Genomic DNA, 66,448 nt, shown 5'->3' with positions numbered 1-66,448 from the left:
TTACAACGGCTGCAGATGAGAGAATAAATAGTCCGCTCAGCTGTGGCTTGTTATGAAACTAATGATTTCAACTAAAAACACATTAAAGCATGAATAACTGATTTAATATTTATGTTTTTTGGTAAGCGACCGTGGTATAAGCGGGATAATGCCCTTCAAGGTTTCCATTATCATAAATATATGGACGACGCAGAGGCAAACCCGTTCACGCCCCCGCGTCGTCCATATATTTATGATAATGGTAACCTCGTCAGCAATTACCCCTTACATATACGACCTGTCACCGTTTTGTTATTTACTGTTTTATTTTGAAACCTGTGTTTTTGTTTCAGTTACGCCTTGTGCATATGTGTCTCCAACCCAGTCTCACATAAAAACGTACCCTGCCTACGTTGGTCCAAAGTGCAAAAACGTTGAAGGGTTACAATAATAGCCCTTGAATTGTTACATTATTACATTTTTTCTTCCTATTTGTTTTGCGTCCAAGTCATGTGACTTTCAAGATTCTGGCCGTGACACCAAAAAAACATGGCGGACATTTCTCATTTTTTAGTGTAAAAAAAATCTATATTTTGAGCTAGTTTCTGCATAAAAATGCGTCTTGATTACTTTTCCAGCAAGAAATATATATTTTACTTTCATAATATTCACTCAGTGAATGTACATAATCACTCGCTTGCTCGTTGTTTTTTCAGATTTTTTCTATGACGTAGAAGGGACGCCCAGGGAATTCCCTATGGTTGACGAAATGGGAGAATGATTAAAACAATGAATGTAAATATCGCCTGTTTCCACTCTCTGGTTCAAAAGCCATTAAAAATTATATTTTGTGGCTGGACGACGCTCTGGTTAAGGTCTGGTTAGGTTAAAGCACCACTTGTGATTGGTTAGAAGTAGGAAACGGTTGACAACGGATCCCAATTGACTTTGCATACAATATCCGTGGTGCTCACATGGAATTTACCACTTTCCGTGCTGGTGCCACGGAAAATAGTGGTGAGAGGTCGTGGGCATTTCATGGATTTTTGTGAAATCAGGTTGAAAACGTTGCAGCTTCACATTGAGCCTGAATTATGGTTCCGCGCTAAATCGACGCAGAGCCTACGCTGTACGGTGCGCATCGCCGCGTTCCCTATGCCGTAGGCTCTGCGTTGGTGTAACGCGGAACCATAAATCAGCCTTTATTCTGGCGAGATATGAAAAAACTTCGCAACAACGAGCAAGCGAGTGATTATGTACATTCACTGAGTGAATATTATGAAAGTAAAATATATATTTCTCGCTAGAAATGTAATCAAAACACATTTTTATGCAGAAACTAACTCAAAATATTGATTTTCTTCACTAAAAAAAAAAGAGAAATGCCATGTTTTTTGGTGTCACGGCCAGAATCTTGAAAGTCACGTGACTTGGATGCAGGGTCCAACTCCACCACACCCCGACACAAACCCATGATGCTTAATGTTTTATTCCCTTGTCATATCTCTTAGTTGACACTCACTCCCACATTTCAATAAAAAGCTTTTACCACTTAGTGACATTGCTGCTCCTTCAAAAGTCAAACAGCATCTTGTGTCATCTGGTGACAAATACGAGCAATAGAGGTGAAGTGAGAAAAAATAAATTTTGTGTCCTGAAGATGCCCTGGGTTCCCAAAACACAGCTTTAGTTTTAGTCAGCCACGCACCTGCTGTTTATCATAGCAAATGCCTGTTTTTCTGTGAGAAAGAGCCTGGTTCGCACGGGATTTTGGTCCCGTGGGAGCCGAAACTTAGTTTGAGAGCTTGCGGACAGGGGGGCGAATAGGCCTTTCCCCGCCCCCTCCGCAAGGTCCTGAAGGAAAAGTATAAAGACCCGGTGGCCGGAAGTAGATTTTAGAGTCTGCCGTGGGTTAGTGGAGAACGCCCGGCGCAGGTTTTTTTCCTTGGCTTACTCAAACCGGACTGCTGGCTCTCCAGTCCCCTTTGTCGAGGTAAGATAGGCCTTAAAAACCTTTGTAGTTGTTTGTGATGATTATTGCTCAGCCACTTGCGGGGGGTAACCTGACACTTTATCCTAGCAAACGAGTAATTTTGTGTGTACTTGCTGTCTGCGGGGGGTAACTCGACAAATTGCCCTAGCAAACTGCTGGTTTTGTGTGTTCTGCTGTCTTGCGGGGGGTAACTTGGCGAATTATTTTAGCAAACTGGCAGTTTTGTGGATGTCTTCTATGTAAATGCTTGCTTTTTGCTAATAAATGTATTCACATCTTATAGCAGAGGCGAGGTGTGTGTGTGATTCATTTTGATACAGCCGACCACTCCTAGAACCTAATTGAGATTTCTCCCAAAACATTTGGCGTTGTCGGCAGGATATGAAGAAAACTGATCAGGATTCGAGGAAACTGGTTTATGTTTTCATTGAGTGGCTGCGGTATCCAAAATGTTCCTGTAAACATAAGACTATTGAAGAAAACTGATCGGGATTAGAAGACTGATTGATGTTTTATTGAGAGTTTGCGGAGCAAAGATGTTTAAGCATAAAGATAAGTGTGAATTTGTTTTCCTGCGGGCTGGAGGGGGACGCCCTGAGTTCTGCAAGGCGAAGATTGTTGATGAAACTGAGACTGTGGTTTGTGTGGCGGTGCTGTGGAGAGACCCGAATGTTTTGAAAATTGAGCAGGCACAGGCAGAGATTAAGCTGTGTGCAGCGCTGTGCAAACATAAACATGCTGATAAGGAGTGTAACACGGAAGTTTGTGTGCATGCGTTTGTAGTCCGTACTTATTTTTGTGATTGTGGCAGGGCGAGTGCCACGGGGGCCCGACCGAAGGACGGAGAGACACAGAGTTTCGTGCAGAACCGTTTATTTAATAATCACCCACACACAGTGCACAAGCACCTCCGCATGACAGCAGCTCCGACCTCTTTTCTGCTGTCCAGCTCCGCCTTATAAGGCAGGCAGGATGGAGAGATCCACTCAGGCGGATGGGACACAGGTGCGCGTGTCCTATCCACCTCTCCACCCTGCCACAGTGATCAGTGCGATCTTGAGAAGTGGGCTGATCGATATCGAGCCCGGATGTTAAAGTTAAATGATGGGTACTGCAGGTAGGCCAGCTTTGGTATTGAATGTTTAGGGTGGTCTGATTAAAGCTGGAGTCCCCTCTGTTGAAATTGATCGCAGAAAAGTCTCCTGTGTGAGCACTGGATTAGGTCCTTTTATTGTTTTTTGTTCTGAGAGGTAAAAGAATCCAAAACGAGAAAGTACGGGCCACATTCCGATTTGCCAGAGGAATGTTACCAGGAATTTGGCGGAGCCCCACTCATTAGAACTAAAAAAAAATGGTCAGCTGATGACATACGACATGTCACCTTGATATTTGTTGGAATGAATCTGTACAAAAAGTGGTGGCTCTGGTAGGCACAGGAACCTTGTTTTTCATTTTATTTTAATGATGGTTATTATATTTGATCAGATTTAATTACTCTGATCATCGTCGAGTATTTTGGACGGTTGTGCCGTAGTTTCGTGGGAGATAATAATTGTTCAGTTTTTGTTGCCAAGAGAAAAAAAAAAAAAACGCCTTTTTTTTTTCTCCACGAAGGAAAAGTTGATCAAGCGGGCACTTCTAAGTACCCTGACTAAGTTAGATTTAACAGGAACATTCAACAGTAGTTTGCAGGTCTGAATTTAATGTAGATTTCTAATAAATGAATGTCCAAAGGGAAGGAAATCTGCACACTTGTCTGTATAAGATTGTGACGTAATCCATTAAGAGAAGTTGGAATTGAGAATTTGTGTCAAGAGTGACCAATGGTATTGTAGCTGTTTGCCCGTTATTAGAATCTTCTCAGACGTGGTTGTTAATGAATAAATGTATTCAAGTTACGTGAACACAATTGAAAAATTAGATAAGTGTCGGTAATTTTGCTCATGCCGAACTGTTAGTGAGTTAAAGTGAGTTATGAGCCTGGTCCTGCTCAAGGTTTCTTCCCTCCTAAAGGGGAGTTTTTACCCGCCATTGTTTGTGTGATAGGTGCTCCGGGGTTTATGTTTGTGTTTGTGTTCGTGTGCTGGATCTCTGGGAAGCATCTAGAGACAACGGTTGTATTAGACGCTATATAAATAAAATTGAATTGAATTGAAAATTTAATTAAAGGCTTGATTATAATACTTTTGGCTGTTAGAACATTGTTGCAGGGGCTGATTTAGACTTTTTGTATTATTCTGCAGCAGGAAAACTCTGGCATCAAATGCCAGACTGGAACGCCTCGTTCATGGTTAATTAAAAAGGAGGCGCAAATAAGATTAAGTGATATGATTGGACTAGAAGTGAAATGGATTCGACCGTTTTCTTTGTTGTTGTTGTTTTTGTTTGTTTTCTCAGTGTTCCAGTGCATCCTGACAGTTAAATTTGGTTTGTTTTTGTCACTGATTGCCCAGGGCGATGATGGAACATGCACTGTGATGTACACTGGAGAGCAGAACTGGGTGACGATCCCAGTTAGCGAATGCTGTTTGTGTGTAAACTAATCTTGTGTGTCTTATGAAGTTTTGTATGATGCAGGAATGACCTGGTGGAGACTACTGATGGGAACCAGACCAACGGGAGATGGCTCTGAACTACGGGTTCCGCCTAAGACATGGTGGTGCCGGATTCGGGGTCCTGTAATCAACACCGGTCGGGGTTCGGCTGAGGCTCGGGCGCGCACGGGTGTGGTGTGGACGGTGAGGATGCCAGTCCTGCCATCATGCCATCACACACGACGGAGACGCGCATGGTGTGGCACCCTCCTTGGAGGAGCTGGAGCTGGTCTGGGCGTGTCCAACGCTGTCGATGGGGGGATGACCGGAACCGTGTTGTCGAGTGCTGGGAGGTCAACCTCAGGCGCCGTCCATTCCCTTGGACAGGGGATGCTGAAGGTGACGAGGAGGAGGAAGACGAGGAGGAGGAAGATGAGGAGGAAGAGGACGAGAAGAGACTGCCTGTATAATAAATGGAATGTTGAATTGTCTGATATGTCTAGTGAAGTGTTTGTAAATGTTTCTAATGTTTACTGTTCAGCATTAGTAATACTCTCTGGATCCGCGTATAAATGGGTCCAGATGAATGTGTGTGTAGGTGCCAATCTGTAAGTTTTATGTTTTGCCAATGATAGCCAATAATGTGTACTGGTTTTTGATGACAGATAAGGAGGTTGCCTGTATGACTAAGACTAGATATCATGATCACTATGTGAAAGGTTGCCGCAGACACCATTCTCCGGATGTTTGAAGGACGTGTACACTTGGCACTGGAACAACCAGACCTTTAGACTTACGAATTTCACGTCAGAATACCATCCGACGGGGGTCCAATGGAAGGCACTGAGTTTGCCTTGGACTATCTCCCTGGACAGGTTCAGAGGCGCACTGAATCAGTCTACGGAGCTAAAACAAATTATTAAGTCCCATGAGTCTAACGTGTCCAGACTCCTCGTGTCGACCCTCATCATCGGTGGAGAGGTGGTACATGTGGTGATAGAGCAGAATAGCGCACATCATTGGTGGGATATCTTTTCAGGAATGTCTGCAACACATGTGGCGCCTCCACTGTTAATATTGGTTGTATTCTGTGTGCTTACCATGTGTAATAAAGTTTGCATGCCACTATATTCAGAATGCATGTAGATGGTACAGGTTTAGTGGACGTAGGGGAGAAGAGAAGGCACCTTTGATGATTACCATGGTAATTGATGTTTGTTTTTGAATTAAGGACGTTTCCAGGCCAAGAAGTGGAATGAGAGACGGAGTATGTTTGATGTCCTGGAATGCCCTTAATTCAACTTTTCATATTAATTATGCTCATGTATTATACTTGTTTGTGAATTGGGACATCTTCAGGCCAGAGGTGGAATGAAGTGAGAAAAAATAAATTTTGTGTCCTGAAGATGCCCTGGGTTCCCAAAACACAGCTTTAGTTTTAGTCAGCCACGCACCTGCTGTCTATCATAGCAAATGCCTGTTTTTCTGTGAGAAAGAGCCTGGTTCGCACAGGATTTTGGTCCCGTGGGAGCCGAAACTTAGTTTGAGAGCTTGCGGACGGGGGGGGCGAATAAGCCTTTCCCCGCCCCCTCCGCAAGGTGCTGAGGGAAAGGTATAAAGACCCGGTGGCCGGAAGTAGATTTTAGAGTCTGCCGTGGGTTAGTGGAGAACGCCCGGCGCAGGTTTTTTTCCTTGGCTTACTCAAACCGGACTGCTGGCTCTCCAGTCCCCTTTGTCGAGGTAAGATAGGCCTTAAAAACCTTTGTAGTTGTTTGTGATGATTATTGCTCAGCCACTTGCGGGGGGTAACCTGACACTTTATCCTAGCAAACGAGTAATTTTGTGTCTACTTGCTGTCTGCGGGGGGTAACTCGACAAATTGCCCGAGCAAACTGCTGGTTTTGTGTGTTCTGCTGTCTTGCGGGGGGGTAACTTGGCGAATTATTCTAGCAAACTGGCAGTTTTGTGGATGTCTTCTATGTAAATGCTTGCTTTTTGCTAATAAATGTATTCACATCTTATAGCAGAGGCGAGGTGTGTGTGTGATTCATTTTGATACAGCCGACCACTCCTAGAACCTAATTGAGATTTCTCCCAAAACAAGAGGGTCTGCATTGATGTCACTTCCCCACTGGACCACGCCCCCTTACTCACACTGAGTGGCAAAAATAGCAACTAGTGGAAAAGATGGGATAACAGCCGATTATGGGCTTAAATTAAAGGCAGTTGGACTTGACGTGACCTGTACAGTTACCCAAAGAACCATTAATATTTAGCCATATGGATTTCCTAATATTTATATGTACTTAATTTCTACACCGGGGAAATACACAAAGCAAAGCTTGAAGGCATACAAAAGTCTTGATGCTTGGTCCGACTTCAAGGCAGGATTTGTTGGCGAAATTAAAGTGATGAGGACACTGAACTGTATGATTTGACCGTTTAACGTTAGCTACCCAAAAATCCAACATTACCTGATACAAAATGGGAACCGCAAATCCACGTTTCGGTGCCTGGAATCCAGTTGTTTCTGTGAATTGCAGCGATTCATTTGTCTCTCTTAAGCTTATTTTCCGGTAGTCTGTAAAACGATAACTCAGATTTCTTGCTAAATCTATGAGTACAGTCGATCCCACAACAGCTCTTTCCCATTTTAGATGTTTTCCAGTGTGAAAGCTGTAAGTTTAAACTGCCACTCAGGCTTTCTGCCACTCAGTGGGCGAAACCCGCTGTGAAGTCGCATCTGTGACGTCATGTGCATTCCCTCTATTAGTGGTACTGTTAGTGTTGTGTAGTGAGGAAGTGGAACAAAGTTTATGTGCAGCATCTGCACTGACATCTGTCTAAATGTGGTGAAGGGAGAGTTAACGGGCTCTCACGGGCTGTTTACTGGATGGATGGATGGATAAAAGGATGGATGGATATGAAAACCAGTTAATTCCAAGAAAAAAATATTTTTAGAGTGTTCTTAGTCATTTCTGGGTGTTTGTACTACACCAGAACTGGACTTGTAATCTGATTACATATCCGGCCTCATCAGGATGATGGTATACGCAACATCTGGAACTCTAAACGCTTCCAGTTGCTCAATAACTCAATAGCTCAAAATGAACAGTGCAAAGATACAGTATTAGTAGTTTTTGTCAAAGCACTGTGACCCATCTTCACCCACAATCAAACGTTATTCTTATTTTGGACTGTGGATGTTGGGGATCAAACCTCCGAATGAATGATTGGTGGAACCCTGGCCCTGATCAGCTATCTTTAAACCTGACCTACCTTCTACAGGACTGCGTTCAACCTTAGACACCCTTTCCCCAGGTGATACATCCACATTTCTTGTCTGGTGCAAACTTTGAAAAAAGGAGAGCATTTAACCTAAAAGTAACTCCTAAATACAAGTTTACAACAGGGATAGTTTTGTCTTCACAAATGTAGCTACAAAACTAGCACTTTACAGCAAAGTTAAACGTATTTATGGTTCTTTTGAAAAATAGGGAACTTTTTATCTTAAAAACACCTTTACAGTAAACTCTTTATTACATTTTATGATTGTTGTGAAACACGTTTTCCATTGCATCACATCTTTTATTGCTTTATTTTAAGTGTGTGAACATGTGCATATGTTAATATGTTCTTTACTCCCTGAGATAAGTGGCCTTGTAAATTAAAAGTTGTTAGTTTAAAAATATTCCAAGTACAGTAAATATTAAACTTCATTTGCAGCTGCAATGCTGATTTTACTGGCAGTGAATCAGTCTCCCTTTTTTTTTATATATCTTTACCTTAAAGTATAGTACAACGGAGTATTAGGGCCAAACTAAGACAAAAAACATTTGGAAATTATGAGCATAAAGTCGTAAAATTACGAGAATGAAGTCATAATGGTGTGAGAATAAAGTCGTAATGTTAAGGAAATAAGGAAATACTTAATCTTTTGGCACATCAGTATCGAATTATTATCAGTATAAGGACTTTAAAACGATTGTGCAAACGACTGCGTCTATTTCAAAGAAGGAACCACACAGACTTGGAAGAAATCGCATCTTTTATGGAAGAGGAAAATCTTTATGATCATCCTCATTGTTTCCTGAAAAACAACAAAACCTCTTTGAATGGCAGCAGATGGAACCACCGCTAGCCTCGCAGTCGACCACTACTATGCTATACTGTACTCAGTACTGGAGTTGAGGGGGGATGAGGGGGATGGCCTCCCTCCTGAGATAAAAACGGTCAAAATCATCCCCCCTGAAAAACTGCCATCCCCCCTTTCCATCCCTTATGTCATTTCATCAATGAATGTGGTTTTACTGCTATTTCAACATTTAGAGTCATCACCAGAAAAATAACATCAGAAAAATAACTTATTTGATAATTTTCACCTGTTTTAAGTAAATTTTCACTTGAAATAAGTAGAAAAATCTGCCAGTGGGACAAGATTTTTCTTCTTATTACAAGCAAAAAAATCTTGTTCCACTGGCAGATTATTAAACTTTTCATGAGCAGGACCTAAAGGTAAAAAGTGTAAGTTTAAGAAACTGTCTCAGCTCAAAAATACAATGTGTTAAAATCAAAGTTACCAAATGTTGACCCAGTCTCATCCCAAATGTCGCACTTTGTAAATCAGTTTTGGAAAATAGTACATTTTTTGTTTCAAATATTTTTATTGAACAAATAATTTTCACTTGTAACATTTTTAGACATATAATCATTTTTTGCAGTTTTTTTTTTACACAAAAAAAAGAATAGATAGCAGTAGATGAAATAAAAATAATCGTAAAAAAAAAAAAAAAAAAAAAAAGGGGAGCAAAGGGCTCGATTGTGTGTAAAGGAAAAAGAAAATCTACAAATCTCCGAACCGAGCTGTGAGAGTAACTCCTGAGGAAACAAAACATGAAAAAATAAAGGGAAAACAAAAAAAACAACAGCCAAGGCACACAAAATACCCACCAAAATAGTGCATTTTTTGTTTTGAGTTCTTATGATACAGTGGATTGGTGTGACGTCTGCAGTCCTGCACTCTTCACCTGTCTCTAGCGGTGAAGAGAGAACTGAGCCAAACGACTTAACCCCGGAAAAGTCCAGACACCCAGCTACCTCCTCCAGCTCTTCTAGGGGGATACCGAGTCATTCCCAGGCCAGCCAGGAGATATAATCCTTCCAGCGTGTCCTGGGTCTTCCACGGGGCATCTTCCCAGTTGGACATGCCCAAACACACAGCGACTCTATTCCGAGTCCATCATGGATGACTGAACTTCTCTGATCTCTAAGGGAGAGCCTCCCAACCCTAAGGAGGAATCTCATTTCAGCCGCTTGTATCCGCAATCTTATTCTTTCGGTAAATAGCCATAGTTCATGGCCATAGATGAGGGTAGGAACGTAGACCGACCGGTAAACAGGAAGTCTCACCCTTTGGCTGAAATTTCTCTTCACCACAACAGACCGGTACAGAGTCCACATTACTGCAGACCCTGCCATGAGCCGCATGTCAATCTCCCGCTCCGTTCTCCCCTCACTCGTCAACAAGACCTTGAGTTACATGAACCCCTCCACCTGAGGAAAACCTTGTCCCCTACCCAGAGGGGGCTTTCCACCCTTTTCCGACTGAGAACCAGGGCCCCAGAATTGGAGTAGCTGATTCTCATCCCTGCTGTTTCAAACCCGGTTGTGAACCTCTCCAAGAAAAGATGGTGGCTTGATGAAGCCAAAATGACCACATCATCTGCAAAAAGCAGAGATTGAATCCTTTGGCCTCCAAACCAGACGAATTCGACCTACTACCCGCAATGCCAGCCAGGTTCTCGCTCCGTTTGTACAGGGTCTGGATCGCCCGTGACAACCAACCCAGGATTCTGTATTCTCAGTGCGCCCCTCGCAAAGTGTCCCGAAGGATGATATTATTGATGATTGTAATAATTGCTTGGGGGTCATGTTTTGGATCTCTGGAAAGTGCCTAGAGACAACTTCTATCGTAATAGACACTACGAAATGTCATTGAATTGAATATAATTAATGAATGTAACTGCGATGGACTGGGGACCTGTCCAGGTTGAACCCCTGCCTCTTGCCTGAAAGTAGCTGGGATAAACTCCAGTACACCCTGCAAAGGATAAAGCGGGTATAGATAATGGATGGATGGATAATGAATGTAAAGTATCATCAGTTTTTCAAGCATTTAATATAACTAAAATCCATCCTTGCTGCAGAACTTGGACATTTGATTTCCATTTAAATACTATAATATCAGCAGACTGGAACATTGCCATCAATGAGGAGAGTTAATTTAACTTAGTTTAAAGGAGCTTGAGGCCGGATTGTGGCAGGATTTATGAAAAAAATCTGTATACATTTTAAGTTTTCTAGTAATAATGTCAGATGAAGCGTTCCAAACCCAAAAGAATGAGCCCTCTAGTGTATCTCTCCTTTGCCTTGAACAGGCTTTGTGCTGCAAAATGTGCTGTAATTCGGTCCAGAATTTCCCGCGCTGGGCTGTGGATGTGACGTCACATGACGCTGCATGTGCGTTCTCCCCGTTCTCCCGTGCCGGCTTCACTGTTGGCTGCAGTACCCCCAACGACCGTTGTGGTGAAGGGTGGCGCTAGAGAGTCTCATTTCTTAAAAGGAGCCTCAAGCTCCTTTAATTAATAAGTGTTGTCTCACGTCAAGAGAGGTGTGGTACGGCTGTAAAGTTGCTTCATCTACGTATGGTTCTCTGTTGTGCTGGCTGCTCTTATCTGCTAGTCCTGCTATCTATGACGTTGCTCTACACCGTGACCCTGGGTGGATGTGTCTTCAAAAGACTTTGTCCTCTAAAAACAGAGGCTTTAAAAGACTTCTTAGGCATCCTGTGACAGACACACGCGCTGATCCATGCTGCCAACGTTTAGGCAGTCTTTGGCAAACACAGCAGCCTGGAATATACATCCTCAATATGGCGTTTTCTTCACGTTTCCTGTTTTTCTCTGCCTTTCTGATCAGCGCATGTTTTCATGGTAAGATTCACAAGAACTTTAATTGATGATGTTCACCTTGTATAATGTTTTTTATGGCAGTTTCACCCAGTTAACTGTTGTTTCCATCATCCATCCAAGTCGCACTTTTCAACATAGGTGACAACTGGAGGTTTTATTAATTGACATTCTATTGATATACAATCAAATAGCTAGGTTTAGCCTTGCTCATAAAGAAGCTTTAGTGAAACACCAGAGAACAGATAAGACTATAATGGCATCAGTTCAGAGTCATCCAAAATGTGGATGTCTAAGTCTTCACCTTTCATTTTAAAGTGTCTTCAAGTTTGTTTTAAAAAAAAAAAATCTTCTCTGCTGTTTTTTTTCATTAGCTGCGTGAATTAAGTTCACGGCTAACAGGGTTCTCAAAATGTGCTTTTGCACCATGTAAAACTCCTTGAGGGGTAGCTGGAGTAGACGTGAAATGCTCAGGACTTTGACCTCCAACCACGCCACGTGCATGGGTGGTCAGTTTTTTGGTCATATTTCAAATCTCTATGTACAACGTCTATAAAAGTGAATCATTTACGTCTTTACATTCTCGAGTTGGATCAACCAGCCAGCTTTTGTTACCTTAACAATGACGGATTACCGCATGGGCAAAGTGGGCGTGTGCCCAGGGCCCTGGAGCCAATGGGGGCCCTCGGCTTTCAAACATTTTTTTTTTTTTTTTTATGTGTAAATTAAAATAAAATAAAATAAATATATAAATTACATAAATGTGATTTTGAAAATGTAATTAATGCAGCTTTTGAGGTCTCGCGTGATTTTGTGTCAGCCCAACGACATCGTTTTGCAGACATTGAGAGAGAGGCTTTGTCTGTATCAGGTGTGTGTCAGATGTACAAACACGACCGCCAGCACACCAGAAAGCGCAAAGGATTTGAAGATGCAGAAAGATGCAGTGCAGAAAATGACACTGTATTTGATGGGCAAAAGAAATTCCAAATAGAAACATTTAATGTGGCTATTGATAAGTTAGTCAGCTGTCTTGGCCACAGGCTTGACGCATACGAGCACCTGTGTGATCTGTTTGGAGTTCTGTTTTTGTCAGAGACTGCACCGGACAGTGAAGTGATTAAAAAAGCGAACACGCTTTCCGCTGCCTATCCCGCTGATCTGGATATAAATCTTGCAGATGAACTGATTCACTTCAGATCTTTTGTCAGATCTGACGGAACGAGCATGTCCCCTCCATCACAACTTCTTAAAACAATACTTGATTGTGGTTTACAGTCAACATTTCCCAACGTATTTATTGCATTAAGACTGTTTCTGACGCTTTCTGTCAGCAACTGTGAGGGAGAACGGCCCTTTTTGAAGATGTCGAGGATTAAAAATGAACTGCGGACTAACATGACACAGCGACGTCTCAACATGCTGTCACTCATTGCAATCGAGTCAGAGCTCACCCGGGAGTTGGACTTTGACGATCTGATTAATGACTTTTCCTCCAAGAAGGCCAGAAAAAAGACAATGATTTAGGCGAGATGTTTTTCCACTGTGGTTTTGTGTGATCGGTTTTGTGTGCTTTTGTGTGATGGCACTGTAGTTTTGTGTGAAGTGGAGCTGTACGTTTGATGTTTTACAATGTTGCAATGACATTTAGCAGAAGCGAATACGTTTTTTTACGTTTCATTATGAATGGTAAATGTTTTGGGTTTTTTTACCAGTGAAGAAACATACATAGGATAGCAGTAATTTAACCTGTGAAAATAAATAACATATAATTTCAAAGTAATGCCGTGTGATTGTGGATTCTCTGTGCTATTGTGTGACCAAACTGAGTGCTTGGGGAGGGCATGCACCGTGCACGTAGGATATTATTGTAGGTAGGGGCCCATAGTGAGTTTGTGTCCAGGGCCCGTGGTCATGATAATCCGTCCTTGTACCTTAAAGTTTGCCATTTGTGACTTTCATGTCATAAATGGGCTCTTAACTTTGTAATTGATTCAGCAGAAAAACTTGTGTCAAAGAGAGATTCGTCTGGGTAAATAATTCTGATGCTACAAATCATTAATCACATATATGATCTTTTGATAACTCCAACCAGCCTCATTGCAGAGTTTGTTAATGGCAATAAAAGATACAATGTTATGTCACTAACGATGCCATCTTAAAGTTCAAACATTATCTTCAGATCAACTTTTTACACAATCAAGGAAATATTCAGTAGAGATACATTTTTATATGGTTTTGTTAGAAGCCGGTCCCTTTGTGTTACACTTATGTTGGACATTATTCTGCACTTCTCGCCTCCCTGATGCCCTGGTCTGACTTCGCCCCTCATTGCAATATATATATTACCAATTCTAATTCTAATAATTATTCTTGGCGTTATCGTGATATATTGTTTTATAGTGTATTATTACATTATGTTATGAGATCTCATGGGATTTTATATTATAGTATTATTATATTGTTATATATTATAGTATGGTGATATAATTTTGTTATATGTTATAATATTATAAAAATGATTATGTTATATTAGGATATTATTATATGCTATTATAGTATTACATATATTACTTTATATTATATCGTGCTATATTATATCACTCTATATGGTAATTATCTATTTATTTATTTTCACACACACACTGTACATACATACATGTACTGTATTTTAAAAGTTCTGCATTGGTTTGGCTGCTATGGGATGCTATAGGCTTAAGGGATTTTGGCTGGTAAATCTGGAGCATCTGGAGCCTTCCTACACCCAGGTAATGCCACGGATAATGATGATGATGATGATCTAAAGAGCAGACGTTGGTGCAGGAACTACAGGACTGTCTCAGAAAATTAGAATATTGTGATTTTCTGTAAAGCAATTACCGGTACAAAAACAAAAATGTCATACATTCTGGATTCATTAGGCATCCTGTGACAGACACACGCACTGATCCATGCTGCCAACGTTTAGGCAGTCTTTGGCAAACACAGCAGCCTGGAATATACATCCTCAATATGGCGTTTTCTTCACGTTTCCTGTTTTTCTCTGCCTTTCTGATCAGCGCATGTTTTCATGGTAAGATTCACAAGAACTTTAATGGATGATGTTCACCTTGTATAATGTTTTTTATGGCAGTTTCACCCAGTTAACTGTTGTTTCCATCATCCATCCAAGTCGCACTTTTCAACATAGGTGACAACTGGAGGTTTTTTCTATTGATATACAATCAAATAGCTAGGTTTAGCCTTGCTCATAAAGAAGCTTTAGTGAAACACCAGAGAACAGATAAAACTATAATGGCATCAGTTCAGAGTCATCCAAAGTGTGGAAGTCTTCACCTTTCATTTTAAAGTGTCTTCAAGTTTGTTTAAAAAAAAAAAAACTTCTCTGCTGTTTTTTTTCATTAGCTGCGTGAATTAAGTTCACGGCTAACAAGGTTCTCAAAATGTGCTTTTGCACCATGTAAAAATCCTTGAGGGGTAGCTGGAGTAGACGTGAAATGCTCAGGACTTTGACCTCCAACCACGCCGTGCATGGGTGGTCAGTTTTTTGGTCATATTTCAAATCTCTATGTCTATAAAAGTGAATCATTTACGTCTTTAAATTCTCGAGTTATTATTATTATTATTACAAATCAACTGAAATATTGCAAGCCTTTTACTGCTGATCATGGCTTACAGCTTAAGAAAACTCAAATATCCTATCTAAAAAAATGTGAATATTCTGGGAATCTTAATCTTAAACTGTAAACCATAATCAGCAATATCAAAATAATAAAAGGCTTGCAATATTTCAGTTGATTTGTAATGAATCCAGAATGTATGACATTTTTGTTTTTTTAATTGCATTACAGAAAATAAAGAACTTTATCACAATATTCTTATTTTCTGAGACAGTCCTGTATATGGAGAATGTTATCTCCTTGAATGTGCCATCACACGTCCGATTAGACCAGATTAAGTGGACGCCACCCAGCTCTGAAAATATGTCCATCAGCCATATGCACTGGTCTAGCGTTGAACAGGTAGTTCAATCAGATGCAATGAGTTATCAACACTTACCGTCCACTCAGCGTCTATGCAGTCCAACCTCGTAAAGGACATTCTAATATGGCGTCTATGTTTCATGTCATGAATTTCCCACATTGGTAAATCCTGAGAAACAGACACCGATCCAAATGGTGTTGATTTCATGTCCTAATAACCATCCTTAATGCGACCACAAGAAAACCGGTTAAACCAGTTCTATCCAGACCTGGATAGACCTGGTTTTGAGAGTTCCACTGAAAACGATGCAGAGTCCTGAACCAAGAAACGTTCATAAGGTGGTATCCTCCAATTGTCTTTTTTGCCATGGTAATGTGACTGGCACTAACATGTCCGACTGGGTTTAGGGAGGTAACCAAGAATGGCAGAGTGTTCTTGGTTTGTAGTAATTGCTCAGCGGTCATGTTCTGGGTCTCTGGAAAGAGCCTAGAGACAACTTATGTTCTAATAGACGTTATATAAAATTGAATTGAATTGAATTGAATTGAATTGAATTGAAGAGTGAGCGGGCAGCAGTGGGAGTGGTAAGACAATAGGGGTGCTCACTGCAACACACAAAACATAGGATATTTAGAAAGCTTTCGACTCGTGACCAAAGTAAAACAACTTAATTGCGGGGCTTGATCAATATGAAGAGGCATCAAAATTGGATAAAGGGCATTAAAAAAAACAAACCAACAAGGTTTCAAACCAAAGCACACTGAAATGCAGAAAACAGCTACTGAAAGAATGTGCTATGTGCTATTTTAATATTATTCTGCAGCGATAACTTTCAAGGATGGGGACTTAAGACTTACTTACTTGGTTAGATATTTAAAAAAAAATTCAGATATTTTCTGAACATTTTTATTTTTATTTTACTTTATTTATTAAGGATCCCCATTAGCTGGTGCCATAGCAGCCAGTTAGTCTTCCTGGGGTCCGCAACACATACACCACACAAATGGAAATATATTGTGTGTAAAAGCAGTTGTTAATAAGTGAATGGTGTTAATATATTTAAATTATTTAAAAAAAAAAGAAAAGCAAAAGTTTTCAATTAATAACAGACAAATGTATGGTTAAATTGGTAGGAAAAGTCAAGAGTGCTGTGAGGAATTGAAAAGATCAGAGGGAGGCAATTTTACACATAATTCACAGTACTGACCATGCTGTTTATTGGGAAGGCTCAAAAAAGGCTCAGTGCCGTCAGCAAGACGGCACTGTTAAGCAACAAAACCAAAAACGTAATCAAACATTGTGACCAGTTTAAGGTTACTGAGACCACTAAACTAATATACACATTGTGACTGAGTATTGAACATTAAAGGGACCTATTATGACATTTAATGTATATTTTAAACAGGCCTTGAATGTCTTAAAAACAATCAAAATATTGTTAATTCTACATAAATCAGAAATTCAGCCTCTGGGCCATGTCTTTATTTTTACCGCTTCTAGCCTCCTTTTTCTGTGAGTGATTCTGAGGGGAGGGGAGGCTATGATAATGAGGCTCTGTGCTAATTGGCTGACGTGTAGCAGAGGAGGGAACAAAGCCTCTCCGGGCAGAAGAGCAGCGGCTGCGTACACTATCAAAGCGTGTCCCATGCGATGCGATCAAACTTCAGTGACAAAATCAATTCCATTGCTTTATTTTTTTTGTATTGGACCGTGAATTACGCCTGAATTACGGTTCTGCGTTAAATCGACGCGTACCCTACGCCGTAGGCTCTGCGTTGGTGTAACGCGGAACCATAAATCAGCCTTTAGTCACCTTGTCTTCACACAGGAAGATTTAATTGAATTCTAAACAGGGACACCACAGTTATTTACTCCGATTCTTCATCATTTAATTTCTTATGTTACAAGACAAATGAATCATGTTAACTGTAAAGAAATCAAAACACTGAATTTTCACAAATGGCAACTTTATTGTTAAAAAAATACAAATAAAATAACATGTAGCCTATGCACTATTGCTGGCTCAAGGAAGGACCGTGCATTTCTTCTGAAGGTATCGTTGAACAGCTTCAGGTGCATTGCTTGGAAGATCTGAAACCATAAACCGAAATAAATGTATTACGGTACTAATAGAGCTCCGTAACACGGAGTAACTCCGGAGCTAAGCTAAATACTTAGCACATGCAAAGATCATACTTGTAAACAAATATAAATAAAGTAAAAAAATAACTTTACTTACCGCTGACTCGTGTGCAGTTGCCGGGTCCGTACTGTGGGCACTGATCCTTTTATGAGGGTAAGTGTTGATGCAAAACCTCAATTCTACTGTCCCTCGCTGTTCAGCAGCCACCGCTGCTGAACAATGGCGGACGCTCCGCCCGGCGGAGTTAGTTGTGGGCGTGGTTTCAGCAGCGGAGGAGACCGAGGCGTGGTTTGCATTTTGCTTACGTAACGAAAATGCACAAATCTGAACGGCTCGTAAAAGTCACATGACACTGGAAGGGTCCTCCGGGCGGGGTGAACAGACCCTGCAGAATTCAGTTGCATTCTTCCTTCTCTGAGTTGTCAGGGTGAGGGGAGACCATTTTATATATGTTAAAGCAAGAAAAAACTTGTTTTTCATAATAGGTCCCCTTTAAATTTGTTAAATGCAACCACACTGCAACCTACGGTATATCGGGCACTAATCCACTCAAATTCTGTGTTCACACATAACAATGTCGGGGACTTCTCTGATGATGGTGAATTATGTATACTATTGATACCACGTTGCATTATTTTCCTGTCAGGGTAAATGTTACAAAATCAGGAAATTCAAGAAAAAAAGAAAAATTATGTGCTATAATGTATCAACCTGTCTCATATTCACGCTTATTTCCATCCACAGATGTATACTCACAGACTACAGTTATAGACGCCACAAGTCACAACCAACCATCTGAATCAACAGCTTCACCTGTCCCAGTCACAACAGAAATAGCCGAGACTACTTCAACATCTGAATCCATAACACCAGTGTCAGGGACAACTAAGGACAGTGCTTCTACCCTGGAACCTAGTACAAGCCCTGGGGATTCAACGTCTGACACCGCAGAAACAACATCAGTAGCTGAAACAACCAATCAAACCGGCACAGGAACATCTGCAAGTTCTGATGCAACCACACCATCTGAATCAACAGCTTCACCTGTCCCAGTCACAACACAAATAGCCGAGACCACTTCAACATCTGAATCCATAACACCAGTGTCAGGGACAACTAAGGACAGTGCTACTACCCTGGAACCTAGTACAAGTCCTGGGAATTCAACGTCTGACCCCGCAGGAACAACATCAGTGGCTGAAATAACCAATCCAACCGGGACAAGAACATCTGCACCTTCTGATGCAACCACGTCATCTGAATCAACAGCTTCACCTGTCCCAGTCACAACACAAATAGCCGAGACCACTTCAACATCTGATTCCATAACACCAGTGTCAGGGACAACTAAGGACAGTGCTACTACCCTGGAACCTAGTACAAGTCCTGGGAATTCAACGTCTGACCCCGCAGGAACAACATCAGTGGCTGAAATAACCAATCCAACCGGGACAGGAACATCTGCACCTTCTGATGCAACCACGTCATCTGAATCAACAGCTTCACCTGTCCCAGTCACAACACAAATAGCCGAGACCACTTCAACATCTGATTCCATAACACCAGTGTCAGGGACAACTAAGGACAGTGCTACTACCCTGGAACCTAGTACAAGTCCTGGGAATTCAACGTCTGACCCCGCAGGAACAACATCAGTGGCTGAAATAACCAATCCAACCGGGACAGGAACATCGGCACCTTCTGATGCAACCACGTCATCTGAATCAACAGCTTCACCTGTCCCAGTCACAACACAAATAGCCAAGACCACTTTAACATCTGAATCCATAACACCAGTGTCAGGGACAACTAAGGACAGTGCTTCTACACTGGAACCTAGCACAAGTCCTGGGGATTCAACGTTTGACCCCGCAGAAACAACATCAGTGGCTGAAATAACCAATCCAACCGGGACAGGAACATCTGCATCTTCTGATGCAACCACACCATCTAAATCAACAGCTTCATCTGTCCCAGTCACAACACAAATAGCCGAGACCACTTCAACATCTGATTCCATAACACCAGTGTCAGGGACAACTAAGGACAGTGCTACTACCCTGGAACCTAGTACAAGTCCTGGGAATTCAACGTCTGACCCCGCAGGAACAACATCAGTGGCTGAAATAACCAATCCAACCGGGACAAGAACATCTGCACCTTCTGATGCAACCACGTCATCTGAATCAACAGCTTCACCTGTCCCAGTCACAACACAAATAGCCGAGACCACTTCAACATCTGATTCCATAACACCAGTGTCAGGGACAACTAAGGACAGTGCTACTACCCTGGAACCTAGTACAAGTCCTGGGAATTCAACGTCTGACCCCGCAGGAACAACATCAGTGGCTGAAATAACCAATCCAACCGGGACAGGAACATCTGCACCTTCTGATGCAACCACGTCATCTGAATCAACAGCTTCACCTGTCCCAGTCACAACACAAATAGCCGAGACCACTTCAACATCTGATTCCATAACACCAGTGTCAGGGACAACTAAGGACAGTGCTACTACCCTGGAACCTAGTACAAGTCCTGGGAATTCAACGTCTGACCCCGCAGGAACAACATCAGTGGCTGAAATAACCAATCCAACCGGGACAGGAACATCTGCATCTTCTGATGCAACCACACCATCTAAATCAACAGCTTCATCTGTCCCAGTCACAACACAAATAGCCGAGACCACTTTAACATCTGATTCCATAACACCAGTGTCAGGGACAACTAAGGACAGTGCTACTACCCTGGAACCTAGTACAAGTCCTGGGAATTCAACGTCTGACCCCGCAGGAACAACATCAGTGGCTGAAATAACCAATCCAACCGGGACAGGAACATCTGCACCTTCTGATGCAACCACGTCATCTGAATCAACAGCTTCACCTGTCCCAGTCACAACACAAATAGCCGAGACCACTTCAACATCTGATTCCATAACACCAGTGTCAGGGACAACTAAGGACAGTGCTACTACCCTGGAACCTAGTACAAGTCCTGGGAATTCAACGTCTGACCCCGCAGGAACAACATCAGTGGCTGAAATAACCAATCCAACCGGGACAGGAACATCGGCACCTTCTGATGCAACCACGTCATCTGAATCAACAGCTTCACCTGTCCCAGTCACAACACAAATAGCCAAGACCACTTTAACATCTGAATCCATAACACCAGTGTCAGGGACAACTAAGGACAGTGCTTCTACACTGGAACCTAGCACAAGTCCTGGGGATTCAACGTTTGACCCCGCAGAAACAACATCAGTGGCTGAAATAACCAATCCAACCGGGACAGGAACATCTGCATCTTCTGATGCAACCACACCATCTAAATCAACAGCTTCATCTGTCCCAGTCACAACACAAATAGCCGAGACCACTTCAACATCTGATTCCATAACACCAGTGTCAGGGACAACTAAGGACAGTGCTACTACCCTGGAACCTAGTACAAGTCCTGGGAATTCAACGTCTGACCCCGCAGGAACAACATCAGTGGCTGAAATAACCAATCCAACCGGGACAGGAACATCTGCACCTTCTGATGCAACCACGTCATCTGAATCAACAGCTTCACCTGTCCCAGTCACAACACAAATAGCCGAGACCACTTCAACATCTGATTCCATAACACCAGTGTCAGGGACAACTAAGGACAGTGCTACTACCCTGGAACCTAGTACAAGTCCTGGGAATTCAACGTCTGACCCCGCAGGAACAACATCAGTGGCTGAAATAACCAATCCAACCGGGACAGGAACATCTGCATCTTCTGATGCAACCACACCATCTAAATCAACAGCTTCATCTGTCCCAGTCACAACACAAATAGCCGAGACCACTTCAACATCTGATTCCATAACACCAGTGTCAGGGACAACTAAGGACAGTGCTACTACCCTGGAACCTAGTACAAGTCCTGGGAATTCAACGTCTGACCCCGCAGGAACAACATCAGTGGCTGAAATAACCAATCCAACCGGGACAGGAACATCTGCACCTTCTGATGCAACCACGTTATCTGAATCAACAGCTTCACCTGTCCCAGTCACAACACAAATAGCCAAGACCACTTTAACATCTGAATCCATAACACCAGTGTCAGGGACAACTAAGGACAGTGCTTCTACACTGGAACCTAGCACAAGTCCTGGGGATTCAACGTTTGACCCCGCAGAAACAACATCAGTGGCTGAAATAACCAATCCAACCGGGACAGGAACATCTGCATCTTCTGATGCAACCACACCATCTAAATCAACAGCTTCATCTGTCCCAGTCACAACACAAATAGCCGAGACCACTTCAACATCTGATTCCATAACACCAGTGTCAGGGACAACTAAGGACAGTGCTACTACCCTGGAACCTAGTACAAGTCCTGGGAATTCAACGTCTGACCCCGCAGGAACAACATCAGTGGCTGAAATAACCAATCCAACCGGGACAAGAACATCTGCACCTTCTGATGCAACCACGTCATCTGAATCAACAGCTTCACCTGTCCCAGTCACAACACAAATAGCCGAGACCACTTCAACATCTGATTCCATAACACCAGTGTCAGGGACAACTAAGGACAGTGCTAATACCCTGGAACCTAGTACAAGTCCTGGGAATTCAACGTCTGACCCCGCAGGAACAACATCAGTGGCTGAAATAACCAATCCAACCGGGACAGGAACATCTGCACCTTCTGATGCAACCACGTCATCTGAATCAACAGCTTCACCTGTCCCAGTCACAACACAAATAGCCGAGACCACTTCAACATCTGATTCCATAACACCAGTGTCAGGGACAACTAAGGACAGTGCTACTACCCTGGAACCTAGTACAAGTCCTGGGAATTCAACGTCTGACCCCGCAGGAACAACATCAGTGGCTGAAATAACCAATCCAACCGGGACAGGAACATCGGCACCTTCTGATGCAACCACGTCATCTGAATCAACAGCTTCACCTGTCCCAGTCACAACACAAATAGCCAAGACCACTTTAACATCTGAATCCATAACACCAGTGTCAGGGACAACTAAGGACAGTGCTTCTACACTGGAACCTAGCACAAGTCCTGGGGATTCAACGTTTGACCCCGCAGAAACAACATCAGTGGCTGAAATAACCAATCCAACCGGGACAGGAACATCTGCATCTTCTGATGCAACCACACCATCTAAATCAACAGCTTCATCTGTCCCAGTCACAACACAAATAGCCGAGACCACTTCAACATCTGATTCCATAACACCAGTGTCAGGGACAACTAAGGACAGTGCTACTACCCTGGAACCTAGTACAAGTCCTGGGAATTCAACGTCTGACCCCGCAGGAACAACATCAGTGGCTGAAATAACCAATCCAACCGGGACAAGAACATCTGCACCTTCTGATGCAACCACGTCATCTGAATCAACAGCTTCACCTGTCCCAGTCACAACACAAATAGCCGAGACCACTTCAACATCTGATTCCATAACACCAGTGTCAGGGACAACTAAGGACAGTGCTACTACCCTGGAACCTAGTACAAGTCCTGGGAATTCAACGTCTGACCCCGCAGGAACAACATCAGTGGCTGAAATAACCAATCCAACCGGGACAGGAACATCTGCACCTTCTGATGCAACCACGTCATCTGAATCAACAGCTTCACCTGTCCCAGTCACAACACAAATAGCCGAGACCACTTCAACATCTGATTCCATAACACCAGTGTCAGGGACAACTAAGGACAGTGCTACTACCCTGGAACCTAGTACAAGTCCTGGGAATTCAACGTCTGACCCCGCAGGAACAACATCAGTGGCTGAAATAACCAATCCAACCGGGACAGGAACATCTGCATCTTCTGATGCAACCACACCATCTAAATCAACAGCTTCATCTGTCCCAGTCACAACACAAATAGCCGAGACCACTTCAACATCTGATTCCATAACACCAGTGTCAGGGACAACTAAGGACAGTGCTACTACCCTGGAACCTAGTACAAGTCCTGGGAATTCAACGTCTGACCCCGCAGGAACAACATCAGTGGCTGAAATAACCAATCCAACCGGGACAGGAACATCTGCACCTTCTGATGCAACCACGTTATCTGAATCAACAGCTTCACCTGTCCCAGTCACAACACAAATAGCCAAGACCACTTTAACATCTGAATCCATAACACCAGTGTCAGGGACAACTAAGGACAGTGCTTCTACACTGGAACCTAGCACAAGTCCTGGGGATTCAACGTTTGACCCCGCAGAAACAACATCAGTGGCTGAAATAACCAATCCAACTGGGACAGGAACATCTGCATCTTCTGATGCAACCACACCATCTAAATCAACAGCTTCATCTGTCCCAGTCACAACACAAATAGCCGAGACCACTTCAACATCTGATTCCATAACACCAGTGTCAGGGACAACTAAGGACAGTGCTACTACCCTGGAACCTAGTACAAGTCCTGGGAATTCAACGTCTGACCCCGCAGGAACAACATCAGTGGCTGAAATAACCAATCCAACCGGGACAAGAACATCTGCACCTTCTGATGCAACCACGTCATCTGAATCAACAGCTTCACCTGTCCCAGTCACAACACAAATAGCCGAGACCACTTCAACATCTGATTCCATAACACCAGTGTCAGGGACAACTAAGGACAGTGCTACTACCCTGGAACCTAGTACAAGTCCTGGGAATTCAACGTCTGACCCCGCAGGAACAACATCAGTGGCTGAAATAACCAATCCAACCGGGACAGGAACATCTGCACCTTCTGATGCAACCACGTCATCTGAATCAACAGCTTCACCTGTCCCAGTCACAACACAAATAGCCGAGACCACTTCAACATCTGATTCCATAACACCAGTGTCAGGGACAACTAAGGACAGTGCTACTACCCTGGAACCTAGTACAAGTCCTGGGAATTCAACGTCTGACCCCGCAGGAACAACATCAGTGGCTGAAATAACCAATCCAACCGGGACAGGAACATCGGCACCTTCTGATGCAACCACGTCATCTGAATCAACAGCTTCACCTGTCCCAGTCACAACACAAATAGCCAAGACCACTTTAACATCTGAATCCATAACACCAGTGTCAGGGACAACTAAGGACAGTGCTTCTACACTGGAACCTAGCACAAGTCCTGGGGATTCAACGTTTGACCCCGCAGAAACAACATCAGTGGCTGAAATAACCAATCCAACCGGGACAGGAACATCTGCATCTTCTGATGCAACCACACCATCTAAATCAACAGCTTCATCTGTCCCAGTCACAACACAAATAGCCGAGACCACTTCAACATCTGATTCCATAACACCAGTGTCAGGGACAACTAAGGACAGTGCTACTACCCTGGAACCTAGTACAAGTCCTGGGAATTCAACGTCTGACCCCGCAGGAACAACATCAGTGGCTGAAATAACCAATCCAACCGGGACAGGAACATCTGCAAGTTCTGATGCAACCACACCATCTGAATCAACAGTTTCATCTGTCCCAGTCACAACACAAATAGCCGAGACCACTTCAACATCTGAATCCATAACACCAGTGTCAGGGACAACTAAGGACAGTGCTACTACCCTGGAACCTAGTACAAGTCCTGGGGATTCAACGTCTGACCCCGCAGAAACAACATCAGTGGCTGAAATAACCAATCCAACCGGGACAGGAACATCTGCATCTCCTGATGCAACCACACCATCTGAATCAACAGCTTCATCTGTTCCAGTCACAACACAAATAGCCGAGACCACTTCAACATCTGAATCCATAACACCAGTGTCAGGGACAACTAAGGACAGTGCTACTACCCTGGAACCTAGTACAAGTCCTGGGGATTCAACGTCTGACCCCGCAGAAACAACATCAGTGGCTGAAATAACCAATCCAACCGGGACAGGAACATCTGCATCTCCTGATGCAACCACACCATCTAAATCAACAGCTTCATCTGTCCCAGTCACAACACAAATAGCTGAGACCACTTCAACATCTGACCCCGCAGGAACAACATTAGTGGCAATAACATGTAAGCCTTTGGACTGTGAAAATGGTGGTACTTTCACTGGATGCAAGTGTATATGTACATCTGGATACACTGGAGAAACATGCAAGTTTATTGACTCAATCGAGCCAGGTACTGCTGTCTCACACATATTCTTTAACACATTTACTAAATGCTGTTGTACTAAATTCTTACTAAAACTCTTACTGAAAGTTGCTAAATCTGCTGTCCAATGCATTTCATTTTCTCTACAGAAAACTTTAATCGGTCGGTGATAGTTAACGTGACAGTTGATGCAGTGATTGAAAACTGTAGCAACGAATCAAGTGAATACAAAGATTTTGTCCAAGACTTCAAAACAAAGGTAAAAAAAAAAAAGAAAAAGATGCACATCCACACAGCATTTCTGAAATACATAATAATAATTAATAATAAGACAGCAAATATTTTTGGAGCATTTTATTTATTCATTTATGGAGCATGAGAGTGACGGAAGAATTGGGGTAGCATCTGCATGTATGCAAAGTCTTTACTAGTCTGTGGTGAAGAATACATTGAGCCAAAAGGTAACATTCTCAGTTCACCTGCTGATTTACGTTCTGTAAATTTAACTGTTGGTAGTGACTGATAGAATAAGACTGTGGAATGAAGCAGCTCAAGTGAGTTTCCTGCACAAAGAATGGCTAGACACGATTTGACGGGAGAAGTTCAATGACCTAGGAGAGACTGAGTAGGGTTGTTGTTCCTCCACATCAACAAGTCAGTTCAGGTGATTTGGGCAGCTGGGGGCAAAAACAACAACAAAATGAAAAAGGAACAGGTATGCAAGACACTTTAAAAAAATAAAAACAATAATAAAACACATTGTGTCTAAGGATGCTCCTTAGACACTTTCTTAGGGAGGGATATTGGACATGTCCACCCAGGTGGAGGCCCCATGGTTGTCCCAGGAGATGGTGCAGATATTTTATTGCTTGTCCGACTTGGGAATGCCTTGATATTCCCCCAAAGGAGCTACAGCGCAGTATTCCCCTCACTCCTACGACTTTCCAGTCCTAGATGATACCTAAACTCCTCCACCTGAGGCATCAACCTTGAGAAGTCAGTCCTCGGTTTTCAAAGATGAGGACCATAGCCTCAGACTTAAAGGTGCCGATTTTTATCCCAGCTGCAAATCACTTCAGTATCTGCTGTAGGTCTTAGCCCAAAGAAGCCAAGAGAGCCACATAATCTGCCAAAAAGCAAAGAGGCTTTCCTTTGCCATCCAAACTGTAAACGCTCCTTCCCGTCACCACACCAAATTCTTTCCATAAATGTTAGAACTGGTGTCAAACAGTAGCCCTGGAAGAGTCCAAAACCCATGAGAAATGTGGCAAAAGGCCCAGTGCCCCATCCTCCCAAAGTACCTCCTTCAGGTTACCAACTGCATGGTGGTCATGGTCCCTATCAAATTCCGAAAAGTACTAATAACTTCATCTGAACTTTTCAACGCATAGTTGAGAATAGTTATCTTAGAAAGATGCCCATACTAAAGCAGGAAAGGGTTAATAAGCTTGTGGTAACGTTAATTAGGAAATCACATCAGCAGTCTCAGAAATGAATTGTCCTTGTGCTTCTGTTTCAGATGGAGGCGTATTACAGGAAGTTAGTAGAACACTTCAAAGACGTTGTAGTGACGAGTGTAAGGTAAAATACCTTATATTGATCTCTTGTATAACATAAACACAGAGATGCCGGTTCCAGTAGATCACATGGTGTGGTTTGTGCAAGATGTTTTAACTATGTAATAACTTGAAGTGCCTCTGCCTTTTAACTGTTTTTATTGTATCTTTCAGCTGTGGTGACTCTGAGGTCAAACGATTAGATCACTCTGAGGAAGAGGTACGGTGACTCTTTAAACAGGATATCAAATCAAAGATCTAATATTATTGCTGGTCATTAAGTGTTCTGTCTTCATTTCAGATGAGGTTATCAGTTGAAGCTTTGGCTAGCCGCCTCACACAAAGGGCAGGAGGGTAAGTGAGAGATGATGTCCTGACATTTTCATTTAACACATCAGTTCACAATAATTCATCTGAAATGATTAAAACTCTTTGTGTCACAGTGTCAGAGTCTCACACGATGTGATTTTGGAAATCCCAAACAACAATTCTGATGATCTGTATAAAGATCGCTTGGAAGAACTCACAGAGGCCATCAAAAACTGCACAAAAGCTAGGACAGGTGAGCTTTGAACCAAACTATGAGATCATAGCCACACTGGCTTCAAACTATAAATGTTTTGGTTGCAAAAATTAAACCTTTAGGTTATAAATATGTCATTCGTATTTTTCTTTGTCCAAAAGCCTTTTTTTTCATTGACATTAAATAACAAAAAATTTCCTTTTGTCTATAGAATTGACGGGATGTCCATATAATGTCACAAAAAACGTAGTGGAGGGCACAGAATTAACTTCAGGTAAGTTTTTCTGCACTGTGTGTACTAAATGTAGGTTTATGGTAATACTGGTGTTGTGTAGGCTTCAGTACCTTCCTATAATCCCCATGTGAAGAACCTGTGTCAGTGGAGTGTAAAGAGAAAACACATTCATATTACAACTCATTGTCTGAGTCTGAAATCATTCAAAATTATGCTGGTTTTGATAATATCACCGGTGAGTTTACATGGCTTTTCCCTGTTTTCATGGTCCGGTTGGATGATGTAATCGTTCGTCGGGTTTACACGGAGCAGCCGGTTATCTGGCAGAAGAATCCTTGACTTGTTCTGATCACAGTTTCAGCTGACGTCTCTATTTCTGTGTCTCCAGAAGCGTGTGTGGAGAAGTTCTACCAACTTCTAAAGGTCCCTGGCAAATACGTGTGCTCGACTGTTTGCGATTACCCTGAGATACACCCTAGCCCGAAAATGTGCCTGAACAATGGCAGGTGCCAATTTCTCAGGGGGTTTGGACCTATGTGCAAGTGAGTCGACTTCGATAGCGAGTTTAATACATTTGAAAATCAAATAAAACATTAAAACGTCAAATTCACTTATTCCCATGTTTCAGTTAGTTCCCAGGAAAGGTTCCCAACACCTACCAGAACTTTTTCAGGCTTAATAGTAATATTTAAATCCATACCACCGCTGGGTATTTTGCATTGGTGTCATGGAAATCCCTGTTGATTAACTTTGCTCTTTCTTCAGGTGTCACGATGAGGACTCGTTTTGGTACAGTGGCGATGACTGCAGTCTGCCAATACATAAGATGGGTCTGTACGCAGGTCTGAGCGTGACCTTGGGTCTGCTCTTGGTGACCGTGGGATCCCTGACTGCATACACGCTGGTCAACAGACGCGAACAATCACAGTAAGCTCTACTCTGACTTTGTTTTTTTCATGAAAAAAATGCGGTGTTGCATGTAACGCATGCGCATTAAGAGTTCAGAGGGATCACGGCTCTCTGGGAAACAGAAATCACAACACGAAAAATGGATTTTCATTCTGAAAAGTTGTTTATACAGGTACGGCAGAGAAAAGTCAGTTCACTCTCAAGAGATTAAATCATCCAGCCAAATCCACACCAGTGTAGTTTTAACAACTTGGAGGATGGTGTTAGTGGCTATGGTTACATGATGTTTTTTCATTCGGAATTAATTATTCCGAATTAAATAATTCCGAATTAAACTATTATCCTTCGAGTTTACATGCAAATAGTAATTCCGAATTGAGGTTTACATGGAAAACACGTTTGATCCGCTTTATCCAATTCCTCTTAAGGTCTGGGGGTTGGGAAGGTTCTGATTGGATAGTGGGACGGAACGGAAATTCTGTCTACCGAAAGAAAAACAAACGTAGCCGCTACAACTTTGAAAAGCTCACAATTTTTATGTTTCCTGCCATCTGTTCTTTTAATTATTTCCAGGTCCTCCAAGCTATTTATTAAATAAATGGTCTCTGCTCTTGACCACCGTTTACTCTGTGCTGCCATCTTGAAACTTTGTTTTGAAAACAAGCCCAGCGTGGAATATACAGTAAGTCTCATGGCGACAGACGGGCGAGGGAACGAGCAGCGCAGAAAGACCGGAATTAATTTAAAGCGGAATTAATGTATACATGATCGCTGAATTATTCTATTCGGATGTAAAATCGGAATAAACCAGCCACTTACTTCGGAATTAAGTTTAATTCGGAATGGCCATTTTAATTCGGAATTAGGTGTTTACATGGTAATTTGTATTCTATTTACTATTATAAATCGGATTTAATTTTAATTCTGAATTAAAGAGGAATTAAACTTTCCATGTAAACGCACAATATCATTGTAAGGGCGGGTTTGGAGAGGGCTTTTAGGGGTTACTCAACACGGAGACCAGTTGTATATTCCCTAGACGTTTATTTGAACTTGTGGACCAACAACATCTTCTACTAGCTGCTATAACGGACCACGGATCCAGTTCCCCTCAGCTCTCACCTCTCTTTATAGACCAGGCATGGAAAGCTCGGTTTTTCCCCACTCTCTACTTCCACGTTCATTTCAAAATAAATGTCTGTGTACACATTCATCACAAAATAAAAGTCTGCGCATATATTCATTTCAAAATAAAAGTCCTGGTACATTCTCAGTGTTTACATAATCAACATGTTTTGTGATTAAATCAGAAATGAAAGAAAAGCTGTTTGTTTCTGCAGAAAGAAAGACCGAAAAGAGAAGCTGGTGAACCAGTGGTTCGATGAGGACTTTCAGTGGTCTCGATCCGACAGCCCGTATGCAGGTAGGAAGTCTATGGCCGAGCACATACACACTTCTGTCCAATTATATACTTGTAAAGCACCAATTCAGAGTAAAAGTCAGCTAAAGGCATTTTAGTCTGAAAAACAAATCTAAATAACACCCTTTAAATTAAGTCCAGAATGGAACCTGTTGTTAGTCCACCTTAAACTCCCCTTGTTGTGTTTCTTCTAGTCTACAATGAAAACCCAACCTTCAGAGATGACGAATCAGCTGGAAACAGCACGTACAGAAACGGCATGGTGCTCTCCGACGTTGGATTCCCACAGCCTACCAGTTACTCCCATTTCCAACAGCCGGTCCGTGCCAACCTGCACAAGTGAAGATTTGCTCTCCGCCGTTCGTCATTCTGACGGTTTCTTCTTCTCTTCTCCACAGATGAGGATCAACAGGCCGCGGGTCAGGACCACCTCGGATGCCTGAACGCTGCTGTCAAACCTTCAACGTTTTTTGTTTTCATGCAACATTTTCTTAGAACTGTTTTTGCTGCCTTTATGAACTATTAATATTCCAGTATTTGTCTTTTTTTACAATAATCTTCCTCATGTAGGTGCTGCTGCTCATTTTCAGCCTTCTCATTCACATGCATAATAACTGTAAAGTAGTCCTGCACCCAGAACAACTTCAAAATCTTGTAAATATTGAATTTTCTAACGACTTATGATGATCATACATGAACAGCACCCTGTCTTTTGTTCGTAAATGCTGGGACCCTTTGCCCCAGCAGGTCTCTGACACTGACCAGGAACAAGCCGCTGTAAATAATAGATAGATGGACTTTAATACATCAGATACTTCCGTATTTGTTCGAGTCAGATCATCATTTACCGCAATTACACTGTAAACCAACATAAAACGCACAAAAGGCACAATATGTCCACTAAGTACAAGAACTCTATTCACGTTTCGTGGGAACGTTGGATGCCGATGTAACTGCTTATTTTCTACATGGATCACAAAGATTTGCTCTTTGAGCTTGCTCAGATTGTTGTGCGTTGTGGTTTAATGCCATCATGGCTTTGCGGCCATGAGAAGCCTGTCATAAATGCTGTTTTTGAAGTTTATCGCGGGCTGATTCCTGTGTGCGGTGTCACGTGCACTCAGCTGTTACAGTTACACACTCATGAAGATGGATTTTGAGCCCGATTATCTAACTTGAAAAGCAGATCATTGACCTTTAGCTAGTACTGACATTTCAGAATCATTAACACGTGTCCTGACACAATAGCAATCGTGTTTCTGCACTTATTATCAGGGATTTGACGACATTGTCAAAGAGGAAGTTCATGATCTACCAATACCAAGGAACACTTTTTGTACTGTGATTTCTTTGCCAGCAAATGAGCACTTTAATGGTGGAAATTCCTACCGGGCGCAAAGTTTTTTTTTAAGTGTCTTTGAGCGTCTAAGTTTATCAAGAGTTTGCTGAGCGAGCTCACGTTTGTCCCTCGGCCAATGATGACAAAGGTCTAAGGCGGAAGGAGGATGAAAGTTAACTACCGTCTGCAATAATGGAAGTTATTGTGATTTTGCACTGTTATTTAATGCTTTGGATTGAGATAAATTAAAATTGTCATTGTCAAAATGATCTTTTCCTGTCTCGTGTTGTGTCATTTGAGTTATATTCACTCATATATACAGTATATATATACACTCATATACATATAAACAGGGCTGCACATAAGTGGGCCGCCAGAGCGCATGCGCCGTCAAAATCCACAGTGCGCTGTCAATCTTGTGCTGCGAAGCGCTTTTGCGTACCAACAGCTGGGGCTCATATTATTGGTTGTGGCCAGACCAGAATACTAATATTAAAAAATCTATTGGGAGAGCTTTTCCCCAGAACTGCCACTCAAAGTTGGTACTGGCCCATCACAGCGCGTCCTTACTCCCCCTCCATGATCGTGGCGGCGGTGGGTTGCGCAGGAAGAGAGGTAAGGATCAGCTTTACTGAACAAACCCCGACACGTCTCGTCAAAATATCCAAGAAGCAAGCGCCATTAAGTTATTATTTTGGCGTTCCACCACCACCAACTACAAAGAGACGCCAAACTGAACCACTACCCGTGGATAGAAACAGAAAACGTGTGTTCGGCGAGAAGTGGCTGCAAGATATTACGCGGCGACGTGTACCGTACGTCGCGTTCCCGCGTATCCTACCCCGTAAGCTCTGCGTTGGTGCAACGCGGAACCATAAATCAGCCAGTGTCCGTCACGGCATGCAGCAGTTTCCTGCAGCAGCAAGACGCTGCTCTCTGATTATGGCTCACAGTTTATGAAAACCCCAAATAAAAAATTAATTAGGGAATATTTTATTAAATCAATAAACAATTCCATCATCAAAATTATAACAAATAAAGGTTCAATATATCTTGCTTTGCATGTAATAAGACTAGGTAATATATTAGTTTCACCTTAAGTTAAATTATTGAAATAGATTAACTTTTACACCATATTCTAGTTGAATTATTGAAATAAATTAACTTTTACACCATATTCTAGTTAACTATTGAAATAAGTTAACTTTTACACCAAATTCTAGTTGAATTATTGAAATAAGTTAACTTTTACACCATATTCTAGTTGAATTATTGAAATAAATGAACTTTTACACCAAATTCTAGTTGAATTATTGAAATAAGTTAACTTTTACACCATATTCTTCACCTGAAGCAATATTCTACACCTTGGCTGATGTGGACATACAGAGCACAGGAGGCTATTTCAGCTGCTATATGGTTGGCTGTCTGTACAGTCATGCAAGTTCAATGCTATTAAAGAACACATTTTTTCATATAAAATAAACACATTTTTATGCAGTTTAGAAGTTTTAGGGCTTTTTTTTGGCTCCTGCGCTGCTGAAATCGGGGCGTCCTTTATTTCTATGTGCAAAATATGCCGTGAGCATCCCAATCTGGTCGATAAAAACTGTAACTTTTATACTGACTCTACAGACTAACACGCACCATAATTTGTTAATTCATCTTTATACGTGAATAAATATCGTTTTGCCTATATAACTTATTCCTGCATCCCTCTTTTATCGATCCAGCGAGACGGGTCACCGCGTTTTTGGAGCCCCAAGTCACATATCCAGGGGCTCCTCTGAGCACCAGACCAAAATAATTATGTGCAGCCCTGCCCTGCATATAAAAGTCACTTGTTCAAACTCGCTCACTCACTCTAACTGGACATTGTGCACTACACTACACAAGTTTGTTCGATTCATTGGTCTATGTACTTTTTATGCTGTTTGTTGCTGCTTTTTTATATTAATTGTATTTTAAAATGTGTGTTTGTATCTCTTGTAAGGTGACCTTGGGTGACCTGAAAGGCGCCTCTAAATAAAATTAATTATTATTATTATTAATTATCTTCAAACAACCAGAAAATGTCTACATTTTAAAACTGCCTGGAAAACATTCATACACTCAGCTTTAAGACCACGCTCTCCGCTCTGATCCTGGCTGGCTGCCAGACCACCTCAGCTCCAGACCACATATGATCCAGTCCTTCACCCACAGAGAAAACCAGTGCCCCAAATCCATCAAATCTTTGCCCCAAACCATCCTAATGTTACAGGGAAGCCGGGCATAACTCAATATATTATATATATTGAGGGGGGATGAGGGGGGATGGCATCCCCCCCTGAAATAAAAACGGTCCAAATCATCCCCCTTTCCTTATGTCATTTCATCAATGAATGTGGTTTTACTGCTATTTCAACATTTAGAGTCATCACCAGAAAATTAACTTATTTGACAATTTTATAATAATAAATTGTATTTATAGAGCGCATTTTCACCTGAAGAACAAGTTTCAAAGCGCTTACAATAAAGATTAGAAAAAAAATAGAAAATAAAAATAAAATAGAAATAAAAAAATAAAAATAAAAAAAAATAAAAAAAATAAAAAATTTCACCTGTTTCAAGTACATTTTCACTTGAAATAAGTAGAAAAATCTGCCAGTGGGACAAGATTTATCTTCTCATTACAAGCAAAAAAATCTTGTTCCACTGGCAGATTTTTCTACTTATTTTAAGTGAAAATCTACTTGAAACAGGTGAAAATTGTTGTTTTTTTCAAGTTTTACTAAAATGAGACATTTTAACTAGAAATAAGACAAATATTCTTGTTAAGATTTTGAGTTTTTGTACTGATCCATTTTACTTATCCTGTGAAGGACAGAGTCATATTGATAAGTTCAGAAAACTGTTCTGATCTGTCCCCATATGATAAACTCCACCATCTCCCCTGATATTTTTTTTCAACTGGAGTACTCCATACATACATATACGTACGTGTTGCACCTTCAAATGTTGCGAGGCAGGGGAAAACAATCCCTGTTTTGAAATGAGACCCACGTCTGGATATTGTCATGTGCAAATGTGGGACTGTTAAATCCTGACTAAGGTGAGATGAATATCTTTATCTGGATCTTATCAGATCAATCAGGCGTGTCTGAGTTTCCGTGACGAAGTTTAGTTCTGTGAATCATTATTCAAACTGCACTGACGGCTATTCTTATCAATGAATCCTGAAACATGGCAGAGGAGGACCACCACAGAGGTCTGGAACAAAAGAGGGTGTGATTCTGATTCAGGAGAGTTGCCATGATAACCACTTTGTGTTGAAGAAGACGATAAAAATAGGCGGGGATGTCAAGCGGGATTCACAGGGCGGGTCTGTTTCAAGCCTGTTAAGAGAATGGAAATGGTAGGTTATCTGTCCCCATATGATACAATCCACCAATCCCCCCTAATTTTTTTTTTTACAACTCGAGTACTGTATACATCCTTTTAAAAGTAGAGTCCATCCATGGCCATTGGTTCAGAAAGTTGTGTTTTTGTTGAAATGGCTGTGAACAGGAAGAGCACCTCATCCTTTTTATTACTATTACTGTCATTTAGCAGACGCTTTTATCCAAAGAGACTTACATCTGAGACACACACACCATGGTGCAATTAGGGTTAAGGCCTTGCTCAGGGACACAAGGTGGTTCATCTTGGTTGCCATTCCGGGGACTTGAACCTGGGTCCTCCAGACCCAAACGCACCTCTGTATAGGGTTGCCACCTTTCAGAAATAGAAATAAGGGACGCCCTGATTTCAGCAGCGCAGGAGCCAAAAAAAAGCCCCAAAACTTCTAAACTGAATAAAAATGTGTTTATTTTATATGAAAAAACAAAATGCTTTGATTTAAAGTTTAAAGTGCTTTAATAGCATTGAACTTGCATGACTGTATAGACAGACAACCATGCTAGCAACTGAAATAGCCTCCTATTCTATGTATGTCCACATCAGCCAAGGTGTAGAATATACATACAGGTGAAGAATATGGTGTAAAAGTTAATTTATTTCAATAATTCAACTAGAATATGGTGTAAAAGTTAATTTATTTCAATAATTCAACTAGAATATGGTGTAAAAGTTAATTTATTTCAATAATTCAACTAGAATATGGTGTAAAGGTTAATTTATTTCAATAATTCAACTAGAATATGGTGTAAAAGTTAATTTATTTCAATAATTCAACTAGAATATGGTGTAAAAGTTAATTTATTTCAATAATTCAACTAGAATATGGTGTAAAAGTTAACTTATTTCAATAATTCAACTAGAATATGGTGTAAAAGTTAATTTATTTCAATAATTCAACTAGAATATGGTGTAAAAGTTAATTTATTTCAATAATTCAACTAGAATATGGTGTAAAAGTTAATTTATTTCAATAATTCAACTAAAATATGGTGTAAAAGTTAATTTATTTCAATAATTCAACTAGAATATGGTGTAAAAGTTAATTTATTTCAATAATTCAACTAGAATATGGTGTAAAAGTTAACTTATTTCAATAATTCAACTAGAATATGGTGTAAAGGTTAATTTATTTCAATAATTCAACTAGAATATGGTGTAAAAGTTAATGAAAATACGGTACAAATCGTGTCCCGTATTAGTTCAATACGGGACGCAACATTTTTTTCTCAAATAAAGGACAATTCCGTATTTTACGGGACGGGTGGCAACCCTACCTCTGTAGCCACTAGAATACCACCCCACTTTATGAGAGAGTTTTAACAAAGGGTATGGCAGGCCGGGCAACATGCAGTCCTGAAACTTGCTACCGCTAAGTCCTTTAAAGTGCATATGTTTCAGAATTCTGGGAAATGTCTTTGACATTCTTTGGTCAAGAGTCCACAAAGGTGGAGTCCCAAATGCCACTGGGTGAGCGGTAACACCTGGACAGGTGAGCGGTCCATCAGAGGACCACTCAGAGGCAGGAAACCATGCAGACTCAGACTCACACCTGTAGACAGGTTAATAATTATCTTTTCTTTTTCCTTTTTATTGCTACTATTGTTGACGATGAGTAGGTAGTGACATAAATGACTGAAAACAATGTGGAAACAGTTGTTAGTTTCAATTAGATGCTTTTATTGGTTTCCCTTCAGGGATAAGTGATGCATTTTTGAACTGAATTGAATTGTACATGTGAATGAAGATAAGAAAGACGTCTATACACAAACAGTTTTCAACAGCGACAGAAGCAGTTGTATCAGCAGGTCTAGAGGTTGTCTGCTTGCTGGTGAAACCGTCTCTAAACTGTAGCCTTTTCTGATTGACCACCACCAGAGGGCAGAAGAAGGACGGCAGAGAGTCGGAGAGATCAGCTTCCAACAGCACAGGGACAAAAACCTGAAGGGTAACAGTGGGAGAACTGGGAGCTCAAGGAAGTATTTCAGTAGATGGAAATACTAAAATCTCAGAGGAATCTGAAAACTCTCCATGTCTTTGTGGTGTTTAGATAACTGGTAGCCAAAAAACATGAGTGACAGCTGTCAAACAAAGACAGACGCAAGCTCAGAATTCAGTCTTTTCAGAATCTCATTGTAGAAGTGTATTGTTATGTTCTGGAAGGATCTCCCGTAGAGATCTGAAGGATCTCCTGTAAAGGTCTGAGGGGTCTCCTGTAGTGTCCCATCCACTCCAGCTCCATACCTGCCTCACTCACCTTCCAGCTCCGCCTCCTCATGTCGCTATGGTTTCTAAAATTAACATTTTACACATATTTTATTGGTAAATGACACTGCAAAAGTATTATTTTATAATTATAGAAAGACGGTCGGATTGATGAAAGGCAGGTCTGGTTGGAATCTCCACAGAACTTTATCAATGTATTGGAGTGTTGTCTTCGTTGCCTGGCAACAACGGCACTGAAAACATTACAGCAGGTGACTTTACCTGTCAGTAAGACCCACCCCTGAAACGCAGATGAGCCAATGGCTTTTGGGCATCAGCTGCACATAACGACGCCGTGATCATGACGACAGTAGGAAGAGGCTGCTGTAAACCCTCACCTCCTATTTAACTGTAGGACCAACCAGATCTATTTTTAGATTCCGTACAGGTCTCTTAAGGACATATTGAAGTCCCATTACAAGTCCCACTACAACACTGCAACAGGTACTGCTACCCTGGAGAGACTGCGTTGGTATAGCTGCCACGGCCTGTCACTGGTCTCTTGTTCACTGCCTAAATGTTTGATATGGAGAACACAAGTGTCTGTAAAAGTTTGAGATGAATCAATAAAAGTTATATATAAAGTGAATAAAACCGCAAAAAACAAAGGAGCTGCTGAATAGCTGTGAATTGTTGCTGTGGTCACGAGTTCAAAACTGTTGACATGTCTTGTGTTTGAGATGGATGCATAAAAATGGGTGTAACATGGAACGTAAAATCGAGAAGCTGCTGACCAGGTGAGCTTTTCATGTTCACGAGTTCATGATTGTTTTGATCCCTGTTCATATTTATCAGCCCCACAGCAGAGTTGGTTTACATTGAGTGTGTTTACATGGGAAGTTTAATTCCTCTTTAATTCAGAATTAAAATTAAATCCAATTTAAAACGAGTTAAAATTACCATGTAAACACCTAATTACGAATGAAAATGGCCATTCCGAATTAAATTTAATTCCGAAGTAAGTTATTCTGATTTTAAATCCGAATAGAATAATTCCGCAATCATGTTTACACTCAGGCCACATTTACACGTAGCCGGGTATTTACAAAAACGTATATTTTCCCCTCTACGTTTTCAAAAATATCCTCGTTTACACGGACACGCATGAAAACGCTGTTAACGTCATGCCAGCCAATCAGAATCCTGGAAAAAACATCAACAAATGACACGTGTAACTTCCAGTTAAGGCTGATTTATGGTTCCGCGTTACACCAACGCAGAGCCTACGGCGTAGGCTACGCGGCGACGCACACCGTACGGCGCGCATCGCCGCGTACCCTACGCCGTAGGCTCTGCGTCGATTTAACGCGGGACCATAATTCAGGCTTTACTTCCAAGACGGAACACGAGTCTTTTATATAGAATATAAAACAGGTAAAATACAAGAAAATATTGACGGTGGCCAAACTAATTGTAAACACAGGTCGCACACATGACGCTGGTGAGTTTCTGGTGCATAATGTGACGTTCTGAAGCTTAAATCGCCGTTTTCCTCTGTTTTCCTCCGTTTTCCTCTGTTTAGACGCAAACGTGAAAACTGAGTTTTTGAAAATCTCCACTTTGGCCGGAGTTTTCAGAAATGATCTGCGTTTTTGAGCTGCGTTTTCGTGTAAACGAACGGCCAAAACGCATGAAAACGCCTCCGTTTTTGCTCCGTGTAAACGGGGCCTCATTCCGCTTTAAATTAATTCCGGTCTTTCTTTCTGCTCGTTCCCTCGCCCGTCTGTCGCCATGACGCTTATATTCCGCGCTGGGCTTGTTTTCCAAACAAAGTTTCAAGATGGCAGCACGCAGTAAACGGTGGTAAGACCAGAGACGATTTATTTAATAATTATAATTTCCGGTAGATGTACTGTAACTTCCGGTAGACCCCCTATCCAATCAGAACCCTTCCCAACCCCCATACTTTAGGCGGAATTGGATAAAGCTGATCAAACGTGTTTTCCATGTAAACCGCAATTTGGAATTACTATTTCCATGTAGACAATAGTTTAATTCTGAATTATTTAATTCGGAATAATTAATTCCGAATTAAAAAACATCATGTAACCGTGGCCAATGATTGCAACTCTGAAACACTCTGGGTGTGTGAGCTGAATCTTATATTGTGTTGGTGAGCACCATGTTTGTCCTCTTGCTCCCCTGTTCCCCGTTCACTCTGCTCTTATCGGCTACCTTCTTAAACCAGTCAAGCATGTAACTGTATATTTAAGTAATGTTTCTTTTTTAATGGAATCCCATCTAAGGTGGCTGACCTCACAAGGGGATAGATGTATATGGGTGGGGCTGATCTGCATCTGGCTGGAAAAAAAATGTATTCGGGGGCATTTCTTCTGATTATAGCTGCATTGCATTATGGGTATTGTTGTTCTTTGGTTCGCGTTCTGTTCCCTGAAGAGTTGTGGGTTTATTATGTTCGTAAAGATTTGTGAATGTTAATATTTAGCGTTAGTGCATCAACACTCTCCTTTTCTTGTTTGTATTTTAAGAACCGAAACCAGAACTTAAGTTGGTGGGACGAAAAATGGCTCCTCTTTCCGCTTTATTGTCACGCGTATCATATACTAACGGATTAAGCCCAATGTACACGTTTATTGAGTCTTACACGTTGTGTATGTCCGAGATCACCTCTCTCATAAGTATAACAATGTGAAAAATATATACTTATATTTAAAACATGAAGCATCACGATCTGATTCCTCCACTGCAGATAAGACAAGTTGTGCCAGAGAGATGTCCGACCTGTCAGCAGCTCCCGCTGAAAGCATCATGTTGGTCCGAACCGGAGCAGCTGGGTCCAGTTCAGGGCAACTCTTTTAGTGTGTATTTTAACTTCATAGCCTTCTTAACTTCATCTTATCTTGCTTTCTTTTAGCTTCTAGCTCCAGTGTTTCTTCATGGGGAGCCCTCCATGCTGGGAGTGGACTCTGGCCTGCAGGGGTGTCGTCCTGGGGGTCGTTCTGGCCTGGATGGTTGTGGAGCACTGCGCGGTGGCTTTACCGCTGTGGTGTGGACTCCTCTATCCGTCCGGGCTGGGATGGTCTCTGTGGAGGCTCCCCTTGTGTGGATGATACCTGATACCTATTTGATTTGATTTGATACTACTAGTGCTACTATTGCTGCTACCACTGCTAATACTTCTGCTACCATTACTGCTGCCACTACTACTAATATTACTACTGCTGCTACTACTACTACTACTACTATCATTGCTACTGCCTCTACTACTACTATTACTGCTACTACTACTAATCCTGCTGCTACTATTACTGCTGCTACTACTACTGTCATTTAGCAGACGCTTTTATCCAAAGCGACTTACAACTTAGAACTGCTGAGGGACAAACTGGACCATGCTGGAGTCAGCTGACATCATGGGTCCTGGACTTCCTCACCAACAGACCACAGTTTGTGAGGACAGGAGGTTGTGTGTCTGACACGGTGGTCGGCGGCACAGGAGCGCCACAGGGGACCGTCCTGGCTCCCCTCCTCTTCACTGTGAACACAACGACTTCACCCACCACACAACAAACCTCCACCTACAGAAGTTCTCGGACGACTCCGCCATTGTCAGTCTCATCAACAACAGAGACGAGAGGGAGTACCGAGAACTGAACCACAGATTGGTGGATTGGTGCCAGCGGAACCGCCTCCAGATTCATGCTGGGAAAACAAAGGAGCTGGTAGCGGACTTCCGCCGGTGCAAACCCCCCCTCTCCGGTGAACATCCAGGGAACGGACATAGAGATAGTGGACTCTTACAAGTACCTGGGTGTTCACCTGAACAAAAAACTGGACTAGACTGTAAACACTCAGGCACTTAATAAGAAAGGCTAAAGCAGACTCAACCAGCTGCGCAGACTGAGGTCTTTCGGAGTGAGGGACGGCCTCCTGAGGACCTTTTATGACTCTGTGGTGGCGTTGGCCATCTTTGATGGTGTGGTCTGCTGGAGCAGCAGCATCACTGCAGCAGAGAGGAAGAGACTGGACAAGGTGGTGAGGAAAGCCGGCTCTGTCCTGGGCTGCAGTCTCGACCCAGTGGAGGTGGTGGGGTAGAGGAGGATGGTGGCTAAGCTGTCATCCATCATGGACAATGTCTCCCACCCCCTTCATGAGACTGTCAGAGCCCTGGAGAGATCTATCAGCGACCGGCTTTATCACCCGCGATGCATCACTGAGAGGTATCGCAGGTCCTTCCTCCTAGCAACCAGGCTGATCACCGTAGCAACGGACTATAACATGTGCAATATCCGTCTACCTCATACACACGTTTTTCTTTCTTTCCTGTACTGCACTACTTTTTTATCTTTCATTCCAATGTATATACTGTTTATATTTCGTTATTATATATTTTTTACTTCTTTACCCTTTCCCTGCATGTGTCTGTTGAGTGTACTGCTGCTGCACAAAGCGAATTTCCCCATTTAGGGAGGAATAAAGGACAATCTTATCTTATCTTATCTTACATCTTGGAGAACAACACATGCAAAAAATCACATACTATAGGAGAGTCCAGCTGGATAAGTGCTAGTCAGACTGTAACTTTATGTACTTTATTATTTCCCTAAAGGAAAATAATAATTTTGCAGTGTCATTTACCAATAAAATATGTGTAAAATTAACATTTTACACATATTTTATTGGTAAATGACACTGCAAAGTTATTATTTTATAATTATAGAAAGACGGTCGGATTGATGAAAGGCAGATCTGGTTGGAATCTCCACAGAACTTTATCAATGTATTGGAGTGTTGTCTTCGTTGCCTGGCAACAACGGCACTGAAAACATTACAGCAGGGGACTTTACCTGTCGGTAAGACCCACCCCTGAAACGCAGATGAGCCAATGGCTTTTGGGCATCAGCTGCACATAACGACGACGTGATCATGACGACAGTAGGAAGAGGCTGCTGTAAACCCTCACCTCCTATTTAACTGTAGGACCAACCAGATCTATTTTTAGATTCCGTACAGGTCTCTTAAGGACATATTGAAGTCCCATTACAAGTCCCACTACAACGCTGCAACAGGTACTTCAACAGGTACTGCTACCCTGGAGAGACTGCGTTGGTATAGCTGCCACGGCCTGTCACTGGTCTCTTGTTCACTGCCTAAATGTTTGATATGGAAAACATAAAAGTGTCTGTAAAAGTTTGAGGTCAATCAATAAAAGTTATATATAAAGTGAATAAAACCGCAAAAAACAAAAGAGCTGCTGAATAGCTGTGAATTGTTGCTGTGGTCACGAGTTCAAAACTGTTGACATGTCTTGTGTTTGAGATGGATGCATAAAAATGGGTGTAACATGGAACGTAAAATCGAGAAGCTGCTGACCAGGTGAGCTTTTCATGTTCACGAGTTCATGATTGTTTTGATCCCTGTTCATATTTATCAGCCCCACAGCAGAGTTGGTTTACATTGAGTGCGTTTACATGGGAAGTTTAATTCCTCTTTAATTCAGAATTAAAATTAAATCCGATTTAAAATGAGTAAAAAATTACCACGTAAACACCTAATTCCGAATGAAAATGGCCATTCTGAATTAAACTTAATTCCGAAGTAAGTTATTCTGATTTTAAATCCGAATAGAATAATTCTGCAATAATCTATACACTCTTTCCATTTTAAATTAATTCCGGTCTTTCTTTCTGCTCGTTCCCTCGCCCGTCTGTCTCCATGACGCTTATATTCCGCGCTGGGCTTGTTTTCCAAACAAAGTTTCAAGATGGCAGCACGCAGTAAACGGTGGTCAAGAGCAGAGACCATTTATTTAATTAATAGCTTGGAGGACCTGGAAATAATTAAAAGAACAGATGGCAGGAAACATAAAAATTTCAAAGTTGTAGCAGCTAAACGGCTAAGTTTGTTTTTCTTCCGGTAGACATAATTTCCGGTAGTTGTAACTTCCGGTAGATCCCCTATCTAATCAGAACCCTTCCCAACCCCCATACTTTAAGCGGAATTGGATAAAGCTGATCAAACGTGTTTTCCATGTAAACCTCAATTTGGAATTACTATTTCCATGTAGACAATAGTTTAATTCTGAATTATTTTTTTACCTAAACCAGTCAACTTTCGTCATGGCAGTGTGCCATGACGAAAGAGATATTTAAGTAATGTTTCTTTTTTAATGGAATCCCATCTAAGGTGGCTGACCTCACAAGGGGATAGATGTATGGGTGGGGCTGATCTGCACTTTGAGTTCATATTAGCAATCTGCAGATGCAATAATGTTTGCATAGGCAGAAAGTCAAAAATATTCAGAAAGCTCCTAGTATGTATAGTATGTATTATTTTTCCTTTTCCGTTCAAAAGTTAATGACGTATTTTGAATCAAATGAATGCTTAATCAGCCTTACAATGTGAGCTTGACTATCTGAAAACTAGGTATGCGACACTGCAACTGAATTATTTTGAGCAGTTAAGGTGCTCTAGCTGGGACTTAATGGTTTCCATTGCAACCGAAAGTCAAATATTGTATCCCGCTCTGGGAGAAAATGCACTGAAACATAGTGTGAGCTGTGCATAGACAACGATTACTGCGTTCTAGATGCTGTGAAGACGTTTTCTACAGCACCATGACTGTTTGGTGGAGGACCCCATCATTTCCCTGACCCACAAAGCTCTCTCTCACCTGGATACAGGCTTAACATTTTGTCACTATTTTTGATTACTTTATACAGACAAACATAATGTGTATACTGGTTGATTTCATCTACACCGTTACTCAAATACCACCAGAGCAGAGCAGCAGTAAAGTTTCAGGTAAATGGCTGCAGGAACCGACGGCTGGGGCTGGAGCTGGAGCTGAGACTTGAACCTGTCATGGTTTTTAGGTTTATGTGCCTGTTTTATCTTGAAAGCCTATGTCCTTGGGTTTTTTAGTTTTGTCTTGACTTGTCTTGTTCCCATCGGCCCTAATTGTTTGGACATGTGTCTTGTAAAGTCCTCTGTGTATATCTATCCACTGTCATGTTGTTGTTTTTTTGTCATGGTGAGTTCTGGTTTTGTTGTAATCCTAAAGACGCCTGAGGAGGACACTAAGAACGTTTTTTTTTAATCAATTATATATATATATATATATATATATATATATATATATATATATATATATATATATATATATATATATATATAGTATCAATTTGTGACTCAGTGTTGGTGGTTGTTTGTAGATGGTGTGGTGCCCTTTTTGTTGTATGATGTTGTAAAACATATTTTTCCATTGAATTACAGCTTTTACTGCTAGGTGTGTGAGGAAGAGGGTGTTCTTTTGTCGCTGATAAGTGTTCTGGCAGATTCACAAATAGTTTCGGTTCAGAGAAAACTGAACACGAATCTAGCTCCTGTGCTGATTGTTTGTGTTGATAGTATCTCCGGATCAGTAAAGACATGCCATAAATTGAGACTGTGACCGGTTCAACTGATAAGAACAAGCAACCTGCTGTTTAAAAGTATAAGAGCACTACAGGTAGAGTGATCTCAACATTGTACCAGGGACCTCAAAAGAACAGGGGAACCTCTACACCAGTGGTCGGCAACTGGCGGCCCGCGGGCCAAAATTGGCATTGACATTGAAAATCTGATTTAAAAAAAAAGTTTTTTTTTCTTTTATTATTTACTATCACAAAAACGACAATATCATAGAGAAAGCCTTTATTTAGAAAAGATAAAATAAAATAAAAGTAGAATCTTCATGATTCCGGACGCACACAATTCTGTATAGTTCCCTGTCACCTGTAGCATAGGGGGCCTTAATTAGAGGTGCACACAAATATTCAGGAGTGACATAGGCACAGACTCCCGGCAAAACTCCTGAAGCTGTTGAAATGGTAAGACGTATTTGTTGTGGTTTAAACTGTGAAAAATACAACTGATAACTTACCTTGAGTTTTGCTGTTGGTGTTGCTGTTCTGTCTAAAAATACGTTGGAAAATCCGCCTCATTTGCATATCCTCTCACTCGCTTCAGGAGACACAGAGACACAGAGAGCTGCTGCTCCGTGTGCACGTACTGACTACTGTGCTACTGTTCATATCATGGGTTTTTCATGTGTTTAATGTCATTCTGTGTATTTTAAAGAAGGACTGCATTTGTTAGTAGCTTGGCAGAAAATAATATTATCACCAAGTTACTTATAAGCGGTTTCATAACGGAGCCACAGAGTAGCGCTAAAGCAGTAAAAACACACTAATAACAGTCTGTAGCAAATTCAAGTTAATTTATTTAAACTAATGACTTTCTTAAATTACTTTTTTGGACAAGATATAATAGTATAATAATACTAGTAGCCTATAGATAAGGGGAAAAAAGTTTTGTTTAGTGGAAAAAAAAACATGCTTCGCCTGATTGATGTGATGTTCTGGCCCACCATTCAGTTGCTCCGAAAAAATTTGGCCCGAGGCCAAACTTACTTGCCGACCCCTGCTCTACACTGTATATTAGAGACAGATGGATAAAAGAAAGTATAATATAAATAACTGAAGAGGAATGGTTTATCATCTGTGACAACCAGCGAACCACCAGCAGCTCCAGAATGTGGAAAGAATTCTGCTGGAAAAATATAACCAGGTTTTTTATCACAACTAAGACAAAAAAACAAATTTACAGCTGAACAACAAACATGCTGGAGAAGGTGTGGGGAGCTGAATGTAGGACATACGCACATTTTCTGGAAATGTGTTAGAATAAGAAAGTACTGGAATGATATATGGATGGAAATGAAAACTATACTGGGGTATGAACTACCAATGTCATGTAAGGTTTTGTATCTGTGTGCTTTCACGAGTGAAGATGTTATATTTGAAGACACTGTAGATATCTGGTTAAAATTCTGTTAGCTGCAGCAAAAAAGGCAGTTATTAGGAAGTGGTGCAAAGAGGAACCTCCCACTTTGTGGAACTGATTGGACATTATAGAGGAGATATTCAATATGGAGAAACTCACACACATACTGAGACTCCAGCAAGCTCAATTTAACACGAAATGGGACAAATGGACATCATATAAGGCTCACAACATTGACACCACTAGAGTCTGAATGAAACCGGAAAAGCACGGATGATGCATCATGTAAATGTGTATACCACTGACAGTGTCAATGTTCTTTGTGTGTATTCTTGTCTGCTAAAAATCAATAAAATTTGAGTAATAAAAAAAAAAAAAAAAAAATTAAGGAGTTGGTCCTTAAAGATGTTCAGGACCTCATGATCACACCCATAGTTAAAGTGAGAGGATCCGGTCAATAAAGCCTCATGACCAGGGCTGTGTTTTGTTCTTCTGTCATATGATTTGACAAGCCCACAAATACATTTCAGTTATTGTTTCTGCTCTCATAAAATGACTCTGAGGATATTAAACTGTCATGAAGGCTCACCTTTGTTCAGTGATGCCAAACATTCAGCAGGCGAGCTGCAGCATTTTGAACCGGGACAGGGAGGAACAGCTTATGCCTGCATACAATGCATTGCAATAATCTAGGCGGGATCAAACAAAGGCGTGTATAACTTTGTCAAAGTGTTATGGTTCAAGGGGTCTTAAATCTACATATGAGTCACAGGCAGCAAAAAAAAACTAGGACCTCAGTTTTATTTTCATTAAAATTGAAAATTTTTAAAGCCACCCAGGCTTTAATGTCCTCCAGACAGTAGTAAACTTTTAAAAGAGTGGGAGCCATGTTTTAATGGCATGTAAATGTGCATGTCATCAGCATAACAGTGAAAGGAGCTGTACATGCTCCTAGGGTCCCCCAAAAGAAACAAAAACCTAAAACCACACATAGCCTGTGTGGGACCGTCCCAGGGGGAGCATGTACAGGGAAAAGAGTATACAGTAGGTCCCAGAATAGACCCTTCAGTAATGCCAAATGGGATAGGAGCAGAGGGGGATATCGATCCCTCCAGGCAGACAAAAAAACTTCTGTCTGTTAGGTAGGATGAGGATCTAATCAATTTCAGAGCATTGTCTCTGATGCCAGCACAGTGTAGATGGGAGATTAATATGCCGTGATCTACAGTGACTACGTTTACATGCAGTCAAAATTCAGGTTATTGCTAATATTCCGGTTACTGAAATATTTGGAATATTCCGTTTACATGGTAATTAATCATTTGGAATATCTGGATCAAACCAGCGACGCGCGGAGAACATCATGACGCAATTCCTGTCATTTCCGCTTCTTCTTCCTGTATCCAAATTCAAGACAAATGCTGCTTCGCGCAACTTTTCGCTCACCTTCTTTTAAATCTCGCTATCCCAGTACTTTCTACCATCTACAAATGCCAAAATGTTCATATCCTTCATTACATTTATGAAGTGATTAGTCTCCTCCTCACACCAAAAGTGTGGCATGGTCTTGCGTTTCGCCGTGTTTTATAAGAACTTCCGTGACCAAGATTCCTTGCAAACAGAGTATGCGCAGAAAACAAATTCATGTTCCTTTTGATGGGGATCTAAATCTAAATTGCCCGTAGGTGTGAGTGTGTCTGGTTGTTTGTGTGTATGTGGCCCTGCGATAGACTGGCGACCTGTCCAGGATGTATCTGCCTCTCGCCCGTGATGTGCTGGGATAGGCTCCAGCAGACCCCCGTGACCCTGCAAAGGGCAAAGCTGGTATAGAAAATGGATGGATGGATGGAACAATTACATGGCTAATTTGCATCATGATTTTCTTTTGGATAATGGCGTGTCCTTTTTGACTGAAGCGTTACAAAGTAGTTTGTATTCAGTGAAGAAGGGTTATTGTTAAATGTTTAGTCCCACTCAACTACCATAGGTGATTCTGCTCACCAAAGTAAATAGTGATCTATGACCCTCTTGAACTCTTTTATATTTGCTTTAGCATTTGTCAACGTTTAAAAAAGGCAAATATCTGCGAAAGGCAGAAATGTATTATTGCATCATAGTTGGATACAGAGGTTAGTGCAACTATTGTATTAAAGGGGACCTATTATGGCATATAATACCTATTTTAAACAGGCCTTGAATGTCTTAAAAACAAGCTTTTGATTGATTGAAAATAAGAAGAGAAAAAAGGAACACAACTTGACAAAAGAAGAAACAGAGGCATTGAAATGGCTGTCAACTAATGAAAACATCATAATAAAAAGAGCTGACAAAGGAGGAGCTGTGGTCGTGTGGGGTAGAAACCAGTACATCGCAGAGGCCATGAGACAGCTGGATAATCGTGAGTACTATGAACCTTTACGGTCTAACCCAATAGAACAAATGAAGACTGAACTTATGGAAATACTTTCACATGCTAAAAAAGAGATGTGGATTTCACAAAAAGAATATGATTTTTTATTTTGTAATAGCCCCAGAATTCCCTCGTTCTATATGCTTCCCAAAGTGCATAAGAACCTAGAGAATCCACCAGGAAGACCTATAATCAGTGGGAATGAGTAAGTTACAGAACCAGCTTCTCAATTTGTTGATTTCTTTATTAAACCATATGTTTCAGAACTTCCTTCTTTTATTCAAGATAGTACTCATGTATTGAATAAGATCAAAGACATTAAGAACATTGGATCTTCCCTTCTGGTTACCATGGATGTGGAGGCTCTTTATACTAACATTGATCATACAGAAGGACTAGATGCCTTATCACATTATTTAGAAGAGAGGCATCCAGAACAGATGCCCCCTGCTGCCTTTATCCTGCAACTGGCTGAATGGACTTTACATAACAATGTGTTTCTATTCCAGAATCAATTTTTTAAACAAAGAAAAGGTACAGCAATGGGAGCCTGTTTTGCACCGAATTATTCAAATCTGTTTATGGGAGTATGGGAAGAAACGTTTGTTTACTCTGGCCGTAATGTTTTTTTGGATAAAATCATTTGATGGGGAAGATATATTGATGATATCATCAACTTCTTTCATTTCATTCATATTTAAATAACACTAACAGAAATTTAAAACTTAGTCTTGATTTCTCCCCATCCGAAATACATTTCTTAGACCTAAAAATCTTTAAAGATGGCAATGGAGATTTACATACCTCCATCTTTAGAAAACCAACTGACCGCAACACAATTCTTCGAGCAGATAGTTTTCATCCTGCTTGTTTAACAGATAATATTCCTTTTGGTCAGTTCCAGAGACTAAAGCGTATATGTGATTCAGAAGAAGATTATGAAAAAAATGCTCTAGATATGACCCAGAGATTTCAGGCAAGAGGATATCAACATAAAACTATATCCAGAGCTTACAACAAAGCAAAATGTCTCCCTAGAGAACAACTGTTAGCCCCTAAACAGAAAGAACAACAGAATTCTGATCAGGTATATTTTGTGACACAATACAGTGATCATGCAAATGCAATTAAACAAATTGTCAAAAGCAATTGGGACATTTTGAAAAGTGATAGTCTTCTTAGAGAAGCTCTTCCAGATTCTCCGACTATTAGCTTCAGAAGAGCTCCTACTCTGAAAAACAAACTTGTTAAGAGTCATCTCCCTCCTGTATCACAGAAAACCTGGCTTTCAACCTTAAAAGGTAATCACAGGTGTGGACATTGCAATCACTGTAACAATATGATAAATGCCAATTATTTTATTGAATGAATGAATGAATTAATCTTTATTTCGGCTTGTACAGAACAAGATAAAAAGGAAGAGAAAAAAAAAATCAACATTTCTTTTGCCGAAAAGGTGTAGGCTGAAGCCGTAGCTTATAGTGCCTACCCTTTATTCTTTTGATCAGCAAAAATATGAGACATTAGCTTTTACTCAGTGAAAACAAACAATACATAAAGAAGAAAAAAAATAAATAAATAAGTAAGACAAAATATAAAATTGACATTTCACATCCTAGAATGTTTTTTTACTTTATAATTATAGTGTTTTATATTTATTTACAATATTTTCTTTAAACAATTTCTTAAACTTGACGATAGAGCGACACATTTTTAGGTTGTTATTACAACTATTCCAAATTTCTTTTGCCTTAACTGATGTACATTTCTTTTTAATATTTGTTCTTGCTGTCGTCATCTCAAACATGAGTTTCCCCCTCAGATCATAGCGGGTTTCTCTTATCTGGAACAGGTCCTGAATGCAGTTTGGAAGCAGTTTCTGCTGGGCTTTAAAGGCAAATAAAACAGTTTTCTGCTCTACTATATCATGGAATTTTAAGATATTATATTTAATAAAAAGATTATTTGTTGGTTCATAATAGTCGGTTTTATTAATTATCCTTAACGCTCTTTTCTGTAATAGAAAAATAGGGTTTGTATTTGTTTTATAGGTGTTACCCCATATCTCCACACAATAAGTCATGTATGGAACTATGAGTGAGTTATACATTAAAAACTGTGCTCTTTGACAGAAAAAATTATTTGTTTTATTTACTATTGCTAGGGTTTTAGACATTCTTGATTTTACACTATTTATGTGTGATTTCCAGCTAAGTTTATCATCAATTATTACCCCCAGGAACTTATTTTCATATACTCTTTCTATTTCCATACCACTAATTTTAATTGTTATATGATTATTTTTTTTTCTAGTGCCAAAAATTATGAACTTAGTTTTAGTTAGGTTTAATGATAACTTATTGATATCAAACCATGCCTTCACATTTTTCAGTTCTCCTTCCAACACATTCAGCAGCTGTTCCAAATTCTTCCCTGAACAATAAAGGTTTGTATCATCAGCAAACAAGACATAATTTATTATTTTAGACACTTTACAAATATCATTTATATATAATATGAACAATTTAGGACCTAGCACTGAACCTTGTGGGACACCGAAGGTGACTCTTTCTAGTTCTGATTTATCATTATTTAACTCAACATATTGAAATCTGTCAGCAAGATAACTCTCTATCCATGAATTGGCAATCCCTCTGACACCATATCTCTCTAATTTATTTAATAAAAGTTTATGATCTATGGTGTCAAATGCTTTCTTCAGGTCAATAAACACCCCCACTGTATATTCCCCTTTCTCAATAGCAGTTGAAATTTCCTCTACTAGTTTCATCACAGCCATTGAGGTGGACCTATTACCTCTGAACCCATATTGATTATTGCTCAGCAGATTGTGTTTTTCTATGAATTTATCGAGTCTATTAACAAACAATTTTTCTATTATTTTTGAGAATTGAGATAATAACGAAATTGGTCTGTAATTATTAAAAAGGTGTCTATCTCCGTTTTTGAAGATGGGTATTACTTTGGCGGTTTTCATTTTATTAGGGAAGATTCCAGTTTGAAATGATAGATTACATATATAGGTCAGTGGTTTTACTATGTTTACTATAATATTTTTAACTAAAGACATATCTATATCTGTCCAATCAGCAGACCTTTTATCTTTGAATTTATGCACAATATCAAGTATTATATTGTGCATAAATTCAACATCAATGTTATTGATGTGACATCTGGTCATACATTTGACATAAATACATTTATTAATTGCAATACCTCTTATGTTGTTTACAGACTTGAGTGCCCTTGTGGATGCTTCTACATTGGGAGAACAAAGCGTAAATTGAAGGCAAGATTGGCAGAACATAAGCATGCCATTAGAACTGGTAATCCACAGTACCCCATGGCTGTCCATTACAAAGATGTAAGTCACGGTAGTTGTGACTCCTTAAAAATATCCGGCATAGAACATATTGAAGACTCTATCAGGGGAGGAGATAGACTCAAAAGACTCCTGCAAAGAGAGTCATTCTGGATATACACATTAAAGGCCACTTATTATCCAGGGTTGAATGGAGAACTTGACTTTTCTCCTTTTCTGTGAGTGTATTTTGTATTCTTTGACTATTAGTGTATTCTGTTGTCCTTTAAGATTGACTCTGACTTCCTTCCTTAGTTTCTTTTTAGGCTCAATACTTATTTTGTATGCATTTTTGATTTATTGAATTGACTATAGGCAATGTTTAAATGTGCAATGTTGATTTATTGACTGTGATTTTGTTTTTTTGTTTTTTTCTTTCAGTACAGAGTCTCTCACCCTCTGCTTGTCATTGGCAGGTCTTGCTGTTCAGGTCATGTGACCTCCTACCTGCTCACACTAAGCAGCTGTTTGAAATTACCTATTTAATTGTGAATTGAGCTGTCTGACAAACATTTCACTTTTGTCCTGACGAAGGCCAGTTTGGCTGAAACGCGTAGACACGCTTTTAAGAGATAAGCCATGCAACAATAAAGGCATTTTATTAACCTTACCCTCATGAGGGCCTCAGTTCTCTGTCTACAACAATTTATGGATCTCCCCGACTGAAGAGCACATGAGGGATACTATTTTTGCAAATACCCAAGCAGCACTCCATGCACCGCGTTCCTGTCTGAAGCTTTTGATTGTTTTTGCTAAATAAATTAGAAATTCATCCTCTGAGCCATGTCTTTATCTTCCCATTCTCTAACCTCATTATCTATGCAGGATTCTGAGTGGGCGGGGCTATGATAATGAGGCTCTGTGCTGATTGGCTGCCTGAATGACGCATTACACCGCTAGAAAAAAATGGCGGAAGCTCCGGCCAGCGGAGTTAGTTGTGGCCCTGGTTTCACACATCGGAGGCCGACCTATGTAAATCGCATTTTCGTTACGTAACGAAAGGGAGCAGAATCTGAACGGCTCGTAGAAGCCACATCAGACTGGACGGCTCATCCGGGCGGCTGTACAGACACTGCAGAATTTGGTTGCTTTCCTCCTTCTCTGAGTTGGCAGGCTGAGGGGAGACCACTTTATATATGTTAAAGCAAGAGAAAACGTGTTTTTCATAATAGGTCCCCTTTAACTATTACACAAATACTGCAGTAGAGCATCTCTAACGTCTCTGCCTTCCTCCTCTACAACTCAAGGCACTGCCACCATGGGCTGAAGTGGTGTGGCTGCAGGTACATCCCATAATGTTTCATACGTCTCTCCATGGCTTTCACACAGATTACGCAGAGCACAGAGAGTCATCACCATTGATTTCACCATTCGGACATCAGTCATTTCTTTTCAGAAGGCAACGCAACCTTCCTCTCTACCTGCCCAATGCATTCTCCACAACCACTCATTCCCGGCTGGCTTTTTTCTGCTGTCAGTCGTCCACTGTCATGTAATGGTTTCAAGACCCAGTTCTGCAAGGAATGAGCAGAGTCTCCAAGAACATAGTAGCCAGCAGTCACCGTACCAATATTCCTGATGTGAGCTGGGAACAGGTTTCTCCAGCTGGCTAACTTCCACAGTTGGGACGATCTGAGACCCCCAGCATCATGCAAGGTTCCTGGCAGTCCAGGAAACACATTCCACAACAACCCCTTTAAAAATTATGGAGTGCCTGCCTTCACGGTTAGAATAACCAGTGTGACAATTCGGTGGTGCTATTATGGGTACGTGGGAGCACACTGCGGTATGTTGTCCAGAGCTCTGCAGCCTTCTTTGGCTTTAAAACTTGCAAGTGAGAACGAGTCAAAGACACAACATCGCCTTAATGTACTCCACTGTTGCTGTTGTGACCAGAGTTTTCACATTAAAAAGACAGCACTGCAGTTTCAGGCTGTCTTGCCATGAAGGCCCCACCCACACTGAGGCGGCTACTAAACTGTAGTGGAAAACGACTGAGACCGAGGTGAGTGGAGTCGAGGTGAGCGGAGAGGAGTAGGAAAAGCGCCAATAGAGAACCGAAGACTGACCGTCCTTTTGGTGTCCATCTTTGAACCTTTTAACGATATGTAGCTGGTTTAAAATCTAAAATGAGCAGATAGGTTTCATGAAATGTAACTCTCAGCATTTTATTTATGTTCTATATTCTCTTTTTAGCGGGCAGCACGGTGGCTTGGTAGTTAGCACTGTTGCCTCACAGCAAGAAGGTTCCCGCTTTGATTCCCTGGCCCGGTGGGGGTCTTTCTGTGTGGAGTTTGCATGTTCTCCCCGTGCTTGCGTGGGTTCCCTCTGGGTACTCTGGCTTCCTCCCACAGTCCAAAAACATGCGTGGAAGGTTAATTGATGATTCTAAATTGCCCGTAGGTGTGAGTGTGAGCAGGTCTGGTTGTTTGTATGTATGTGGCCCTGCGATGGACTGGCGACCTGTCCAGGGTGTAACCCCTGCCTCTCGCCTGAAGATTAGCTGGGAGAGGCTCCAGCAAACCCCCGTGACCCTGCAAAGGATATAGTGGGTATAGATAATGGATGGATGGATGGATGGATTCTCTTTTTATTCAAAAAGTTGTCACTTCCTGTCAGTCCCAGCAATGTCGCCACCTTAAAGCTCCCAGCGCCCGGTGGTCAGCTGACAAAGTGCATGTTTTTTTGAGCTGTGCGAAAAAAGCCTTCATCCTGGGAGTTGGAGTGTTGGTGCGCGACTTCACCTGCTGAGCAGACGGAGGTCTTCTGGAGCGCGGCGCTGCACCCGAGGACCTTTCCTTGCCCCTGAAGTGGCCTCAGCCATCTTTTACGACATGGTGCACCTCATCTCAGCTGGTGACAGGAGGAGATGGGGCAAACCGATTCTACGGTTCTGGACCCTGTGGACAAGGTGGGAGAGGAGGGTGTCATTCAGAACGCCTGCAGAGTCTCCTTATTTAACCCCAAACATGCTGCAACTAAATCATAGCTGCAACATAAAAAAAAAACTCAAAATTCTCAAGAACTTGAGTAAAACTCCTACACTGTTTTTTTTTTCTGGCCCAATGCCAAAGTGGTAAAACCTGTGAATTCAGGTGGAACGGGAGAATAAAATGCTGTAGACACAGATAAGGAAAAGTGCAGTCATCTTCCGTCCACTTCAAATGCTTTTATTGTCCTGTGTGCTCTTATCGCTGGCATTCCTGATATCTCTGAGATTGCGCTCCACCCACGCCGGGAGGAAACAAGGTGAACTCACTTCAGTCAGAACCATAGAGCCAACGAGGCATCCCGTGACCGGTATCTGAAAGTAGCGACAATTTACTAGTTTTGTGCTTTTTCCTTGGAAAACACCACGACCCAGAATTATGTTCTGAGAATGGCAGTTTCTCCACATTTCTTGATCACTGCGTTATTCATCAGCTCCACTCACGGTAAGAGTCACATATTTATGTTGCCGCCGACCGTGCGTAATGTTTTCATGAATATCTTCTGATCACCTGGTTAATTAAGAAAGCTTTGCTGAAGAATCAAAGACCGGAGAAAACGTTAGCCGTTTGGATTTTGGGTTTTCCGGTCAAAAAATTGTGGTTATGCATCGGAGTTGGTTTGGACATAAAAAGTTCCGATCTTGACCTAAAATGATCTCTGCAGGCTTCACTTTGACAAATGTCAGAGTTGGAGATGGTGGAGATGTGGAGATGTGGAGATGTGGAGCACATTCAATTCAATTCAATTAATTTCAATTTTATTTATATAACATCTATTACAACAGAAGTTGTCTCTACAAGCTTTCCAGACACCAGAACTTGACCCCCGAGCAATATTTACATAAACAAAACATAAACAATGGAAGGTAAAAACTCCTCTAGTGGGAGAAAAACCTTAAGCCAAACAGTGGCAGGTAAAAACTAGTTCACGAGTTCTTTGGTTAACATTAACATTTGTGATGTTTGAGATGATTTATTAACAGATTTTTTCAGGTTCAGCGTAGATAATAAAAGCAGGTGATTGTTTGAACCCACTAACATAAACCCAAGTCGGTCTCAGGTTCAGACAGATTCAGAACAGGTTCAGACCTCATTCATGAAATCTTCATAAATCTATGAGCGTATTTGCACGTAAAGTCTTTTTTTCCCATGGTAATGCATTAATCAAACATTTAGCAACTTCAACCCATAAACATATAACAAAAAAACATTCTGTTCTAAGAAGAAAAGGAGTAGGAAGAGGAACAAATTCTTATGATCTTTTCACAAAACAAAACGTCCGTGCTTGAGGGGGTTTGAGTGTGGTTCTTGCAAAAGGGTACAGTATTTGAAATAATGTTTTCTTCTAGCTGTCTGACTGTAAAAAGGATTTGCAAGGTATAAAACTAACAATGTCTTTCAGCTTTAATGGTCCTGACTTCAGAGAAATCTTATAGTAGCTCTCTTGGAACAGACCTATGCATTATTCGCATGGCCCTCTTATGTATGATAAATAAAGGCATTAAATTAGTAGTATATGTATTTCCTCATTCCTCCAAACAATACATAAAATACGGCAAAATGAAAGAGCAATAAAGTATTCTCATTGCTCTATAATTCAGCACATTCTTAACTTTGTTCAAAACCATATGAATTTCTCGTCGATGAGCATTCCTAAAAACCTACATTCAGACACCCTCTCAATACTAATTCTATCTAGACTCAGGTTAATGTGTTCAGGACATTTTTGATTCGTAAACAACATAAACTTTGTTTTACTTAAATTAATGGAGAGTTCATTTTTGTCAAACCATTTTTTTTAAATGAGTATGTTATACAGTTGCTTCATTGTCCCATTCATCACTTATTGTGTGGAAATCTGGGGAAATACATACAAAAAGAGCCATTAGAGTTATAAACAAAGCTGATTATCGAGAACCAACAAATGTGCTTAAATTCAGAGATTTAGTGGACCTTAAAACAGCGCAATTTATGTTTAAAATCAACAATAAAACACTTCCTGACAGTATTCAGAAGCTCTTCCAAAGCAGAGTTAGCCAATATGAACTAAGGGGAAAATGAATGTTCAGGAAAACAAAGGCAAGAAACAACAATCTCGGTGACAGGAGTTCATCGGTGGAACAGCTTAGATACAGAAATGAGAATGTGTAGCAGGCACCTCTCAATACAAAATGATTAATACATATAAAACAAAGTTATAATACACATAGGCATGTACCTATGGACATGTGTATGTATATGTGTGTGTGTATGTAAATATATATATATATATATATATATATATATATATATATATATATATATATATATATATATATATATATATATATATATATATATATATATATATATATATATGTACACAATGTATGTGTGTAAGTATGTATGTATGTATATGTGTAGGTATGTGTATGTGTATGTGTATGTATTTGTATGTGCTTATATATATACTGTATGGAATGATATTTAGTAATGACATGTGGAATATGCTGTATTTTTGTGTACAGTTATTTTGTTTATACTCGGGCAACTTCTCATATCGATTTATTTATGTATTTTGTTTCATTCTCTAAATCCTAAATGCACTTGTTTATAGAAATTAACTTTTCTTTTTGTGAAAAGGGTAGGCGTCATAAGTTTAGGCTTCAGTCTACACCTTTTGGTCCTTGGTTTTTAGTTAAAATTGTATATACAGGGCTGTCTCAGAAAATTAAAATATTGTGATTTCCAGTAATGCAATTACAAAAACAAAAATGTCATACATTCTGGATTCATTACAAATCAACTGAAATATTGCAAGCCTTTTATTATTTTAATATTGCTGATCATGGCTTACAGCTTAGGAAAACTCAAATATCCTATCTCAAAAAATTTGAATATTCTGGGAATCTTAATCTTAAACTGTAAGCCATAATCAGCAATATTAAAATAATAAAAGGCTTGCAATATTTCAGTTGATTTGTAATGAATCCAGAATGTATGACATTTTTTTTTTTCAATCGCATTACAGAAAATAAAGAACTTTATCACAATATTCTAATTTTCTGAGACAGTCCTGTATATATATGTACCAAAAAAAATGTTTTCTTTGTATTACACTGATGATTTACACCTGTACTTTGGGTTATTTGTGTTGTGGAAATTGAAAGGACCAATAAAGTAAACTAAACTAAACTAAACTAAAGTAGCCCTTAAGTAGCCCTGTTTCTTGCTCTATAGTTTTCAAGTTCTTCCCAGACACAAAAAAATTGTTTCATCTGCAAAGAGAACAAAACTTTGATTCATCAAAGAGGTTGTTATTATATAAAATCATTTCACCTAAAGGGGAGCGAAGCGACTATTTCATTTGGCTCCATTAGTGGATGGCGGGTACCAGTACGGACTTTTGTTGTTTTGAATTTTACTGTAAAATCAAACCTCCAATCCATTAGTGGGGTGTTGATGGAGTGTCGGACCAAACCGCAGGTTGGAGATGATTCCACCCAGGTCTTCCCAGAGTTCAGGGCTGCACGACTGCTAGCGGAGAAAGCCTCGTTTTAGTCTTTTGCATTAAGATTTGGGTGTATCTCACCGCGAGATGGCTTACAGTACATAAGCAAATCACATTCAGTATCTAACATACAAAGGTTAACACGTGCCAGCTCACATCGAGTCTCCGCAGCTCCACCCGGCTGGGTGTCGAGCCCTGACTCCAGAGCAGGACAGAAGACTTGCTGGCTTTTAATAAAACAGACAAACAAAAAGGTTTCACAGTTATAGAACCATTGTGGAGCAAAAAGAGCGAGCTCACTAGTCACTAGGTTTTTTCACAAGGCAAGGCAAGTTTATTTGTATAGCACAATTCAACACAAGGTAATTCAAAGTGCTTTACATCAACATTAAAAGTGGCAAGACACAATTAAACAGTAAATAACAAATAAAATGAAATAGAATGATAAGAAAAGAGGTCAAATAATAATCATAAGTATTTAAGAGTACGCTTAAATAACAAATAAAATGAACTATTGTTTGATTATATACTGTTTATATTTTGTAATTATATATTTTTTACTTTTTTACCCTTTCCCTGCATGTGTATGTTAAGTGTACTGCTGCTGCACAAAGTGAATTTCCCCATTGAGGGAGAAATAAAAAAAAAAATCTAATCTAAAATTATAAGAGATAAAATAATAAAAAGCACAAGTTGTTAAAAGTAAGCGCAGTAGAATACAGTAGGTGAGTATTTAATTTAAGAGTACGCTTCAGTACACAGTAATGTTTTTAGCCCTAATTTTTTTTTATAAAGTATATTTATTGATTTCAAAGGGTCAGACAATCGTGAATTAAATGACATTACGGAAATATGCACCCTCTTTTAGCCCTGATTTAAAGGAGCTGACAGTTTGAGAGACCTCAGGTCTACAGGAAGTTTGTTCCACCGGTGAGGAGCAGAATAACTGAACTGCCTCACCTTGCTTGGTTCTGGTTCTGGAACCACAACAAACCAGATCCAGAAGAACCTCAGGGGTCTGGGAGCTTCATAGGAACTAACAGATCAACCATGTATTTTGGTCCAAGACCATTCAGGTCTTTGTAGACCAGCAGTAAGATTTTAAACTCTATCCTTTGACTCACTGGAAGCCAGTGTATTGATTTCATGACCGGTGTAATGTGGTCCAGTTTCCTGGTGTTTGTAAGGACTCTGGCGGCAGCGTTCTGGACAGGTCTCTTAATGAAACAGGAAAGATTTCAAACGTGCAGGACGGCAGCCCTCAACCACCTCAGCCACCAAAAGTTAGCTCATTTAGTTTGGGGTTAGCTCATGCTCAGCGATGATTCTAACCTCACGATTCACTTTAATGGATGCACATCAGATATGTCCATACATCCTCACTTTGGATGCCTGGCAGAACCTTTAACAACACAATTAGCCATAATACCTTTTAAATGAGACTGATAAGAATCTGTTCTGTCTTTATTCAGAGCTCAGATGTCAAGCTCAACTATAAAACTTGGGTCAAGGTGGTAATGTGATGAGATCGATTCCCCCGTCACGCAAAGAACACACCCTTACCAATGCATAAATCTGTGGTTTGGTTATTGAAGTCTGTGAAAATAACCTTTGTTCAGGTGTCTGTAAAGACCTTTTGTTCTGCTCCAAAGTTGGACATTTTAACATGGAGGTCAGTTGAGATGACCTCACTGTTGGATCCAGACCTTAGTGGTCTGTAGAGAAACTGCAGGTCTGGATCCAGACCCTGGTGGTTGATAAAGGAACTGCATGTTTTAGAACTTCCTGGATCTCTTCAGTTCAGCTATCAAATGTAGTCTTTGTACCACTCAGTCAACTACTGTTGCCACCGGTCCCATAAAATATGGGATCGTCCTTTAATTGACTATTAAATGTTGAGTCTGACATTGCGATTTTTGTTCTGTATTTTTATGAACGTCCAAATACACATGTTTATTACACCAATATAATCACTAATCTAAAAATGATCTTAATAAAACACAGGAAAGACTAAAAGTCGGCTGCATATATGAAAGAAAACCATCATACTAATAATTAGATGCTTTTATCAAAAAACATGGGGTTTAGCACCAAAAATGCTTGCCTCTGTTAAAGAATAAGGAGCAATGGTTATTTTATGGGAATTGGCGCATATTCAATGAGATACGCCTAATTTGCATAGTTACACATACAATTTCAAAAAACTTCCAATGCAATTTTTTTTTGTCTTCATGTAAGTAATTAACTGGGGAAGTTTCATGATGATATCTGTTTGTTAAAAATTTTACCCTATTCACGTGGGATTTCTTGGCCACCTTGGTCGCCATCTTGAAAAATACACCTTTCTGGTGGTCAGATTTTGGTAGACTTTTAGGATGTCATTAAGTACACGTAGTACTACAATAATCCACTGAAAAACCTTTTGTTAGAATTTTTTTGGGGTATGATGGTTTTTTTTCATTTATGACTTGACCCCAAAAAAATTCTAACAAAAGGTTTTTCAGTGGATTATTGTAGTACTAGGTGTACTTAATGACATCCTAAAAGTCTACCAAAATCTGACCACCAGAAAGGTGTATTTTTCCAGATGGTCGACCAAGGTGGCCAAGAAATCCCAGGTGAATAGGGTAAAATTTTTAACAAACAGATATCATCATGAAACTTCCCCAGTTAATTACTTACATGAAGACAAAAAAAAATTGCATTGGAAGTTTTTTGAAATTGTATGTGTAACTATGCAAATTAGGCATATCTCATTGAATATGCGCCAATTCGCATAAAGGAACATATATCTTAACATTGGATAAAGCTAGGTTAAAAATTATTGTTTGACCTTATTCACCTATCAGATACAAATTTACACAGGAGATTTTGGAAAACTCTTATCACTCTGCAGTAGGGTTGCCACCTTTCAGAAATAGAAATAAGGGACGCCCTGATTTCAGCAGCGCAGGAGCCAAAAAAAAAGCCCCAAAACTTCTAAACTGAATAAAAATGTGTTTATTTTATATGAAAAAACTAAATGCTTTGATTTAAAGTTTAAAGTGCTTTATAGCATTGAACTTGCATGACTGTAGAGACAGCCAACCATACTAGCAACTGAAATATCCTCCTATGCTATGTATGTCCACATCAGCCCAGATGTATAATATAGCCTACAGGTGAAAAATATGGTGTAAAAGTTAATTTATTTCAATAATTCAACTAGAATATGGTGTAAAAGTTAATTTATTTCAATAATTCAACTAGAATATGGTGTAAAAGTTAATTTATTTCAATAATTCAACTAGAATATGGTGTAAAAGTTAATTTGTTTCAATAATTCAACTAGAATATGGTGTAAAAGTTAATTTATTTCAATAATTCAACTAGAATATGGTGTAAAGGTTAATTTATTTCAATAATTCAACTAGAATATGGTGTAAAAGTTCATTTGTTTCAATAATTCAACGAGAATATGGTGTAAAAGTTAATGAAAATACGGTACAAATCGTGTCCCGTATTAGTTCAATACGGGACGCAACATTTTTTTCTCAAATAAAGGACAATTCCGTATTTTACGGGACGGGTGGCAACCCTACTCTGCAGGCGGAGCGGAGCAGAGTGCCTGCGGAGGCTCACGTCCTGTTTAACCAAGGAGACTGCCTCCGCGCACGGTGCTTCCGCTCTGCTTCGGCGTCCGGTGGGTTTACGCTGTTAGAGGTAAAAACTCATTTTGAGAAAATGGCCAATAAAGATAACGATTGTGAATTCTTATATTAGTAATATACAAAAATATACAGACGCAAGTATATATGTAACGATTCACTCGGGTCATGATTCGATTCGATTCACGATTTTTAGCCCACGATTACGATTTTTCATGATTCTTTAAACAAAATTATTAAATTAAAAGAATCCACTGTACTGTATTTTCTCACCTCCTCACTGTTACAGCAATACTGATCGTCGCTGTGTTGCAGTGTTATCAATGCATCAGGTGATGCAAACCTGTGTTGACATAGTCAAAACTGCAGTCAAAGCATCAGAACATCAGACCACAACCTTAATAGGAGAGGATACAGACTTGCTTATTCTTCTGCTCTACTATGCTGAGACAAACAATAGAGACCTCTATTTTCATTCAGATAAGTCCAAAGCTAGTAAAGTGTACAACATCAAAAAGATGAAACAAGTCCTGGATAGTGAGTTGTGTTCCCAGTTGCTCTTTATTCATGCTTTCACAGGATGTGATATAGTGGGGCAGCTTAGCTAGAAATTCCCTAACCATTGTGCATTTTGTGATAAAAGCATCAAATTTGGTACACTTGTAGCCAAAAGCATAATGAAAAAAATTTGATATGGAGCCATCATGGATTTTCATTATGGCGCCCATTTTTCAAGATGGCCGCCGGTGACCACTGTTTTAGATACAATTTCATATAAACAATGGATAACATGTGATAGAAACATCAAATTTGGTACAGTTATGGCCAAAAACATGAAGAACAAAATAAAGATATGCAGCCATCATGAATTTTCAATATGGCTGCTATTTTTCAAAATGGCCGCCATTGACAACTGTTTTTAGGTCAATTTTCATCTTAAAAATTGACATAATGCGATATTGAGGCTTTAAATTGAATTTATCTACTATGCATAGCACTTGGGAACTATCGTTAAGATAATACATTTTTCAAGAAGGCGGCCAAGATGGCAGCCAACTACCTGTTGCAATATAGCTGCATATACTCGTCTGATTTGAGTTATCTTTGAGTCGATTCACTTTTTTTGGGGGGTGAAGTTCAAATTATGAACTTCACTATTCCTCAGAAGCTACAATTCAATACTCAAAATATGTCATGAGAATATATTTTTTCAAGATGGCGGCCATGCCAGTAGCCTATCAAAATTGTAGTTGCATTACAATTGCATTTATCAGATTTGGATATCTGTTAGAGTTAGGGTTAGAGTTCGGGGATTGTGTGTAGAGTTGTGTCCATTCACATTTCTATGAAATAAAATTGCACAAAATAGTTGGCTGTGGGCCTCACTGACAACCCCTCAGCACTGCTGTGTTGGATGGTAGCAGGACCAGAAGTTTCCCGAACCATACAGGAGTTTGAGACTAGCTCCAAGAAACCAGGAAGACCAGATGACACACGTCACCATGATCAAACAACAAGTGTCCAAGTTGCATTCATCAAGGATGTACGCTCTCTGGTCAGCGCAGTGGAACACCTTGGAAACCCCTTTGAAGAGGAAAGCAAGGACCTCATTGCAAAAGAAATTGCTGGGCCTTCAGCTGGTGAGACAGTCAGCAAGGTGAAGCAGACAAGACAGCACCAGTTTGAAGCTTTTACTAGAGAGTGTCTTGTGAAAAGAACAAAGCCAATAGATGATCCCATACCAAGGAATAAGCTGATGGTGTTTGGGACTTCACCTGTGAGGAGAGTATCAAAAGACAAGCAGAAATTGGTCTCTCTCAAACAAGACATGCAGCTCTTTTCAAGGCTCTTCATTGCTTACCAGACCAGAGATGGAAACCTTCATGAGTTCTTCAGACACGAGAACCAGCCATGTCCCCCAGCGCTATATAAAGGGGGAGGCATTCGCTTCGGAATGAAGAGTGATCTTCTTTCATGCCTGGAAGCTGTTCATAGTGCATATTCTGATGGCCCCAAGGTTACCTGCCCTATTGCAGATGGGGCAGCCATTATCCAGATGCTCAAATCAAAGTCTGTACAGACCTTCAATGAGTACACCCAAGAGATCTTCATTCCATATCTCAACAGAAAACTTGGACATGTGACCAGGCTTGATTTAGTGTGGGACCGCTACTTGTAGTCCTTGAAAGCTGCTACAAGAGCAAAGCGTGGAGAAGGGGTGCAGAGACGTGTGGTAGACTCTGCACCCATTCCCAGGAACTGGCAAAGCGTTCTCAGAGTTGACAACAATAAGACTTACTCTCTGATGCTCTGCTCAGGGAGTTTGTGCTGGACAACAAACAGCTTGTTGTCACAAATGATGTAGATGTCCTCAGCAAGCCACCACTTCAGGATCTTTCTTCAATTGCTCCATGTACACATGAGGAAGCTGATAGTTGCATGTTATTACATGTGGCCAACGCAGCAAGAAATGGCCATCAGAAAATCATGATACAAACTGTTGATACTGATGTTGTAGTGCTGGCTGTCGCAGTTGCTCAGGGTCTCCAGCCAGAAGATGAGCTTTGGCTGGCATTTGGAACTGGAAAGGGTTTTCGATACCTTGCAGCCCATGAAATAGCAGAAGGGCTGGAACCTGAAAAGGCACGTGCACTTCCAGTGTTCCATGCATTGACGGGCTGTGACACTGTATCCAGCTTTGCTGGCCATGGGAAGAATACTGCATGGGCTGTATGGACTGTCTTTCCAGAGCTTACACATGCCCTGTTAAAACTATCTTCTGCCCCAGATGACATACCACAGGAGGTAATGGCTACGATCGAGAGGTTTGTTATACTGCTCTATGACCGAACCAGCCCATGCACAGAAATAGACACGGCAAGGAGGAAGTTATTTGTGAAGACGCACAATGTGCTGTCAATCCCACCAACAAAGGCTGCCCTAGAGGAACATGTGAAGAGAGCAGCTTACCAAGGAGGGCATGTGTGGGGCCAGATGCTGGTGTCTACACCAGAGCTACCTTCACCATGTAGATGGGGCTGGTCTAAGACATCTGATGGCTACTATGCACCGTTCTGGACATGCCTACCAGATGCTGGCCAATGCAGCTATGAACTTGTCTCCTGCCAATGTAAGAAGGGTTGTGTTAGGCGGTGCAAGTGCAAAAAAGCTGCTTTAGAGTGCACAGCTCTCTGTTACTGTGAAGGGGAGTGCTGAATAGACTTTCCCGCGCTGGACCTAGTTAGACAGTATTGCATATTTTGAGTTTTGATTTGCAGCTTCTGAGCAATTCTGAAGTTCATAAATTTGAATTCAGAATCATAAAAAAAAAGAAAAAGAAAAAAAAATCTCATTCAGAATCATAAAAAAAGAAAAAGAAAAAAAAATCTCCTCCTTGAGCTACCACCTTATCGTGGTGGAGGCGTGTCTCAATGATCCTAGGAGCTATGTTGTCGGGGCTTTATGCCCCTGGTAGGGTCTCCCAAGGCAAACAGGTCCTAGGTGAGGGTCCAGACAAAGAGTGGCTCAAGAAGTCCCCTATAATGAATACAACATGGTAGATCAATTCAACTTATATTCTCAATATCACATTATATCCATCATAAATATGAAAATGTATCATGTTTTTGGCCATAACTGTACCATATTTGATGTTTCTATCACATTTTATCCATTGTTTATATGAATTTGTATCTAAAACAGTGGTCACCTGTGGCCATCTTGAAAAATGGGCGCCAAATTGAAAATCCACGATGGCTCCATATCTAATTTTTTTCTACATGTCTTTGGCTATAAGTCTACCAAATTTGACACTTTTATCACAAAATGCACAATGGTTTTGGTTATCTGCACCACTAATACAACTTCCCGCATCTTTAGTGTTGGGAAACAGTCAGCATTCCAGAAACTTGTGAAACCTGAATCAACCATCCAGTCCTGTGCAAATGTGTTTCTGCTCCCAAATCAGGCAAGGAATGTCATCGAGGACCATGGGAGCAAGGCAATGGCAGTGTTTTTTGGCGGCAAGAGTACTGATTCACTTGCTTCTTTGCGCTACAACCTTTTTAGCAAGAAAATTGTTTCTGCTAAGTCATTTGTTACTCCAGAACGTCTCCCTCCTACAGAGTCCTCGACTAAATACCATTGTCAAAGAGTTTATTTCCAGATCATGGTGTGGATGGATAAGGAGAGTGACATGAACCCAGTGGATTGGGGGTGGAAACTGGAGGGCAATATCTTCCTGCCAGTTATGACCAATAAGACTGCTGCCCCTGAAAGCCTCCTGCAGATGGTCCACTGTAATTGCAAAACCGCCTGCCGAAC

At 40.6% G+C, this 66,448-nt stretch overlaps 2 protein-coding genes across 2 annotated transcripts in view; both read left to right on the top strand.

Annotated features, from left to right (window-relative positions):
- The first annotated feature begins 25,044 nt into the window (after nt 1–25,044).
- Nucleotides 25,045–31,985, top strand: LOC133420187 (mucin-3A-like). Its single transcript, XM_061709787.1, has 12 exons — nt 25,045–25,761; nt 25,884–25,993; nt 27,254–27,315; nt 27,465–27,510; nt 27,592–27,644; nt 27,734–27,852; nt 28,025–28,087; nt 28,437–28,590; nt 28,814–28,975; nt 30,298–30,380; nt 30,572–30,696; nt 30,776–31,985. The coding sequence occupies exons 3-12, from the start codon at nt 27,254–27,256 to the stop codon at nt 30,818–30,820; spliced, it is 912 nt and encodes a 303-aa protein (XP_061565771.1). The 5' UTR covers nt 25,045–25,761; nt 25,884–25,993; the 3' UTR covers nt 30,821–31,985.
- A 31,554-nt stretch (nt 31,986–63,539) lies between these two features.
- LOC133420433 (mucin-2-like) overlaps nt 63,540–66,448 on the top strand; it is a 48,165-nt gene continuing 45,256 nt past the window's right edge. The window contains exon 1 of the mRNA XM_061710127.1: nt 63,540–63,765. Within this exon, the coding sequence (XP_061566111.1) occupies nt 63,540–63,765 (226 nt within the window). The remainder of the gene's footprint in view (nt 63,766–66,448) is intronic.

This window comes from Cololabis saira, chromosome 20, assembly GCF_033807715.1.
Source record: "Cololabis saira isolate AMF1-May2022 chromosome 20, fColSai1.1, whole genome shotgun sequence".
In the NCBI taxonomy this organism is placed as follows: domain Eukaryota; kingdom Metazoa; phylum Chordata; class Actinopteri; order Beloniformes; family Belonidae; genus Cololabis; species Cololabis saira.
Note: the sequence above shows the minus strand (reverse complement) of the source record. Positions and strands in the feature narration are given on the sequence as shown.

Coding starts and splice junctions, on each gene's coding strand:
- LOC133420187 (XM_061709787.1), top strand. CDS start 27,254: ATGGAGGCGTATTACAGGAAGTTAGTAGAACACTTCAAAGACGTTGTA. Junction 27,511..27,591: donor TAGATCACTCTGAGGAAGAG/GTACGGTGACTC, acceptor TCTTCATTTCAG/ATGAGGTTATCAGTTGAAGC. Junction 27,645..27,733: donor CTCACACAAAGGGCAGGAGG/GTAAGTGAGAGA, acceptor TTTGTGTCACAG/TGTCAGAGTCTCACACGATG.